At 33.6% G+C, this 68845-nt stretch overlaps 10 protein-coding genes, 1 long non-coding RNA gene and 1 other non-coding gene across 14 annotated transcripts; 5 read left to right on the forward strand and 7 right to left on the reverse strand.

Annotated features, from left to right (window-relative positions):
* Positions 1-6551: 6551 nt before the first annotated feature.
* LOC9300000 (BTB/POZ domain-containing protein At5g48800) lies at positions 6552-8941 on the forward strand. The gene is made up of 4 exons (XM_002863878.2): positions 6552-6774; positions 6886-6952; positions 7035-8159; positions 8233-8941. Exons 1-4 carry the CDS (start codon positions 6668-6670, stop codon positions 8773-8775), a joined length of 1842 nt encoding a protein of 613 aa, XP_002863924.1. The 5' UTR covers positions 6552-6667; the 3' UTR covers positions 8776-8941.
* On the reverse strand, positions 8902-10326 carry LOC9300001 (cytochrome B5). Its single transcript, XM_002865634.2, has 3 exons — positions 10075-10326; positions 9396-9462; positions 8902-9326 (listed from the first exon to the last, which is right to left on the reverse strand). The coding sequence occupies exons 1-3, from the start codon at positions 10159-10161 to the stop codon at positions 9058-9060; spliced, it is 423 nt and encodes a 140-aa protein (XP_002865680.1). The 5' UTR covers positions 10162-10326; the 3' UTR covers positions 8902-9057.
* A 1993-nt stretch (positions 10327-12319) lies between these two features.
* LOC9301755 (cyclin-dependent kinase inhibitor 3) lies at positions 12320-14356 on the reverse strand. The gene is made up of 3 exons (XM_002865635.2): positions 13825-14356; positions 12690-12884; positions 12320-12609 (listed from the first exon to the last, which is right to left on the reverse strand). Exons 1-3 carry the CDS (start codon positions 14229-14231, stop codon positions 12540-12542), a joined length of 672 nt encoding a protein of 223 aa, XP_002865681.1. The 5' UTR covers positions 14232-14356; the 3' UTR covers positions 12320-12539.
* Positions 14357-15798: 1442 nt separating this feature from the next.
* Positions 15799-16558, forward strand: LOC110225905. Its single transcript, XR_002330066.1, has 2 exons — positions 15799-16263; positions 16359-16558. It is a non-coding gene; the product is annotated as an uncharacterized LOC110225905 (long non-coding RNA).
* A 9834-nt stretch (positions 16559-26392) lies between these two features.
* On the reverse strand, positions 26393-29323 carry LOC9301756. Of its 2 annotated transcripts, none has more exons than XM_002865636.2 (8): positions 29216-29323; positions 28804-28974; positions 28415-28711; positions 28081-28297; positions 27598-27732; positions 27153-27482; positions 26809-27068; positions 26393-26726 (listed from the first exon to the last, which is right to left on the reverse strand). In XM_002865636.2, the coding sequence occupies exons 2-8, from the start codon at positions 28899-28901 to the stop codon at positions 26558-26560; spliced, it is 1506 nt and encodes a 501-aa protein (XP_002865682.1). In that variant the 5' UTR covers positions 28902-28974; positions 29216-29323; the 3' UTR covers positions 26393-26557. The 2 variants fall into 2 exon arrangements, with proteins under 2 accessions (XP_002865682.1, XP_020865631.1); XM_021009972.1 differs by having other exon boundaries at positions 29190-29308.
* Positions 29324-29362: 39 nt separating this feature from the next.
* Positions 29363-29448, forward strand: TRNAM-CAU. The gene is given in 2 exon segments: positions 29363-29400; positions 29413-29448. It is a non-coding gene; the product is annotated as a tRNA-Met (tRNA).
* Positions 29449-29931: 483 nt separating this feature from the next.
* LOC9301757 (pantoate--beta-alanine ligase) lies at positions 29932-31758 on the reverse strand. The gene is made up of 4 exons (XM_021009979.1): positions 30958-31758; positions 30691-30804; positions 30467-30598; positions 29932-30363 (listed from the first exon to the last, which is right to left on the reverse strand). Exons 1-4 carry the CDS (start codon positions 31519-31521, stop codon positions 30241-30243), a joined length of 933 nt encoding a protein of 310 aa, XP_020865638.1. The 5' UTR covers positions 31522-31758; the 3' UTR covers positions 29932-30240.
* Positions 31759-32054: 296 nt separating this feature from the next.
* LOC9301758 (protein SULFUR DEFICIENCY-INDUCED 1) lies at positions 32055-34648 on the reverse strand. The gene is made up of 4 exons (XM_021015692.1): positions 34355-34648; positions 33028-33240; positions 32708-32863; positions 32055-32611 (listed from the first exon to the last, which is right to left on the reverse strand). Exons 1-4 carry the CDS (start codon positions 34493-34495, stop codon positions 32201-32203), a joined length of 921 nt encoding a protein of 306 aa, XP_020871351.1. The 5' UTR covers positions 34496-34648; the 3' UTR covers positions 32055-32200.
* Positions 34649-45055: 10407 nt separating this feature from the next.
* Positions 45056-46447, forward strand: LOC9301759 (sm-like protein LSM5). Its single transcript, XM_002863879.2, has 4 exons — positions 45056-45172; positions 45289-45412; positions 45963-46035; positions 46230-46447. The coding sequence occupies exons 1-4, from the start codon at positions 45139-45141 to the stop codon at positions 46263-46265; spliced, it is 267 nt and encodes an 88-aa protein (XP_002863925.1). The 5' UTR covers positions 45056-45138; the 3' UTR covers positions 46266-46447.
* LOC9300002 (3-ketoacyl-CoA thiolase 5, peroxisomal) lies at positions 46297-49865 on the reverse strand. 2 transcript variants are annotated; one of them, XM_021010006.1, is made up of 14 exons: positions 49693-49865; positions 48658-48722; positions 48494-48578; positions 48279-48405; positions 48089-48187; positions 47919-47992; positions 47733-47840; positions 47588-47665; positions 47380-47512; positions 47205-47301; positions 47003-47126; positions 46807-46915; positions 46645-46728; positions 46297-46559 (listed from the first exon to the last, which is right to left on the reverse strand). In XM_021010006.1, the coding sequence occupies exons 2-14, from the start codon at positions 48690-48692 to the stop codon at positions 46468-46470; spliced, it is 1245 nt and encodes a 414-aa protein (XP_020865665.1). In that variant the 5' UTR covers positions 48693-48722; positions 49693-49865; the 3' UTR covers positions 46297-46467. The 2 variants fall into 2 exon arrangements, with proteins under 2 accessions (XP_020865665.1, XP_002865685.1); XM_002865639.2 differs by having other exon boundaries at positions 48847-49865.
* Positions 49866-53750: 3885 nt separating this feature from the next.
* On the forward strand, positions 53751-55174 carry LOC9301761 (protein LATE FLOWERING). Its single transcript, XM_002863880.2, has 2 exons — positions 53751-54339; positions 54432-55174. The coding sequence occupies exon 2, from the start codon at positions 54442-54444 to the stop codon at positions 54961-54963; it is 522 nt and encodes a 173-aa protein (XP_002863926.1). The 5' UTR covers positions 53751-54339; positions 54432-54441; the 3' UTR covers positions 54964-55174.
* An 11947-nt stretch (positions 55175-67121) lies between these two features.
* Positions 67122-68524, reverse strand: LOC9301762. The gene is made up of 2 exons (XM_002865642.2): positions 67677-68524; positions 67122-67341 (listed from the first exon to the last, which is right to left on the reverse strand). The coding sequence occupies exons 1-2, from the start codon at positions 68399-68401 to the stop codon at positions 67149-67151; spliced, it is 918 nt and encodes a 305-aa protein (XP_002865688.2). The 5' UTR covers positions 68402-68524; the 3' UTR covers positions 67122-67148.
* Positions 68525-68845: the final 321 nt, after the last annotated feature.

The following is a 68845-nucleotide window of genomic DNA, read 5'->3' on the forward strand; positions in this document are numbered from 1 at the left end:
TTGGATCCTTGGCTATGTCTTTCATCCTAGTTGGTCCTCGCTGTCTCTTACTCTTAGGTTCAATAGCAACCTCATGACCCTCAGAAAATTCTATCTCTCCTTCTGGCTCTTCCACATCAGGTTCTTTATCACCCATTTGGACTTCTACTTGAACCTCAGCTGGTTCTTCATGTTGTGGTTCTTTATCACCCATTTGGACTTCTACTTGAACCTCAGCTGGTTCTTCATGTTGTGGTTCCAAATGATCTGGATCTTCAGCTTGAACTTCAGCTGGTTCTTCTTGTTGCTGGTTCTTCCATCTTGATAACTCCTCCTCATCTACTGTTACCTCTTCCTCTTCATCCTCCTCTGACTCACTAGATAGATCATCACTATCAGAACTTGATCTAGTACATTCAACACGTTTTCTCTTATTTGCATGTTGTTTCAAGTTCCCAAAGCTATTTTTAAAGTTTTTCAGGTTTTGATAAATCTCCTGGCCACTTAATATTCTCCTCTTCCTCCCATGTTCAGCTTTTCCATCAAACCATGACTTCTTCCCTCTAAAACTATGTGTTGGGGGCAGACCCTTTCTATGGCACATAAAGACATGTTTTCTGCTGAATTTCAACCACATGCTATCTGTATTTTTTCCACATAAAGGACAACCCATTTTACCCTTTACTTTGCAGCCAGCAAGATTCCCATACGCGGGAAAATCACTAATTGTCCAAAGCAGCATTGCCTTAAGAGTAAATGTTGACTTACTAAAAGCATCATAAGTCAACTCCCCATTATCCCACAGATGGCATAGATCCTCTATAAGTGGTTCCAAGTAGACGTCAATACTATTACCGGGCTGTTGTGGACCAGGAATCAACAATGTCAACATGATGTTCTCCTTCTTCATGCATAAGTCTGGAGGCAAATTGTAGTTTACTAGCAAAACGGGCCAGCAACTATACCTGGTATTCTTCATGTTGAATGGATTAAATCCATCTGTGGAAAGTCCAAGCCTCAAGTTCCTTTCCTCGGCTGCAAATGAAGGGTATTTGGCATTCATCTGATCCCATGTTACTGAATCTACAGGGTGACGGAGTTTTCCATCGCTGCTTTTGTTGCTAAAATGCCACCTTAAATCTTTAGCCATTTCCTCAGACCTAAACATTCTCTTAAGGCGTGGGATTATCGGAAAGTACCGTAATACTTTCTGTGGGACACCTTTCTTTACTTCACCAGTGTGCAAGTTAGTCTTCCATCTTGAAGCATTGCATTTAGGACAATTATCAAGCTTTTTGTACTTTTTTCTGAATAGGCAGCAGTCATTAACGCAAGCATGAATCTTTTGATAACCCATATCAAAAGATTTCAAAAACTTCTTCACCTCATACAATGATGTGTGTAGCACACACCCCTCTGGTAACATCTCCGGCAATGTCTCTAGAAGATCATTGAAGCTCTTGTCAGACCATCCATTTTGTGTCTTAAGTCTAAACAAAGACACAATAGCTGACAGCTTGCTATGGTTCACACAACTTGGATATAAAGGAGTTTCAGCATCTACAAGCTTTGCAAGAAACTCATCTTCTTTCTTGTCATCACCCTCTGCAATCTCAGCCAAGTCAAGCTTTTCTGCAAACTCTTCATCCAAATACTCAGCAGCTTGATATAACTCAAATACCTCGTCATTCCAGTGACTTAGTTTGCTTTCACTTTCAGCCACTGCATTCAATTCTCCATGATGATACCAGTCACACCGCATCTTATAAGCTTCATCCATTCCCCTTGTTACAAGATGATCAACAACTACACTACCTAGGTGACGATCTATATTACGACAATCAATGCAAGGACATATAATCATATCGACGTCTCCCAAAGCTGCAGCCACAGCCCGTACAAACTTTGTAGCCCCTCTCTCATAAGCAGGATCAGCTCTTCATTGCAGAATAAAAGGGGAAAAAAAGAAGAAGTAAAGTCTCTGAAACCCCTACTGAAACCTAACCTATATAATTAAAGTCCTTACCTGCCAAGATGCACCCAATCCTTGTCCAACATTATATGTTGATACCGTAATATAAACCTTTAATACCATAAGCAATTAACTCAAAATATATTCAGACCAGTAAACAAATAACTCATACATATATAATATTCAATCAAAGCAATCTCAATAGTTCAATATCAGATTATATAAGTACACTAACTCAGTTATAGTAGCATATTTAAGACAAATTAAACTTAAAACAAAAAGCATGGTTATCAATCAAAAACCATATAAAAGAAACTAGAAACATGGTACTAACCTGTCCTCATATATAGTAACATAACCAACAAGACATCAACAGTAATGTACTAGATTAAGTGTTTTAAATCTCAATAATTTAATATCAGACAAGATAAGTGCAGTAACTCAACTTTAGTAGCATATTTAAAACAAATAAAACTGAAAACAAGAAACACTGTAATCAATCAAACTCATATGCTAGAAACAAGAAATACGGTACTAACCTGTCCTCATATATAGTAGCATACACAACAAGACATTCACAGTAATGTATTATAATCAAAAAAACATGGTAAACAATCAAACTCATGTAAGAGAAGATGGTACTAACCTGTCTTATGATGATAAGAGCAAATGATAAGCTTCAAAGTCCCATTATTTCACTCAGCAAAACTTGCAAAACAAAATTATAGAGTGGGTATAAGGTTATGCAAGAAAGTGAATCACTGAAAGTTTGACTAAAAAAAATAACTTAATCGATCTAACAATAAAAACAAGATTCAGACAACAAACAAGGTAGAATACAAAAAAAAATCTGAACTTTAAACCTGATAAATTTGCCAATCAAACGAAAGAGATAAACACAATCTTAGTAAGAAACAAAACTGGAAAAAGGACAAATACTAGACGCAATTCACTGCTCAGTTCTGCAATTCACTGGAAAAACGCAATTCACTGCTCAGTTCTTGTTTCTTTTTCAAAGAACTAAAAAATCAGATACAAGTTATGATGTCAGAAGAAACACAAGTTATGATGTCTGAAGAAACACAAGTGAACATGCCAGTTATGATGTTTGGTTTTGTTTAGGGTAAACACAAGTAAGGCGGAATCCAACATAGCAAAAACAGATTATTAAGGTATTGAATTAACAATCAAGAGAATATATATGACAATATCAAAACACAATTTCATAGCAAGTTTATACTCAATTTCTATCTGACAATAACGAAAAGAAGATCCGAATTACATAGCACATATCCAAGTTTTTAAAGAAATTTCGTTCAAATACGCCTAAATCAAACCACAAAAACAATAATGTTATGAAATCGTTCTGAAATCGCAAATAACAGAGGCATGCAAAACAAGAATCGATTAGACTGACCTAGATTTGAGCTACCTATAACATCAGACTTGAGCTAGATTTGAGCTACCTAGAACATCAGACGTGAGCTAGATTTGAAAGAAACAGACCTAGAAAAAATCCGAAAAAGAAGAAAAAATCAATTGAATAAAGGACATGCCTTCGATTTGAGCTCAAATCCGACAGATCTAAGGCGGAATTAGTGCCGGCGTCAGGTTCAGTTTCACGGCGACCTTCAACGGCGGCGGCAGAGGGCTTAATCGGCGATTGGGAGAGTCAATTCGTCGGTCAAAGAGAGTTATGGCTGATAGAGTTCTGTCTTAGGGTTTTCGAGAAAGAGGGAAAACGCGTCTTTTGGCTTAAGTGTTTTTTGGGAATTCTGACTAAGTGTTTGGCGGAATTAGAGATTTTGGGTTCCCGCTCATTGAAGTTCTATCTTAGCGTTTATGAAATGCTATCATATAACAATCATAATTACATAACATCTTCAATAGCAGTTTGGTAAACCGTGCTATTACGGTATGCTATCAATGAGGACTTTTTTTGTAGTGTACCTAAAAGCACTAATCAAAATCGAAAGGTGATAATGGAGGTGGAGAAGACATCATTCTCATATAATCATCTCCGCATACTCAGCTTTTGCTATTTATATTATCCACCGTTTAATTAAACCTCTTTAGACACACCCATCATCGTTTTTCAATTTTTTTTTGTTCTCTCGGGAATGATCATATTTTAAAAGTAGATTTTAACTAATAAAAAAAACATGTTAAATTTATTTATATACAATAAATAATAATAATACAAAATCAAACCATATTAGATTTTATTTTAGTATAGCATATTTAATAGCTCAACAAGTTTAAATAGATTTATTTGACTATTTCGAGGATTATGATACTAATTTAGTTAATATTTTAATGGATCACTAGCCTATCTTTAAAGTTTTCTATACGTCAATACATGTATTTGCAACGATTTATTAAGGCATATGAATGTGAATGAAGTAATGAAGAACGTGATTAGGGTCCTACTTGATTCAAGCAATAAAACTAATCGACATCACACCAAGACGCAACCCCAACCCCAACCCCAACCCCAACCAACAAACTCTAAATTTGTCTGATTTAGAATAAATATATCGTTACTATAGAGGAACGAGTGTGACTTTAATAGTAAGACTTGTTCAAAATATTAAATTTATAAATCAATGATTTACGATCATTAAGAAGAGATTTATGACTTTAACATTGTGTTGGATTTTAACAAACAAAAAAAAGAAGTTATATTCAATATTATAGAGTAATTTGAAGTTGGATATTTTGTTTTTTTTTTTTTGAGAAAAGAAGTTGATTTTGTAACAAAAAAAATAGTTACTTTTTACTGGTGGGTCCAAAAGAATTGAGTAAAAAAATTTGTTTGCTTTGTGTTGTATTATAGTGAACATGTTGGCTTTGATTGGTGAACAAAAATAAAGTATTACTTCAGTTTGTCCAAAAAAAAAAAATAATAAAATAAAGTATTACAAGTGGTACAACTTTTATTTTTACCGACTACAAAAGTTTTATCAAAAGCGTTACTAAAAGTTTTACTCTCAACTTTCTCGTACAATTCTGTCATATAATTTGCACTATTCCGGTAAAGTTTATAGCTCCAGCTAACAGCTAAAAAACTTGTACAGTTTTTGGTTACCAATCAGACCCGTTAAGCGGTATGACTAGCAATAAATTTATTATTGTTGACCAAAAATATTTTCTTTTTAATAATTAAAATTTTGTATTTGACACTTTTGGTAAGTTAATAAGAGTGATATGACTAGCAATAAATTTATTAGTTGTTGACTCAAATTGGTATATAATGTATAATGAGAAATTATCAATGAGAAATATAAGTAAATTTTAACAATGGGTATACATGGAGTAGTAAATAAGTATGCGAAATATTTACCTTTTTGGAAAGCCGGTACGTGAAGATCCTCTACAGCTCGACTCCCAGTATAACGCTTCGGAGAATCGTGTCTCTCAGCCATTTCTTGAACTTTCTGATTGGCAATTAAGCATTCAAAGTTGGTAAAGCATTTAATGCATATCTACAAAGTGGTGTCAGCATCACATCATTCGACTCACACTCTCCTAACCACATAGAACAGATGAATTGATAGTTAATTAGTTATGCATCCTTGAAATCCACAAACATCATACTAGGTTTGATATCTTTTGACCAAATTCTGAACCGCACCACCACATGTCCACATCTTCTCTTGTAAAATCAGCTCTGCTTTCAATCATATTGTTTCCTTCTTGTTTGAGAGTTAAGGAGTATTCAGAAGGACAACATTTTTGTCCTCCCGAAAGTCATTTTGATTGTTCATTTGGTTTAGAAGAGCGATGAGAGGGCTGAATCCGAGGTAAAGAGTCTCTCGACTTGACTAACAAACAATCTAACTTGGTCCACGCTCAAGTGGTCGAATCACCTAACATACGCTCAACAGCATGCAATACAACACAAGCAATGTCCCCCATAACAAAAATTTTGACCCTATGATGGAAACCAAAAATTTGTCCCAAACATATGCCATAAACAAATGTAAAATGTTAAAGTAGAACCTAGTGTTTGGAAAGGGACTCTATTCTTTCTTCTACCCCAAAGACAAAATAAAAAGATATGTAATAGAAATGATGACAAGAGAGACAAAGCAAACCAAAAGAAAGGTTTTAAAATGTAATAAATTTCCAAAATCAACGCTCCTTTTTGTTCCCACTTTAACTTTTCCCACTCTCAAATCATTTTACCTTTGGATTTAAGCCTCATGACACTTTTTCTTTTCCTCATACTTTTTACACCATTCTCTATTTTGTTGCTACTCATCTCTTATCAAAACATATTTAACTTGTCGACTTCACCTTCACTAGCTAGTAGCTACCATTGTTTAACTTTTAATTTTTAATTCGTATTTTCTGCTCCAACTTTGTAGAGAATCTGTTGTTATCTCAAAGAAAAGAAGTGGCTAAATTCACGTTTGACAATGTTGCTTGAAAAAGGTTTGATCTTGAAATTTCAAAAGAGGGAAAAAAGTAAAGGAGAAAAATTTGGAGAGACACAAGAAGTGAGTCAAGGGACCCAACAACAAAGACAAAGACAAAAACTTTGGATTTTGCCAAATACTATGATTAATGCTCATTCAACACTCCCATTACCATTTCCATCATCATCATTTCTCTCTCTCTGGTTTTGGAAATTGCCTGAGAAAAAAAACTAACCATAACCATCTTCTTCTTCTTCTTTCTCTTGTTCTTGAATCTTGAACATAATTCTATTTCATGGAAAAGCATCATCATCAGCATCTTTTGTTACAGCATCATCAACATCTCCACCATCACCAGAAGCTCTCTCTTGCCAAATCTTCTAGACAAAGCTGTAGTGAATGGTATGTTCTGTTCCCTTTGTTCTCTTGATGAGTTCTGTGATCAAGAAACCAGTGTCTTTATATAACTCTGTCTCAATCTTGCTAATGATGTTCTTTCTTGCAACTGTTTAGGATCTTTCGAGACGTTCCAAGTGATATAACCATAGAAGTTAATGGAGGAAACTTTGCTCTGCATAAGGTATATTCATACTTATAACACAACCATCACTTCTTTCTCATGTAAACCATTACTGAATATGTTTTGCTTCTCCATTTCTCAGTTCCCTTTAGTCTCTAGAAGTGGAAGAATCCGAAGAATAGTTGCAGAACATAGAGATTCAGATATCTCCAAAGTAGAGCTTCTTAATCTTCCAGGAGGAGCAGAAACATTTGAATTAGCAGCCAAATTCTGCTATGGGATTAACTTTGAGATCACTTCTTCAAACGTTGCACAGCTCTTTTGCATCTCTGATTACCTCGAGATGACAGAAGAGTATTCCAAAGACAACTTGGCTTCAAGAACAGAGGAGTATCTTGAGAGCATTGTGTGCAAGAATCTTGAGATGTGTGTTCAAGTCTTGAAACAATCCGAGAATCTTCTCCCTCTTGCAGATGAACTCAATATCATAGGTAGATGTATCGATGCCATTGCCTCGAAGGCTTGCGCTGAACAGATTGCTTCGAGCTTCTCACGGTTAGAGTATAGTAGCTCAGGGAGGCTTCATATGAGCAGGCAAGTGAAGAACAGTGGTGATGGAGGAGATTGGTGGATCGAAGATCTTTCGGTTCTTAGGATTGATTTGTATCAGAGAGTTATGAATGCAATGAAGTGTCGTGGTGTGCGTCCAGAGAGTATAGGAGCTTCTTTGGTTAGTTACGCCGAGAGAGAGCTGACAAAGAGATCTGAACATGAACAAACCATTGTTGAGACGATTGTTACACTTTTGCCTGTCGAAAACCTCGTGGTTCCAATCAGTTTTCTCTTCGGGTTACTGAGAAGAGCAGTGATTCTTGATACTTCAGTTTCCTGCAGGCTTGATCTAGAGAGAAGGATCGGTTCTCAGCTCGATATGGCGACTCTAGATGATCTCTTGATCCCGTCTTTTCGTCATGCAGGAGACACTTTGTTCGACATTGACACGGTTCATAGAATCTTGGTGAATTTCTCACAGCAAGGAGGAGATGATAGTGAGGATGAAGAGTCTGTGTTTGAATGCGATAGTCCACATTCGCCTTCACAAACTGCCATGTTTAAAGTGGCAAAGCTTGTAGACAGTTATCTTGCTGAGATTGCTCCTGATGCTAACCTTGACCTTTCTAAGTTCTTGCTTATCGCAGAAGCCTTACCGCCTCATGCTCGTACCCTTCACGATGGTTTATACCGTGCCACTGATCTCTACCTTAAAGTAAGTTTCTACACGACAACTTTTTACTTTCTCTTGTTGTGTTGATACTTAAACTTAGGCTTTATGCTCTCAGGCACATCAAGGGTTATCAGATTCAGACAAGAAGAAGCTGTCAAAACTTATTGACTTCCAGAAACTCTCACAAGAAGCTGGAGCACACGCTGCCCAAAACGAGCGGCTTCCTCTGCAATCCATAGTTCAAGTTCTCTACTTTGAGCAACTGAAGCTTCGAAGCTCCTTGTGCTCTTCTTACTCGGACGAAGAGCCAAAGCCAAAGCAACAGCAACAACAGTCATGGAGAATCAATAGCGGAGCTCTCAGCGCAGCAATGTCGCCCAAAGACAACTACGCGTCTCTAAGGAGAGAAAACCGGGAACTGAAGCTCGAGTTAGCTAGGTTGAGAATGAGACTCAACGACCTAGAGAAAGAACATATCTGTATGAAGAGAGATATGCAGAGATCTCATTCGCGCAAATTCATGAGCAGTTTCTCAAAGAAAATGGGGAAGCTTAGCTTCTTTGGGCATAGCTCTTCAAGAGGATCAAGCTCTCCATCAAAGCAGTCTTTCAGAACAGATTCAAAGGTGATGGAAAGAACTTGCGCAAGCACAGATTAGCTCAGGTTATATCATTCTCTCTTACCTGTTGCGGCTTTTTAAGCGAGTGCAAAGACAAGACTTGAGATTAGTGTGTGAGTGAGTGATATTTTCAACTATCGAGTTCGACTTTGTAAATGGATTTGATTTATATAAGACAACAAAAGGTAGATGACTTAAAATCAAAGGTCTCTCAGTTGATTGCAATAGAGAATATAATGATGTCTTACAAGACAAACAGAGGTAGAGACAGAGTTTTACCACGTCGTATACAAGCAATTCACTTAGGCCACAATTCAATCCTCAAGAAGAAGGAGTCTTGGTCTTAGTGTAATACCGGATGCCGAAAGCCAACCCTAAGATTAGAAGAGGAACAAGGAACTGAAGGAGCTTAATGACAAATTCCGAGCTCTTATCCTGATTAGCCTTGACTGTCTTCGAAGTAGGAGGCACAAACTTAGCTTTAACTGGGACAGTAGCTGTGTCAATATCACCCACATAGTACTCATCTAGCATGGCTTTCGCAGTCGAACTATGTCCCACATCCTCGAAATCATCGGTCGCATCTTTCCCTGAATACCAACACATTCTTGTAAACATAAACATGAACTAACAAACCAAAAAAGTAATCTTTATGTTACCTGTAGAAGTCAAGATAACCTCATCACCACCAGGATGATCATCCAAGAACTTTGTCACATCATAAACCTATATATAACCATCAAAACGAAACACACACAAAAAATGTAAACTTTGTCATTATAGATCACTAAACCAAGATGGTTTTCAAAGTTTCACACATCAAACATACAAGAACCTCACTAGCTCACTAGATTTACCCACAGATACAAGATCATACAAATACATGAAATGGCTTCTTAAGCAGCACCAACTATCACATTCAATTACAAAGACTAAGTTTTTAGCAATTCTCTGTGATTTAGACATAGCAAACAAACACAAATCTCATGTATCAAAGACAGAAATCAAGTGGGTTTTCAAATTTTCACACATCAAAACATACATGAACCTCACCACTACTAGCTTTAACCACAGATACAAGATCAAAAAGAGACCATAGAAGTGGCTTCTTAAGCATCACCAACAATCACATTCAAATAAGAATCTAGCAAAGAGTAAACTAACATAAATCTCGCAAATTAAATCAGATCTATCCACAAAATTATTACCACATAACTCAAGATTCATAAATCAAAGTTAACACAACTTCAGAATTTCGGATCTCACGAAGATTAGATACAAAATCGGATCATAAAATCTAAGGGAAAACGAATGAGAAATAGAGATCGGAGATAGGACCTTGCCGTCGATGACGATCCAACAATCTTGGGAGCTACTGTGCTGAGAAACCTCGGCCAAGGTGAAAACTTTGCCGTCTCCGCCCATCTCCGATGATCTGCTGGTGAGTGGTGAGAGTTTCGAAGAGGAAGACGAGTATTATTAATTGGGAATCTGATTTGGGATCTTTTACCAACCGCTTTTTTGGTCTACTTTAAGTGTATATGGGGTCGGCAAAATAATCAGTGGCCAATAATCATCAATTAATCAGAGATTCCGTTTTCTTATTTATTTTAAATATTTAATTTATGTGCAAATCAAAACTATTTATAATGTCATAAAAAACTGGTACGTTTTACTTGTATTTCTAGAATTTTCTTTACAATAAAATAAATGTTTATACTAAAATATTGTTAGCTTTTTTATGTACATCAATTTAGCCAAACTCTAAACGGTTGGGTGGCTAGATGTTACTCCAATCTCATTTGTTAGGCCAGACCATTCTAACCGGGTCCAACCATTCACTCGTTAGGCCAGACCATTCTAACCGGACCCAACCATTCACTCGGTCCACAAGATCCGGTTCTTTTCTTTAGTTGTCGATAGTAGATAGTTTTTTCATGAACTAGCAATATGGACATGATGACTTATGGGAGGAAAGAGATAGGGATGTCCTCCTAAAAAACTTTCTGGCGCTTAAGTTAGAAACAGACAAAGTGACTGGTCGGAAGGTCGAGTTTAACGAAACGAAGTGTGGTTTTTAGTTATAGGCTAAATTGAATATGATCATAGACCCAATTTGTTGGCTCTAGGCTAAATTGAATATGATCATAGACCCAATTTGTTGGCTCTTTGGTTGCTCATCTGCGAGAGATATTAGAGAAAGTGGGCCTAGTATCCTCTTCTGCAAACAGGGCACTTAGATTGGCATATGTGTTCAATCCAAAGAAATAACCCAATCTACTTGATTTAATTATTAACTGAATAAATAAGATAATTACTAATTAGTATTATTTAATTTATAAATCTTAAATTTAAGTATCTACTAGACTCACGAATTCTTGAGAAACAAAGACTGAATGAAATACACAAGAGAACTCTTGGGCGTTTTGCTTCAATAGTTAAGTTTACTCTTTATGCTTACTTTTGATATCGAGTTTCATTCGTGTGTTTTGTGGAGAAATTCATGATGCTTTGTCCAATAAAACCTGTGTTTTTTTCTCGTGTTGAAATTCACATTTTTAATGCATGCTTTAGGCTCACATTGCAAGGCCTATGGTTGGTGTTCAACGAGAGAAAGAAACTACATATAACAAGTTAAAGAAGACATTGATTTTGAAGGATTGAGCCAAAAAGAGAACGAAAGAGAGCTAGAGAAGAAGAAACAAAAAGACAAAAAGCTTTCGTAATCAGTGCTCCTCTTTTTTTTGGCTTTACTCGACCAAATAGTTAAAAAGAGTCAAACAAAACATTGAAACAAGCTGAATTCAGATACTCCATTGGTCACACTGTTGATGTAAGCGAATCTATGTGTCCCAAAAACATGATTTTTCTAGTCAGTGAGCCCGTGATCAAACAAGAACCCGTGTACATACACACATCACCATATGTATGTATCATGTATGTATGCATGTATTCATGTATGTGTGTTTACGTTTCATGCATTCACTTTTTTCACTTTGAAAGATTAAAGAAAAACAAAGAACAATGATTGTGTTCGAGATAAGATTTACACAGTTTTCATCACATGGGTTTTGCCAATTTCCAAGTAACGTTAAAAAGTTAAAACAACAGAGATCTTCTCAATGAACACTGTCTCATCTTTTTGTCAGTTTCTTGTTAATAATAATTTGATATTCAAGATTCAAAACACTCTTATCTCTTTACTAATTACTACAAAACTCACCCTTATGTTCATACTTCTAACTTTTGATCTTACATTACAATATTTCAATGTATACGTCAAATTATTTACACACATTCACGTGCGTCATAATTATGGTAAGAGAAGAAAAGGGACCAATCTTGTACACTTGAAAGAAAAGGGACCAATCTTGTACACTTGAAAGAAAAGGATATGATTCAGATTTTTGCACCTACCAAAATTCACACGTGAACCTCCCAATTGGGTCTCTTTCTTCTGCATCTGAAATCATTTTTTTTTTTCACTATATGCCCAGCTTTAACATGTTCACACACATCCCCATCAATCATCATCATTACATAAAGTTTTGAATAAATAAACATGAGGGAGAGATAGAAAAAAAACACTTGAAAGAAACAGATGAGAAAATTTCACTAAGCATCTGAAGATTAGTAGTACAAATGGTGTGAGGTTTTCAAGGTCCCTAAGCTACTTTCAAAGTTGTTTTTCTAACCACATTATTACTTAAGATTACACGATTTTTGATGTTCGGTTAGTCTGTTAATTCCATCACGTTCTTTTACTTCACACCATGTCTTTTGGAGCTGTTTCCTTTTGAACTTCATGGATTGACTTGTACCCATTCGTATCGTCCGCTGAGGGGGATTTCATTCACAATGTCGAAGTTGTACCTGAAGATTTTCAAAAACAGATGAGTGTTGGTTCATCCTCTCGTAATGACACAAAACAATATTAATAAAAACATGCTTACTTCTCCATGAATAGCCTCTGTTGTTGCTGCTCTGCATAGGCAAAAAACTCCTCCAACTCACTAGTGGTCGGGATCACGCTATCTTGGTCCCTTGTGTACTCTTTGGTTGCTCTGCGCATCGACCTTGTGCTAGACCCTGGTGTAACCATGATCTCCAGATCCTCAACAAAGTTACAAGGCGTGCTCTCTCTTGTGCTGCAGACAATAAAACCAGATAAAAGTAACTTCAATAAATTTATCACCACAAAGACACTTAACCAAAGCAAGAATCAAACCAAAACTAAACATCCAGAAGAAAAAAGAGGCTTGATTTAAGTAAACAACAAAAGCTAGAGACTTTCTGAGTAATATGGTCCCATAAGATAATAACAAAGAGAAGGCAAAAACCACATTGTCAACTAGTATCAGGACGGTTACCCCAAAAAAACAGAGTATCCTACAAAAGTATTCCCCAAGTATGCAAAAACCACTAGGTCCCATGAACATGACACCACAGTACTTGCATTACACTTATGAGGAAAGTCTCAATTCTCATATAATCTTACACATTAAAAGCTTCTGACCTTTATACAACAACCCACTTTTATAAAAACGAAAACCATGTGTTTAAGTAAACCCAATAATCAAATCCTAATGCTTCCAATGCCATTAGCCCATCAACAAGGAGATTCAAAAGGTTCTTAAACCAACATAACTTTGGAATTCACAAAATTCCTCCAAATTTGTAACAAATAATGAAATATGTATAAAGAAAATAGCTTTGATACATTCATTGATAACCTCTGCAAAAAAGTACACATGGGACATACATCAATAAATCTGAAATCATGTAAATCTAACACCAAAAGAGACTTATACGGTGAAGCAGTTATAACAAAATTCAGTACATCATAAGAGAATTCACTAACCAAAAGTCCAAAACCAAACCAATAAGGGAAACATAAAAAAACCTATTTTTTTTTTGTACTAAACTATTTTCATCCCCAAAAAAAAACTAGACCTTTGAGTTGAAGCAAAACAACAAAAGTTTCAGAGATTCAAAACTATGTAAGACTCAAAACTAAGATTATTGGATAAGACAGAACAAACACACATGCCGAAGAAAAAATTAGGTCACAAAAAAAAACCAACGAACCTGTGTCTTGATTCAAAATCGAAACTGTTCTCTCCACAAGAAACCTGGGCACTCACGAAATTATCAAAACATTCATCTCCATTAGAGCTCTGAGCTACAGGAACCGAGTCAACCGAGTTAACTGAGTCAACGCGAGACCTTGAACCAGACTCTTTGATTCCCGATTTGTGAGCTCTCGGCGGCTGTTTCGGTTCAATCAGCGACGAGGGTTTCTCGAGACGGCGGCTACGGAGCTGAAGATAGCAAGAAGAGTCGTTAGGTAGAGCTGAATCAGCGGCGGAGGAATTAAGCCGCTTCAAGGCTAGGGTTTTAGCGGCTCTGGTTCGAACACCTGGAGCTGTTGCCTTAGAGACTTCCATGACACTGATATCGCCAGTAATCTTGGATTTCTTCATGTATTTCCCCATTTTTGAGAGAGGGAAAAAAGCTTGAAAGCGGAAAGAGAAAAATGGGAGGGAAAAGCTTTGAGGAAGGAGAAGAAGAGGGAAAGTGAGAAAATGGGAAAAAGGTTTTCGAGTTTTGTGGGGTTAAAATAAAGCAAAGGAAAAAGAAAAAAAAAGGGTTTCCCTTTTTTTTTTAAATATAATTGTCAAAAAACAATAAAATATTTTTATAATTAGTTTTAAATAAAACCTCAAATTCTTCATTATTCTTTTTATTTTTCATAGGTTTTATCATAAAAAAATCGTCAATATTTTATTTTTGGTTTATCAATAATTTTTGTTGACGAATAAACTTAAATTCATCATTTGACTAAAATTTGAACTTCTTATATAAAAATTGAAATTGCTAATTACATCATCGTTTGACTACGAAATTTTCTACGAACTATAACACTATAACGCGTATTGCACACAACTTTTCTACGGCATATAAATATAAATTTTTTAAAATGAATTCTCATTTATCAAATTTTATCAAATAATTTAATCATAAAAAGTATTGAAAAATTTATTGAAACAATATGAAGTTAATAGTACATACTTTTTACATATATATCAATAAACCACTAGTTACATACATTCACATATAAGATAAAATAGTTTTGTGAAGAGGACATTATTATTATGGGAAGAATAACTATTAAACGTATTTGAACGTGATGTTTTTTTCTTTGAAATTGACATACTTTTTCTCAAAAAATCGAGTCAACTGAAATTGCACCAAAAATTGCTAAGTTTACAATTTTGGTAAATCATGATTTTTATTTCTCTATTTAACAAAAAAAAATCTATACTATTTTTCCATAGTTAAATTACCATTTGGACCAACGCGTATTACACACTGCTTTTCTATTGGATATACATGTTTCTTTTAAAACATGATTTTTCGTTGATTATTTTATCAAATATATTAATCATAGAAAATGTATTGAACTTTTTATTTATTGAAATCATATAAAGTTAATAGCACATAATTTTCATTTTATATCAATAAATCACTTGTAAGATACATTAACATATAAGAGAAAATGTTTATTTGAATAAGAAATTATTCTTACATTATGGACACGAATGAATATTAAACTTACGTATTTAAACATTATATTTTTTAAAAAATATATTGATATAAATTGTTTTCAAAATTTCTAGTCAACTGACATTTCACCAAAAATCGCCATTTTTGGTATATCATTATCTTTATTTCTCGATTTAACAAAAACAAATCTGCGACTATTTTTTTCACTATTAAATACCATTTGGAACCACAATCAGTTATATACATTTCTATCTTTTAAATTAATTAGTCAATCAATCATTATTACATAAAAAAAGTTTCATCATTTTAACGCGCATTGTACACGGTAGCATGACTTCTACGTTTTATATAAATATATGATCCAACGATCTATATATACATTTTTGGATGACTTTTAGCAAATAAATCCTAGAGTTGAAATGTATTTACAAATAATGCCATTGGAGTTAATTCTTAAGATTTAAAAAAATTAATTAAAGATATTATTCTAAAGATCGTTCCTCAAATCTCCTCCAACTAATTACTTTAAAAATCTCGATAATAACTATTCCGTGATTTACTGTAATCTTCAAATATATTTGGTATGATTTCTCATAATTAAAGATCCATCATTAATTGCAATAATAAATAAAAACAATAATTTCCTTTTATTTTAAAAACTTTCTAACGACAAATGTATTGCAAAATAAATAATTTCCTAAAACAATTACAGAACCTAATAACTGTTGTAGACTTTTTAGGAAAATAATTACGTAAATATATAACTTAAAGATAACAATTACTCATCAAATCTTTTTTTTTGTTAATATTGTATCATAACAAGACCTAAATCAATGGACTACTTATTCTCTATATATAAGTGAGGTTATTTAGTCATCAAATCAATGTGCATGGTTCCACTCTCGCCGTCCCTCAGCTCTGCAAATCATTTGCTTCATTTTCTACATGTCTTGGACTAAGGTTCTTCCTATTCTTCTTTGATTTGAATCACTTACATCTCCTTTTTTTTTGATAAATCACTCACTTTCATCTTTCTATGGCTTTATGTTTGATAGCCTCACGTTGAATTGAGGAGCTTCCCAGTGTATTCGGAAACTGGTCCTTCTACGTTACCTTAATCTACATGTTTTTGTGTTTGGACAAATGAGGAAATGATTCTGATTTTTATTGTTTTGGTATATTGGTTCATGTTTGAGTGTGAAAATATTTGCAGGGTTAACCATAATCCGTTGTAGCTTCTTAATATTGATTTGGAGATGCTCTTAGTATTGATTTGAAAATTTTCTTTGGTTTGTTTACTAAAAAATATTTAGTGGTTTACCATCAAATGAAAAAATCATGTGATAAAATAACCTTTATAGATTAATCTATATTTATCAATTTTTTGAGTAAATCATTTTCTAAATATATTTATTTTAATGTAGATTAGTTAAATTATGGTTACTATTCGTTATTTGACAAACTCATTTGGCTATATTACTTATTTTAAACCAAACTCATTTTGGCAATAAATAATGTTTATTTATAAATTAGATTAACCCCCAAAAAATTATTACCAAATATATAAAGATTATTTATGTCTAAAGAATAATATGTTGATTTAGATTATTATTATTTATAAGGTTTCAAATATTATAAATATTTTAACCTTATAAGAAGTATAAATTAATAATATTTAAAGTATCTATAATATTTAATTCCATAAAAAGTTTATAATATTAATAATATTTGAACACTATAAAAATTATAAATATTTATACTATGGAACCACTTAAAAGCAAACTTTTAAATTGACTCGAATTATATGTTTTCTAAACAAATGTGTTATTAAAAAAAAATGATGTTTAATTTCACGGGACGGAGTTATATGGTGGGACGGGTTTAGATCGATAATAATACCGGAAGATATACCACGGGTTAAAATCCTAGAAATAATAATCAAAATTCAATATATAATCTTAAACACTAAACAAAACAAATAATATTAACAAAATAATTACAACTTAAAATTTAAAACTTTTTAGTTAAAAAGTCGACCCGCGGTGTACCGCGGGTTAAAATCTAGTGGTTTACAAAGAAGAAAATAAACAATTTCTTATTTACCTTAAAACATGAAAATAAAAAATATTTCGATATGATTTGTTAAACCAAGTTGATAAAAAAAAATTCTATGGAGATTGTGGTAATAACCCTAAAGAGATGTCTACCTATACTCATCATACCGCTTCTTGTGATGAATTTCGATTCATTGGAGTTTTCGTGGTACATGCAAAGAAAGGTATGATTTCGCTATTAGATTTTTGATCTAGCAACAAATCTTCAATATTAATTCTCATTTGTTTTCTAAAAACATTTATTATGCGGGATATAATCAGAAGCTGACATAGCGATTGGAGTGTGGCAAGTATAAAATACCAATCGAAACCTTTAAGAGCGAATCATCTGCAACATGTTACTACGGAGAAGAGCAATGTAGAAAGAGGCAACAAAGATGAAGGTACGTATCCGGTCCATAATAAATTGGAATTAAAATTATAATTCATGATTCTAAAATCCAATATGAGATTTGTTCTAATCCGTTCTAAAATTTAAGAAATGAGGAAGGATCGGATCTGGATTTGATTTAGATCCGTCAAAACCAGATCCAGAGTTCATGACTCTGTATATCGAATATCAAAATCTGATATGTTATATATATATTAAAATATTATTGGACTGTTACTATATTGGTATTTAATTAAAAATTATTTAATAGTAACTAATAGTGCTTTTAAGAAAAAAAAACAATTTCTTGAGTAATCGATGTTTGACAAAATTTCTCTTTTTACTTTTATTTTGTCCCATGTCGATTATATTGAGCATTTCCACAAGCTTGAGATGTTTATAAGATTGCTATTTTTGACTCTCAATGTGGTAGTGGGTTTACACATTCGAAAGCTAGGGGTGTAAGGATCCGACTTTTAACTATACGGATATGGATCCATGGCTCACGGATATCCAAAATTCGGATACTTGCTCAAAAATCAAAATATCCACGGATATCCAGATTCGTAAAAGTACAATTAAAATATTAGAAATAATGATCTAATCAGCATTTTTAATAATGTTTTATTAGAAAAACAAAAATCTGAGACTATCCAAATCTTTTAAATTTATTTAATTAGTTTTTAATATAAATCTCAATATATTTTAAAATTTTACAGTATAATATATTTTTTTAATGTAATTTAAGAATCAAGATCATGATATGTGGTTCTTAAAATCAAGATATACGTATCCGTAAATTCATTATTCGGATCCGGATCCGACTACCTTGGATCCGGTTTTCTGGATCAGGCCGGAGAGAATTTCGGATCGGATCTATGATCCCGAATAATAGTCGCCTATCGAAAATTTATATATCTAAAATCTTTTAATGGCAAACTAAATATTAAAAGTTCAGTTTTTTTTTTAATTACATTTACTCTGATCCGAATTTAGATACATATATATATATATATACTAAACCACAAATTTGATATCTGAAGTGTAGATATTTGGAAACAATGAATTTGGATCTAAATATTTCAAATTTCTTATGTTAAAATACAAAAGCAAATCAACTACTATTAGCTGAAAATCCATTTAGGATAATTAGAAAGTCCAATTAGAAAATCCATATAGTGTTTGTTGAATAAGATTCATGGTCCATACTATTAACCACATAGTCCCCAATTATTCAGCTCAAGCATTAAGGTTCATTTTATTTTGATTAAATAATAGGGTTTTGTGTGGTACAATTTTTTTTATCCCGAAGTAAAATTTACAACCAATTTTACCTTTTTCTCTTTCATGAAAAGATCTTCTTTTTGGGGTTTTATTTCAAAGACAAAATAAATAAAAACCTAGATTTCTTTTTGTTTAGTATTTTTACAAAGTTCAGTATATTTCATAAATTATCTATTGAGAATTTACTTGTATTTCACTTTTAATTATAAACTATGTCTAAACTGCATAAATATATATATATATGTACAAGAGCACATGTATATCATATTTGAACTTTAATTCTTTCAATATATCCTACTTACAACACATTAGGAGACCATTATTAGAAAGCTACCGTATCATCTATGTTAATTTTGTTCTTGGTTTTATTTCCACTGCTAGGTTTAGTGAAAACATACTCTTTCTCTCTAGCTTTCAATATTATTTGTGTTGCGCTTGTATCACTTTTGGAATTTGTACTAGAAAATTGAGCTTAGGATTTACATTTTTCCAAATTCACTCCAATGTGAAAAATTTAGCAATTTTTAAACTGTTTGCTTTAGCAAATTCTTTCCAACCTTTTCCCAAACTCATTCTTCTAGTGCTTTCTCGTAGAAGATTTGTCATCTATATTCTATCTTTTCCAACAAAGTTATAATCCTAGATTAATTCATGCCAATTTCTCTTATGAATGGAAATGGTGAAAACCCTCAAAAAGATTTGACGGCAATTTTGTTGGAAACAAATGGTGCAAAATAGATAGAAAATTTCGAAAAACACATGAAGAATTAGTTCGGAAATGGGTTGGGAAGAATTTTCTAAAGAAAACGGCTCAGAGATTAGTAACTCGTTCACAACAAATTAGTCGACTTGGAAATATCCAACCCGATGCTTAGTGTTTCAAGTACAGAGTCCGAAAGTGATACAAGGCAACAAGGAGAATATTTTCAAAATCTAGCACGTAAGAATCTTTTTCCAATGAACTTAGCAATAAAATAAAACCATAAATTAAAAACTAAACATAGAGGAGATGAGTAATTCATCTTTAATCATCTAAAACCAATTTAAGACATTAGCACAACAATAAATTTTATGATCTACTAAGAAATGAAGATCCAATGTAGCTTTCACAAGAGAATCCAAATTACAATGTCGATACCTACGCCGAGAATAATTAAAGTAGTAGAGGTAGACAAGATTTGGTGTGTCAAGTCAAATGTTATTTCCAACAAAACAATTAGGAGACTCTCCATCATTATAAACTTGCTCATGATGATGATTGTACGCGCTAAGCTTCCCTTGAGACACGAAATCGGGTCAACCTCTACTACTCTAGTTATGCTCGGCGTAGGTATCGACATCGTAATTTGGATTCTCTTGTGAAAGCTAGATTTGATCTTTATTTCTTAGTAGAACATAAAAATTGTTGTTGTGCTAATGTCTTGAATTGGTTTTAGATGATTAAAGATGAATTACTCATCTCCTCTATGTTTGTTTTTAATTTCTGGTTTTGTTTCTATTGCTAAGTTCTTTGGAAACAGATTCTTACGTGCTAGATTTTGAAAATACTCTCCTTACTGTCTTGTATCACTTTCGAACTAGGTATCAATATCGTAACCAGCAAGAATCACATCAGAGGACTCTTTTCTGCCAAACCAAACTGAATCAAAGCAGATAATCTTTAGTATTGGAAAGACGTATCAGATGAAATATTGTCGATGCTAAATTATGTTCCCAATGTTAGATTAACCATTGTTTTGCTGATGAATGAATTGGATGGCAAAAGACCTAGCATTTCATATGTTAAGCATAGGAGAAGCTCAGAGACATATGAAATGCGAGGTCTTTTTCCATCCAATTCATTCATCAGAAAAAAAAATGGTTAAGCTAAAAATATTGGGAACAAAACTTAGCATCGACAGTATTCCATTTGATATGTTTCTTCCATTCTCTAAAGTTGTCAAAGCGTGTACATTAGTAAGTTTGTAGAAAAATTCTCTCTAAGATGGATTAGTTTTTATTTTGAGTTTTGATCAATAATTAGAAGTGTTTATTCAAATATTTTGTAGCATCTTCCAAATCAATTAATGAAAGATAATGAGATAGACAATATTGGAGAAATAACTCTGTTAATAGATCAAATTGTATTTGTATTATGGAGCTTGATAAAATTTCTTGAGGCTAATGGCGTAAAGACATGAGAGTTATTACTTTTAAAACTCACTAGATGAGTATCTGCACGATGTGGGACATTATATGGTAGTTTATTGAGTTACTTGCCTTGTATTTTAAGCTTAGTAATTCCATAAGAAACTAAGTCAAATTTGTAATACACATACATCACCATTATTCTTCAGTTTATTGGTTTTGTAGGTAACTCATCTTGATCATTATCTTTGTTTCTCATGACATCATCAATGTATGTCAAAGACTTTGAAGAATGATAACCTTTCATCATTGGAATCCATTTAGATGTCTATCATTTGCGTGTTCTTTGTTGTCTAATTAAAAACATTTAATGAAAAAATCCAATAGGACAAAAACAATGATAAAGGAAAAAGAGTATAACCACGCATAAAATCATATATTTTCCTAGGCCTGGGCATTCGGGTACCCGTTCGGGTTCGGTTCTTTTTTTTCAGGTATCGGGTCTATTCGGGTAGGGGGTCAAGACCCATTCGGGTATTATAAAAATTCGGTTCGGGTTCGGTTCGGGTTCGGGTATTTTAATAAAAAAAGCAAAATACCCGAAAATAACCAAAAATACCCGAAATATTTTCGGGTTCGGGTCGGTTTCGGGTTTTTAACTCATATATACCCAAATCTAACCGAAATACCCGATTTCTCGAAAATACATTGGTTACTCTTTACCCAAATATAACCAAAAATATCTAAAAATACTAAAATTACCCAAAAGAAAACTACATCATTAGTTACTTTTTAACCAAATATATCCAAATGTATCTGAATTACTCAAAAATACCTAATATATTCGGATTTATGATTGTAATTTTAGGTATTCCGGGTATTATAAATATAAATATAACTAATATTTTTAGGTGTATATTTGTATTCGGGTACATTCGGGTATTGGATTCGGTTCGGGTTCGGTTCGGGTTTTTTTCGGGTAGGAGGTTAGGACCCATTCGGGTATTTTTAAACATCGGGTTCGGGTTCGGCTCGGGTATTTTTCGGGTTTTTCGGTTCGGGTATTCGGTTCCGGGTATTTTGCCCGGGCCTATATTTTCCCTTGAAAGCATCATCTTCAGAATATGCATTATGATCATATATATTATCCTTTCGACAATCATTATATTCAGAGTCTTAGTAAACAAACTGGTATGATTGTCATATAACCTTTAGGATCATGAGAGTTTTGGTTCTTTGTATCTCTTCTTACACCGAATAATATTTTATTTGTCTATATGAACTTCAAGTCCAAATTTCTTGAAAGCATCATCTTCAGGATATGCATTATGATCATATATATTATCCTTTCGACAATCATTATATTCAGAGTCTTAGTAAACAAACTGGTATGATTGTCATATAACCTTTAGGATCATGAGAGTTTTGGTTCTTTGTATATCTTCTTACACCGAATAATATTTTATTTGTCTATATGAACTTCAAGTCCAAATTTCTTTCGACATATATTCTTCTAAACATTCGTCTTGTACATATGAGTTATTCATGCTTATCATATAAAACTACGATTTTAGCTTTTTGCCTATTATTCTTCTGGACCAAATATATGTGACTATTTTCCATGTAAAGTCCTTCAAGGATCTTTGTAACAACATCTCTTTTGCTAGATGTCTAATTTGAAATTCCAAAAAAATTTTTGAAGACTCGGATTCTTGCACAATCTTATTTCTACGTCTTCCTGAAGAATGATTTCATCTCAAAATTATTTCTTTAAATATTTCACTGTATATAAAATCACCACAGGAGAATCGATAATGTTTAAATCATCAACATATTTTGTACTTATTCTTGTACCCTTCTTTTGACAAGTACTAACTAAGGCAATTATCTTTCATCCATCCTCATTATATCAATCTATAACAACATTGATTTAATTTCATAAATATAGTTATATTTTTGAGAACTATAATTTGTTGCTTCTAGCAATAGAATCCTTCAAGGCAGCATCTATCTTTCAGGGCAGATTCTATCCTTTACGATCTTCTGGGCAATATTTAGATGGGAAATGTCTAGTCTATGACCTAGACCAATTGTAATGAAAAAACTCATCTTTCGCCTGATGCAAGTTAATAGACATATAATAGTCAGTTCCCTTGACCTTTCATTTACACTAGATGAATTCCCACGCTACGCGTGGGTTTGTTTTGAAAATTGTTAAGATAAAAATATATAAATTGTCTTTGTCGCTAATTTATGTTTTTTTTATTATTGTATAGTTAATAAAATTAGACTCATCTTATATACTTACAATTTTTATTTTTAGATTTGTTTTTGACTCTAAATATCAATTTATACATTTTCATGTATAATCTGATTATTTTTATATCTAAGATTCTAATATTTGTTCATTATCATGAATACACACAACAAAAATATAAGATATTATGAAAATAAGAAAAAAGAAAGCAAAAATCAAAGAGTTATTTAAGTAACATTTTTAGATTTTATGTTATTACATATAGACATATAAGAGGAATAGATTTGTCTTGAATTTCGTGGTATGTCTAACGTCTCAAAAGCTCATTACTTGAAAAAATTTGCATGTCAATGTTACGAACATACCATAAGACACAAAAATGAAAAGAGAGAATATCATATTATAAGATATGAACCATAACGTAATAATAAAAAAAATATTCAAGGTAAAATTACTAAACTAATAAGATATTAGGTAGTAAACAACTAAACTATAATACAAATAATTATTTAGTCATTATCGAGTAATGACCATTGACCATTAAATTTAAAAAAATAGAAAAATAATAAAAGTAAAATGAAAGTAGTAATTGATTTCTAAAAATAATTTTATTTTTAATTTTATTTTGAAGAAATTATTTAAGAAAGGGATTAATGGAGGATTTAATACAATATGAAACTTTTGATTTTCCCTCAATTAATTTTGCTGATTTTTAATTTAAATAATGTTGAATGACACATGTCATTTTCTTGTGTGATGATGTGGCACTCATATGGAGAGAGTTGGCCAACTTTTCTATATATGATTCTGATTGACGCTACCCGGTCCACTCAAAGCTTGAAGGATGAAGAGGTCGACCTCTGTTTTTTAACATATCTTTGCTTAACATGGTTCGACAAAAGAAAGAGGTGGAAAATGGACCACGATCTTTTCATTTATTATGAACCCAAACAATTGATTCAATAAGTCCTTGCCAATACCCACGCCCGAATCGAAGGACACTTTAGTAGGCGACAGTCTGGCTCTTTTTTCTTTCGCCTCGTCTTGATCAAAAGTTACTTAAGACATGGTTTCATCACCATTATCCATTAACCAAATACTCTCGCAAACTACATGTTGCTAGTTTATAGCAAGAATATATGGTGGATGACCAGTCCACAATATCTCCTCGTATACGTACAAACAAATTGACATTATCCAAATTCATGGAGTTGGTGAAAGCCATATAATCGGCTTGCTTTGTGAACAAGCAGCACACAAGGATTCATTAAGAAAAATCTTTGTTCTCTAATAAATATCCATATAAATTTTCGATTATACTTTCACATTACTATTGAACCGGAATGGCTTAACCGATCATGCCAAATAGCAAGATTTTCAAATTTATCTTCTAGATATTATAAGTAAAATACATTCACATAACTCAATCAATCATCATCATTGACTCGTTCGTTCTATCATGCCATTAAATTAGATTCTCAACTAAGCAATCAAGTTACCAAACAAACTCATATGACAATTAAATAAAAATTTCAAACAAGATGATTAGACCGTACATGAGAACCAACAAGCAGCATGTAATGTAACCATGTAAATTTTCAATGCAAAGTCTGCAAAATTATGTTCATGCAAAATTCATATAAATCAATTTAGGATGAAAAGATTTTTATGATAAAACCAAAGATTTCATTTAATCATTAAAAAATATTGTTATATCATTAATTAATTAATCATTAGATACGATTTAACACAAAATATCATGATTTATCTAAATCAGTTTAATTAGAGTAATGCGGAAAGCATTTAGGAGTTTCATATATAAGATGTTAGCCTTTTACGAGTGTATGAAGAGGAGACTTAACAGATTTATTATGTTGCATGTAAGGCTTCCGTTTGAAAAGCAGGGTCACTTCCACTTCTTCAACGAAATTGAACACAATTTCCTTTATTTGTCTCAATGGTTGTATTTGAAATTTCTATCTCTCTTTGATGACCGCCGTTGCGGTAACCAGCCCCACCAATGTTGATACCACCAATGGCGGACCCAAAAATAAATTTTATCCGAGTCAATATTTTTCTAAAAAAATATTTTTATAAGCACATAAAAAAGGTATATTAAAGGTTGTTAATTTTATAATTCTCTAGAGTATATAAGATTAAAAAAAATGTATTTTAAGTTGAAATGGGAAAAAAAAAAACTAAATGTATTATAGTGGCTACTCGAACCCGAGTTTGGGTGTGTCATTTACTTAGAAAATGTCAAGCTGTTAAAACTTTTAGAATTTATATGCACAAAAGCGTATTGTTTATTTTACCTGAGTCAGGTGACCCCTCTTCATTGTTAGTGGGTCCACCCCTGGATAACACCACACTTTCTATATTTTGGCCGTGGTTATAGTGGTAATCGACGATTGATAATGAATAGTTTTTGTATAATTTCATGTTATTTTTAATATTAATTAATTTTTTTGTTTGACTTGTTATTATATAAGTATATGTTATTGTTATGTTTTGCACAATATCTTTTCAAATGAAATGGTATTTGTGTATATAACATGCTATTTTTGTAAAATGTACGTTATGAAAGTAGCTTTTTGATAAATGTCATGCTATTTTAACATGTTTCACGCTATTTGTTAAAAATTTCTTATATCTATTATTTTTTCTCCTCAAAAACTTGCTCTTAGTTCAACTTACATGAACATATTTATTTTTTATTGTATCATCATATAATTATTTACCTATAAAAAACTGATAGTAATTATTTACTTATTTTGATTAAAAATTTGAATATCTTATAATATTACTCTTATTATAACAGTCACAAATACTAACATCAATTCTAAATATATTGACACATATTGGTAATTGACACACATACCTAGGTAGCACGTAAATTTCCTAATTTGCATAAGACAAAAAAAAAAAAAAAACAGAAGCACAAGAACATTGGTAATGTTGTTGAAGCAATGGAATCAATGCCAACACTCAACAGTTAAAAATCATATTTCATCAATTTATCACTTACCATACAAGAATAATCAAAAGAACACCAAAAAATGAGGTCGACGCAAAAATTTACCATCAAGGTTATATGAGATTTCACTTCCAACGGAGAGACTGTCTAATGCCGGTGAAGATGAGTCCGACTGATCTACCTATCAAGGTGACGAGAAAGAAGGATATGACGCTACTCACTTTATCCAACACCACTCTGATAATTGGCATTCCGATGTCTGACAACTCCAGAAACAGACTGAAGTAGTACCTCCTGTACACATCAAACACTTTCTTATGAGAAATTCTCATGGAATTTTTGGTTTTGTGGTCAAGGTAAAAGAAGAGAGGTTTACCATCCCGATAGAGCTTTAAGCTCCTTGGTTCGTTTAACGGGCAATGAAAAATCGCTGATTATGGAGTATCGCATGGGTGATGATGAGGCAGCTTTAGTTTTTCCCAGTTTGAACTTTCTCCACCAACTAAGGCTTTCTGTATCGTCACTACCATCAAGGTTGTTGATAACCTGAGTTTTAAGAATGTAGAGGTCAAAGCGATCCTCATACATCGATACAACTGCTTCCATATTCTGATGCAACCACTGGTATAGAGCTACCTATCAACAAGAATAAATGAAATCTAAGTCCATGAGAGATGAAACGTAAGGTGGAACTAAACAAAAGTGAAGTGGGTTTTTTACCTCGTTACGTAGTTTTTGGAGTGCTCGACTAGAAAGGCTACAGATACCTAATCCTCCACTATTCATTTCATTTGAAAATTTGCTGTCTACAGAAATGAGCTCTAGATAGATGCTAGCGACCCCATCCGCCAATGTTATCATGAAATCTTCCAAAATGGCAACTCCGTGAGTGCGAAAGAAGCTAACGTCGTAGCAGAAAGCTTTTGCAGGAGATCCAAATCTGTGGAAATATAAAAATTCTGCAAACAGATCCTCCTTGCCTGATTTTCTTATTTTGCCAAAAATAGCGTCCTTTTCATTTAGCATTCTGATCAGCAAAGGAGTAATCGCCTGCACATCACGGGCTAGATTCGGGAGTTCATTCTAAATCTGCTATTCATACTGAAAGAAACAAAATAGAATACAATTTTGTAGCCACACTACACGTTATATGACATCTACTTACCTCAGAATCAGTGTTTCCCACAGATAGTTCCCTTTTAAGCCAAGCCGTGCATGCTGCTTGATAAGCTTTCCGAACAATTTGAGTAAAACCAATCATCCACTCATCTGAATTGATTGTGTCAGATATGTTATTTGTCTGAAAAGCAAATACACCAGCTGATCAGCACATATGGAGAATCACATCAAACTAATGTCTTGAATGTTACTAAAGGTAGAGAATAACAAATATTAATACTAGAGCGGAAGGAAACAATTAATATGTCAGTAAGGACTTGCCACAGGTATTTGATACATTTTAACATTGTGACATAGACTGGTATCTGCTACAATAGAACGGACATTGATGCAATTACTTAACTCAAAGTGCACATGTTGATACTCTACTTTTTATAATAAGATATGCCCCCGAACTAGAAATCATTGGAATCTCTTGAAAACAAATATGCGCAAAGTGAAATACTGGAGAAAGAAGGTGCAAGCTGACCTCTTCTTCAAGTTTCTGAAAACATGACCAGAGCAAGTACAACTGAGGCCCCTCAGAAATCGCATACAAACTCAATGGGGGCTTCCCTTGGGGAGGTTTGGGTTTGAGAACTTTGCTTCCAAGTGTACTCTCACGCTTGATGGCGTCTAAAGAATCTAAAAGTTTTACTTTCACCACATCCCATACAGACTTCAAATCACCCTCAAAATCTGTCTCCCTAAAGTCAATGCATAGAAGAAAGGATGTGTGTAAATACACAACACTATACCTTACAGCTATAATAGAACAGAGATATCATTCACATTTGGAATTTCTTTCGGATGACTACTCTTACCTACCAGAAGATTCTGAAGTTCCAACTTCTGGATCCTCCTCCACAGTAGTATTCTTTCTAGAAGAGTAACTAGAGTTCTTTTGAACAGGAATCACTCCAGCCATATACGTAAGAAAGATACTAGCCGTCAGAAGAACTTGGTCACCAATAGGAACCCAACCAGAACCAGCAACACCATCAAAATCCGCCAGAGATGCCAAACAAGTACACTTACAAGTAGACTCTCCCCGAGAAATAGACGATCCAAGATTCAAGGAAGTATCCCTCGATATGATCTTGCAACTCCCAAAAGTCTTCCTACAAATAGAAGCCATGATTAAACACAATAGTGATACATTATCACTTGTTAAACCATTTCATATGCTAAAGAAGAGATACTGAGATCAAACCTTTGGGAAATTTTCACACGAGGATTCGTGGAGAAGTGAACATTGTGCATCCGTAGCTGAACGCACAATGATGGAGACACAACAACATGTCCAACCATTGGTAAAAGAAACCTTAGAACTCGCAACTAAAGCATTTCCTAATCACGGGAAACAGATCCTCAAGCCCAATCTCTACATCACAAAGAAGAAGAAATCAAATTCCAGAATCTAATTGAGCTATAGAATTTGAGGTTTGAATCCAGTTCTAGCACCAAGATACAGATGTGAAACTAGTAGATTCCAGTGTCAATGGCATAAGACAATCCGAAGAAACACCAATTACAAGCAAAATAGAACAAGGAAACCAGTCTACAGTGATATTCAAGAGTCAAAAGGACGAGACTCACATTAGAGTGAAAAGTAGCAAACAAACCTCAAATTAGCAGAGAAGAGAAGAGCAACAAGGAGCAGGGAAGAAGAAGCGGATTGGGCTTGTGCGTACATGAAAAGTTTCTCTCTTTCGTCGCGAATCGATAGTGTTGACAACATGAATATTTGTTTCTAAAGAGAATCAACAATCGGGGTGGTGGCGCAGTTGGCTAGCGCGTAGGTCTCATAGCTATCTGAGTAATCCTGAGGTCGAGAGTTCGAGCCTCTCTCACCCCATTATATTTTGTTTTATTTTATCTTTCTTTGAATTGGTGAGAAGGAGCAAATTAGTAACTTGATTTCTGTTTTAGAATGAGCTCAATTAAGAGCAAGAGGCTATGTTTTGCTCCTAATTTTGGTCGGCTTTGTTTTTAGGCATTTTCATCTTCTTCCTTGTATCTGGACTTTGTAAACTGGACTGGACTTTGAAACTTTCATGTCATTGGGTGTTTTGAAAACCATTTGAGAAGAGTATTTTCAATCTTTCTTAGTGATAAAGTGGACATTTGCTTAAGCAATGCTAAAAAGAGCGGTCAAGTTTGTGGTTTTGAACTTTTGGTTTAGATTTCTTTCAATCTACTTGATATGTCCATTGTGTTACATATCAAGTACAAGGACCTTGTCTAAGTGATTGAATATCATTATGTTCTGCAGTTATCTATCGATCCCCATCAGACAGGTCTTTCTATCTAAGTAATATACATGTATAAGATGAATCTCTATCATAGCCAACTTGTGAAGTATAATTTATTCCTACTTGCGTATAGAATAACAAAGCTGTGTGTAAATTTCAAAACTCAAACACTCAGGTTTGCAATGAAAAGAGGTTATAACAGATACAATGAGAATGTGCAAATATCATTCCTGCTTCCATCCTGTCTCTTACATACCAACATAATGAAGCTGTGATAGTTTACGTTGATTCTCATCAATCTTCTCGATTTGCAAAGGTTTCTTCCGCATCCAAATTCATTAGCTTCAAACAAAGCTTCCAAGTTTTGTTATGAAGTTTGATGCAGACATTTAGATCTAAAGAGAGACATCGATCTCAATGTTGTCTATGAGCCTCACCGTTCCAAACCAAGCAGCAACACAAATCACTACTCCACTCTTTATCTCTTCTACTCCTTCAAGAGTTTCTTGGTCAACAATCTGCATATACACACAATCAATGCTCACATGATAACTAAATGGTAATGTGTAGCGAATCTTTTCACAACAGATTGATCCACTTCCAACACGATGAGATGTTTACCTCGACATAATCTACTCGTCCTGCAGATCCAACAAGTTGTTTAATGATCATATCCTTAAGCTCTGCACAACTGGTTTTCCCTTCTGCTACAGAAGCTTTAGCCATGGCCAGTGACCTACTAATAGACAACGCCTACCATATAATAACAAATCAACAGAAACAAAGTAAGCCACTTTCTTGATCCTTGTTCAAATGCCAGAAAAACATGGAATTGTTACATTTACCCTTTGCCTTTCTTCATCTGAAAGACGCACATTTCTCGAACTCATTGCAAGCCCATCTTTTTCTCTAGCTATATCTGATCCTACAATCTCTATTCCAAAATCAAGATCTCGAACCTACATAACAACACAATCAAATCTGAAATTAGTGCAAGAACAACTCGAAATCTCACAAGTATACAGCAACAAGAGAGGATTTGTAAAGAGATTTTGCACAAAATCTTTCCTAAAAACAATCCAAAAACTGTGCAAAATGTTCCCAATTCTCACCATTCTCTGTATAATACGCCATTGTTGATAATCCTTTTTACCAAACACAGCAACATCAGGCTCAACAATATTAAAAAGCTTAGTAACAATAGTGGCAACACCTCTAAAGAACACAGGCCTACTCTTCCCACACAAACCTTTCTCCAATCTCTCAACCCTAATCCACGTCTCATGCCCTAATCCACCTTCCTCTACACAACTCAAAACCCTCCCACCACCACCACCACCGTCATTTATCTTCTTGGTCTCACCGCCGTAATCGTAGAGGTTTTTGGGGTTAAAGACGACGACTTTACCACCGGAAATAGCCGCGAGCTTGGTGAGATCGCCGGAGAAATCAGATGGGTAAGTGGAGAGGTCTTCAGTGGAAGAGAATTGGCCTGGATTGACGTAGATTGAGACGACGGTGACGTCAGTGAGGGTTAAGGATTGACGAACGAGAGATAAGTGACCTTCGTGGAGGTAACCCATTGTTGGTACTAAACCAATGGTCTTGCCTTGTAATCTCATGGCTCGAGACCATTTTCTCATCGAGTCTTTGTCTCTGATTACTTCTGGTTCCATTGTCGGAGATCTGCGATCGTCTTCCGACGAGTGTTTCTCGTAAAGAAGATACAATAAATGGAATTATCTAAACCCAAAATTAATCGCAAACCAAAATTAACCAATTATATAGTAAAATCTAGGGGATTTGATGATTGGTTAAACATAAACCGAATTTGAATTTTGTTGAAGTATTCCGGTTTGTTTTCGATAGATTTCTCGAACCAAAATTGTAGCCAGTCTAAAAACATGGTTACATTCTTCGCATAAAATTTCGTTTTGATTGGTAACCATGTACGGTTGTGATACAGGATGTACCGCTTTAACAATTACCAATCACAAAAGCGTTACTAAAAACGTTACCAAAAACGTTACTCTCAACTTTTTCGTACATTTTTATGTATCACTTTTTCTTACAGTTTTGCATTATTCCGTAAAAAATTTACTACTTCAGCTTTCGGCTAAAATTTTTGTACAGCTTTGTGTTTTTCATTCTATTTTCGCTAAAAGTATTCTTGTATTCGGGATACTGAGAGATTTTGCAAAATCTTGGAAACTTAAATGACTTTATTCCCATTATTATTGTTGTATATATACAAAGTCACTATAGAGAAACATAACACATATTTACCAACTCATCAAAACTAAAGCAGCAAAGATATATGATACATAAGAAAAAAAAAAACACAAAATGAATAAACTAGCAAACTAATGTATTTCTAAAAGACGAGATCTGTTCGAAGATTGGGAGTCTCTTCGATTTAAAACTAGTGGATGTCATCTGTTCAAGCCCAAGAACAAAATCATCGTCTAAGATATTCCCCAAGACATCCTCCATCTCAGCATCTCCCATCCGTGGCAGTGAAGACTCTAATTCACTCAGAAGCTCTTCGGCCCGTTGCCTTGTTCTACAATCATCCGCACCCAAAACCCTTGACTCGAGAACATCATCAAGAACCAATCTTCCCTCCTCAAACCTGCCTTGTTTGATAAGGCACATCGCAAGGTTGCACGATTTGTTTGCATCTGGCTCAACCATCTGGGCTTTTCTGTATACCGCCTCTGCCGACAAGTACTTGGCTTGTTGCATATATGCCCACCCCAAGTTACCCTGTATATGAGTTCCAATAAAATCAATTAGTCCATTGGAAAAAAGAAACACTAAGTGAAATTAGACACAAATCGAGTTGGCCAAATAGTTACGTACCAGTAATCTTGAGATTTCTTGTTGAACGGTCACTTGAAATTTTTTGCCGTGAGAGCGAGCGGTCTTGGTGGGTTTACCGTTGAAAGCCTCCCCTTGATAGATCTGCCTTAGCTTCCTCTTCAACAACTCAACTTGCTCCTCCATTCTACCGCATTTCTATTCATAGTAAGAAATTGCGCCGTGTGAGTGTATAATAAAGGACTATTATCATTTTTATACAACTCGAAGATTCTAGATCGAAATCCAGACTAATCTTAATTTGTAGTGTCTATTTAAATTCCACAAATAAATTATGTTAGGGAGTATGATTATAGTAAGACCTTGTATAAGTCGATGAGGACATTGTCAAGGGAATCTTGAGAATTCTTGGAACAACGAGGACGGAAGGATTTGATAGCTTCGATGGCTTCTTCGGAACGGTCAAGTTGTTTCATTACAACAGCCATGTCCTTAAGAGCACTGTCTACTCTGTCTCCAGTGTTGATGGCTTTCCAAAACCACACGATTGCCATCTCCGGGTTCTTCTCTATCAACTGCAACCAACATTAAGACATACTACTAATTATTAATAACCTTACTTTACCATTCTCATCTAGAAATACATTAATGTGTTTGACCAGTTAGGATATGAAGCGTTGGACCAATAAAAAATGTGAAGAATAATATTCTGTGAAACGTAGAAGACTTTTTGCACTATTGTTAGGGAAAGTAAACGAGAATCCGGACCGACCGGTGCGACGAGTGACTCTCATACGCACACGGCAACATCTAGACTATAAATTGGAACAATTTACTTTTTTTTTTTTTTGCTAAATCAGCTAAAAATAACTTCAGTTATGGAATAAATTTAGACACGTTATTTGAAATTAAATTTAAGAAAATTACTTTCATTTTTCCATCGGTGGATTTTTCACAACTGTTCCTTTTTTAACCGAAAAATAGCTCATACATTTTTTTCCTACTAAAAGTTACATACAAAATTTTTTGGTTAGATTTTTTTTTTGGTGTTTACAAAAAAAGATTATTTTTTTGGTGTTTACAAAAAAAGATTATTTTTTTGGTTAATTTGCTAGATAACTAAGTTTTGGGAGCACACTTTTAAAAATAATGTAGTGGCAAAACTGTAAATAAGTGGATATTAATTTTGCGCATGTTTTTTTCTTTTAAATTATGTGATACCATGTAAAATAAAAATAGCATGATATTTGTTTAAAACATATGAAAAATTTATTCCAGTTGTTTTCGATATTTTCATATTTTCTTTTGCAAATAAACCTGAGTAACATATATATATATATATATATATATATATATATATAGAACATATATATATATATATACTGTTTTTTCTTTTTTACTAGATCACCTAAAATTTTCTTTTAGCATGTTTATTAGGTAAATTATCTATTTTTTTAGGGCAATAACATCCAATCCAAATTACACCAATATGCACACCAAACATAGCTATTTCTACCTTGAACAATATCTTCTACCATCACTAATTTCGTTACTATCAAAGCCCATAAAAATAAAATTAAGGACATAGATTTAACATATGAAAGAACGAGTAACCTTTCAAAATTTGTAGATTCATAAACAACAACACGAAAAAAAACATCAAATCAAGAATTGATAAAGAATCTGGACCTGAGCATGTTTGGCTCTGACATAAGGAGTATCTCCACAAGGAACTTTGTGAATCACATGAAACATTTCATCATCTTTCATAAGATTGCTCTTTATCGAGTTGTTGTAATTGTTCTTCATCTTCTTCAAGCTTCTATCCATATTTTTCTCTGTTTCTCTCTTTCTCTGAATAATTAATTAATTATACAGATGTGTCTATTGACAGGCTGGGAAAGACAACCTCTGCACTTGATCTTAAATATGCGTACGTTTGTTACTGTAAGAAATGAATTTGGACAATATTTCGGCTCTGTTCATAGAAGCTGCCACGTCACTTCGAGACTTCTTACCACGTAGGTGAACGAGCAAAACGTGTTCTTTTACAATTGGCTTTGTCTTTTTCTACATTTTTGGTGTCTTTTATGTATAAATTAGCTTTTTAACCGTCGAAAGATTCTATTACGGTGTAGCAAAAAAAAAAAAACTCTCGATGTTCTTGTACCCATCAATTCTGACTTTTCGGTCAAATACTTTAGCTAAACTCGGTTTCAGCTAAAATAAAAAACTTATTGATTTAGTTTATGATAGAAAAAACGGCTAATTCATAAATAACTTCAGGATTTTGTTGCTATGTTTATTTTAATTCTGAAGTTTTGTAAAGTTGGTACACAAATTATATAATTTGGTCTGAATATCTTGACCAAATTGTCTAAATTTCCACACTCGCTTCCTATGGGATACATGTGGGATGCATCCGTTGACATCATCAGTAGGCGGGACAAATGGTGCCACAGCTGTTCCATTTATGGCAGAGAAGTTTGCGGTGGCTCAAGATCTCATGGCTCGGGATTTGACTAACAAATTAAATGAGAATATTTTTTTGAAGTAATACTTTTAGAATTAATTAGCTGAGAGACAACCATTTTTGATGAAATAAAAGTTTTGGTAATATGAGCCGGAGTTCAAAACAATGAAAATACTTAGCCTCTTTATTCTAATGAATACTCACGCTATGCGTGAGTTTGTTTTAAAAGTTGTTAATAACAAATTATTTTGATTGTTCTTGTTGCTAGTTAATCACCCGTTTTACGCCTCGGTTTTTCCGGTTTTTTTTTTATTTTGATTTATTTGATGTTATATTTTGATAAATGTAATTTTTAATTATCTAATCATTTACTCATACAATGAACAACTACTCTTAGTATTAAAATACATTTTCAACCAACATACTCAACAATGCATCACTCACACAATCCGTAAACAATCTTTCCTAAACCAATTTTATAGATGGTAATGTTGGGATTATAGAACCTCCAAAATTTGATGAACTTACGTACTCTTCACCCTCAGTGTCATATATAGATCAAAAAAATAAGAGAAAAACTTACTCAAACCATTAGCTAATCCACTATACTATTATCCACTCATATTTTGAGTTAAGATTACAAAAATTAGCGGAAAAAAACTTTGGAGTATATATGACCAATAAAATAATTTCATGGAAAAATAACATAAAATAACAAAATAAGTTAGTATTAGTAAAAATCAATATGTAAAAAAATTAAATAATATATAGAATTAAATAAGAAATATATTATTAACTTGTGAAATAGATTTTCAAATTCATATGGGCCATCCCTCATGGGCTATTGTGTTTTCCCCATTTGACATTTATAATTAAGAGTTGATGTGTAAAAAATAAAAGATGACTCATATTAATGAAATGTTTTAATTGGATGGAAAGAAAGCTGATGTGGCATCTCCAGAAGAGCCTAAAATGCTGACGTGGTGACCATATGGAGAGAGATAACCTCCTTTCATATATATGATTTTATTCTTACGCGTCAGAGCAATCTGATCTAAAAAAAATAGACCATTACATGAGACGATGTAGAGAATTTATGTCGTTTTCGAAATAGTAAAGCGTGTATGTCTCGTCTGACCCTTGGTTATCGTCTGACTCTTGGTTACCATTATACATTTATGTATTTATATACATGTTCATTCATTAGCTATAGAAATCTATATTTATAAATACACGTCTATTTGTTTATGTACAACTACATATACAGTGAGTCAGTCAACTATGGCAATCCAAGGTTTTATACATGCTCTTGTACTTGTTTTTCGTGGAGACTGTCCCGACCGCGCTTTCAGCAGTTGGTGATGGAACCAACCCAAAATCTGGCGATGAAGATGTCTTTCCTGTAACTTATTTGAAATTAGACAAAGTATGAGATTTAGATGGATAAGATGAGATATATTATACATTCATGTATTTATATACATGTTCATTCATTAATCAGAGGTATCTATATTTATAAATTAAATGCACATATACTTGCTTATGTACTACTACATATACAATGAGTAAATTGTTAACTATGTAGACGTATATATTAAAATGTGGATGTTTAAGTACATCTTATGTTGGACATGCACAACTGGAAGTTCGGTGGTGGGCCACGTAAGGGTCATTTATTAGTTCAACTGGTTGGCATTTATGAATTGTCAGAATGTTTTTTCAGTTACTCGTAAGACCGTGTTGGTACCGCCCACACTCATGCATTTCACGAGCTTTGTTTTTTCTGTAATAAGTATGTAAACCAAACCATTTTCACCAATTATTATTCTCTCCTCTGAGAAATCCAACCATAATATCTAATTCCTAATTTATGTTCTCATTTTTCCTTCTGCGCTAATTCACTCTTTTTTAAAAAGGTTATTCTTTTTTTTTTGGTGTGCAGAAGTTTTGTTTTTCATTCAATCACTCAAACTTAATACAAAGCTTAGGAGAATAGACATTCTCAATGTTTGATGCAACAAAATTAAAATCAATAAAGTATAAGTTCGAGAATCTGACGATAGTTTCATGAAAATTTGGAGACAAGGATTGTAGAACACAATGCCACATGCGAGAAAATGGTAAATCGGAGACACAACCATAGACAATCCGGGAAGTAGAAAATTGGTCATTCTCGCAAGACATAGTGACGTTGAGAATGATTTTGTAGCTTCGAGACTTGTTGGCACAAGAAACATTACATAACAAGGTAGTAAAACGATTAGGAAGATCAAGCAGTTTTGCGGCTTACAAAGCGGAAACCTAACACATTTCTCTCTATAAAAGAGGAAAGGGAGACAAATGTTCTCTCCATAAAAGAGGAAGGCAGAGCCAAAGTTTGATTCATTTGAAGTGATTTATCTCTAAATAACAAATTTTATGCTATTTAATCTTGAATTTAAAAATTTGTTCTAATATCATTTATTATTGAACTAATGATTTCAAAAATTACTTTAAAATCTATTGTTATTAAAAACATTTCAATCATTTTATTTTAATGAATTTAAAAGATTTAGAGGATTTCTTTGGTTAAAAATACATTGATCCAACTCTCATGGTTTTATTTGGGGTTTGGGAGGATTTTACAAGAATCATAACAACTTCCCTAAATTCATCCAAAATCATATAAAAACTCAATAAAACTCAAATCATTTAAAATATAGAATTCAACACACCTCTTTAATTTTTTTTATGTCAAATATTTGTTTTATCTTTATTTTATTTATAACTATAATTTATAATATATTTTATTAATTTAAAAGTATATATTCAAAATTCGCATAATCATCACAATTACAATTTTTGTGACGGTTAGTGACGCTGATCCCCTGTAGCAAGACTTGTAATTCAAAACTTGCACAACTGTAGCAACATAGTTACAAAAATAAAATTTTGTGACATATATCGAGTCGTTATCCATCGTAAACGTGATAAAACATTTACGGCGTTTTAATTCATGTCCATCACAAACAACGTTTTTTTTTGTGATTAACCAATCATACAAATATTTTGTTATTTTGTCCTTGTATCTTTTGTAGATTCAGATTTTGTTCAGTACTTGCATATAAATTAAAATTTTGTATATTTTTCATATAAAAATACTCTCTCTGTATCAAAAAAATTGATTTTATAGAGTTTTCACACCAATTAAAGAAAACATTTAATGTTTAGTTATAAATGCACTATTTATTCATATCAAACCATTTCTCATAGCTACTAACTAATAGTAATTCATCAAATTTTGAAATTCTCAATTAATGATTCTTGAAATTCACAATTTATTAACACTAATTGATAAAAATTTACAGAAAATCAATTTTTTTGATACAAAAATAAAACCTCAAAAATCATTCTTTATGATACAGAGGGAGTAATATCTTGATTTATGTTTATATTGTTTCACTATTTATTTTAGGCATTTGCTTTAAATTTTCTTAGCTTAAATCACACAGTTCATGTTTCTGAGATTAACCAGTCCATTCTTGTACCATTTATATTGATCAGTTGCAAATAGTATCATTTAAAAGAAGTCGGAGAGTTACTGTGGGAATAATAAGTACTATAGTATAAGCAGATTCGATCCCAACTAGTGCAAAGCATTTCAATCTCAATACAAAAGAAAAAAGTAGCCAAAAATCTTCATTATCTAATTTCTATTATCCAATCGTCATTGGAATCATTGACAAGGATATAATTAATTAAAAATATCTAAGTGGTAGCCACATCAATAATTACAAGTTTTATTTATAAAAAAAAAAAACCCGTAACGAATCATCGTCACTCTCAGTCGTTTTGTGGCATATACAATAATAAGCCAAAACACAATGAATCTGGACAATTCACTAGTTTACAAGACTTGCCGCTCACAGATAAACATTTTGGACCACAAGCAATAAGGCAATAATAATTCTACGGACTTGAGACTTAGCTATAAGTCAATATTGAATATTTTATATAAATCCGAGACTAGAGGAGAGATCACATGAATTAAGACGGTTTATCAGCAATATTCAACATTGATTTAGTTTGCATCCAACTAACATCACTTTTTTTTTTTTTAAGAAACATAGATTGATGATTCATCCCTTAGAGTATGGATGCTTGCATATTTTAGTATGAGTGTATGACTAATAACTTGTTTAATTTATTTAGTTGCAAAGCCGGTCTGATAGAACATTGTCTTGCGAATATAAATATAAATCTTTTAGCTTTCAAATGGTAAAAAAAAATTATATAAAAACCTGATAGTTTCCAAACCGTAATTGTTTTTAGCTCCATAAGTTTCAAAATCGATCCTAATTAATTGGTTGAACAATCAGTATAGGCAAAGAACCTACATCCGAATTAATTTAACCAATTATCTTCCATAATTTAAACTCTCTTTTTGTTGTCCATATTGTTCTTCATTTACTTTTGGGTTGAATTTATGAACACAACAACATTATATGAATCATATCAATTTTGGGTACAAAATCGAAAAGACAATAATAGAGAAAGCTTGTTAAAGACTTAAAAGTGGTGGCTGTTGAAGCAGTCTATGTGGCCCATTAAAATATGTGTAATCATGCATGATTTTTTTTTCCTTATCTCTAAGAGCTGTCCTCACTGAGTCTTCTTGCTTCTGTGTCTTCACGAGTAATTTATTGACAATATTATCGAAAAGCGAATAACCAGAATTGAGTTTGCCGACAAAACAAATATAAAAAATCACCAGAGAGACCTGATCAATTTGTTAACATGGCCGATTCTGACCCTATCCTCAATTAAAGTTGATTATGGACCCATTATCTCATTTCAGTCATTGCTTTGAATTCGTTATACTCATTTTTGTTTCGAAAATGAGTATATTTTAGACTTTCCGTTTAGTATATACACTTTTTTCTTGTTTTTTAGCAAATAATATTCATTTTTATAATTATTTATTAGTTTTTTTTTTTTCTTCAATTAGTTTAGTTCTATTGAATAATAGAATAAAAGATGGTATAGAAATTTTGCATAAAATGCAACATAACACAATTTCTTCCCAAAAACATGTACTAATAAAAAAAACAGATGTAATAATAACGTAGAATATAATCCACGCTACATAAATTTGTTTAATACTTGTAAAATCGTAAGAAGTAATAGTCTAATATCGGTTTATACTATTTAAATAGAAAAAAAACTAACTATAAACTATTCTATGTTTTGTTGGCAAAAAAGTTGAAAAACTATAATATTGGTTTATTTTTCAATATGTTTATATTAATTTGTGGTATTTTACTGTGTTAATGTTTTATTTTTAGACTTATAATTTTCTAATCTCCTATATCTTAATGTTTTTAGTTTCATTTAAAATAATCTACTCTTTTCTATTGATGATATGGTATTAACTTTTAAATATTGGTTTATATCTTAAATTATATCTATGATTTCTGCTATATTTTTGGATCAAATAACTTTCACAACATATCGGGTTCAAAACCCACTTACATTTACATATGTAATGTTATCGACCAAATAATAATATTACTAATACATATAAAATCATATTCCCCATCGGATGACGGAGTATTTGTTCAGCTAGATCTCTGATTAATAAAGGACTAATTAAAAGAGTCGGATCTGGGACATCCATCTCGGTGTGGGAAGATCCTTGGATTCCAGCTCAATTCCCGAGACCAGCAAAAAGTAATGGTTCAGTTGCTGACCCATCTTTAAAAGTTAAAGACCTTATAGATAATCGGTCAAATTTTTGGAATATTGATCTCTTAAGAGCAATCTTTAATCTAGAAGATGTCGCTCTAATAAGCGTTATACCTGTGGGTTCGCCAACAAAAGAAGATTTTTTTTGTTGGCATTTTACAAAATCTGGAAAATATAAAGTCAAATCGGGATATCATTCTACACGGATGGAAAAGTCGGAGACCAATTTAAACTGTTTTGGCCCTAATATCAACCCGTTAAAAGCATATTCTTGGCAAGTGCAGTGTCCACCTAAGATACGCCATTTCATATGGCAAATCTTAACGGGATGTGTACCGGTTACGGAAAAGTTGCGGAAAAGGGAATTGATTGTGACACGGGTTGTGCCAGATGTGGCGCAGCAGAGGAAACGATCAATCATACACTCTTTCAGTGCCACCCGACACGGCAGATTTGGGCGTTTTCACAGATTCCTACGGCTATGGGGGGTTTTCCCCACAGAATCTAATTTTACGAATTTTGATCACTTATTTTGGAGAATACCTACGGAAGTTGATTCATCAGCCTTCCCATGGATAATTTGGTATATTTGGAAATCAAGGAACGAAAAGATCTTTGAAAACATAGATACAGACCCATTAGAAGTATTACGATTAGCGGAAAAAAAGGCACAATTGTGGTAGTCCGCTCAAATTGAGCTTTATCATGAAAATCATGGTTTTGTGCACTTGGTAAATCGAATTCGAGTGAGGGATGTTTCACTTGAGACGGAGTATTCGGGATACCGTTGTTTTGTGGATGGATCATGGAAAGAAAGTGATAAGTTCTCCGGTACAGGTTGGTTCTGTACATCGTCAAATGGAGAGCCGCCAACCATGGGAGCTGCGAACCTCCGTAGAAGTCTATCTCCACTACATGCCGAAGTCGAGGCCCTTCTCTGGGCGATGAAGTGTATGATTGGTGCAGATAATCAAGAGGTAGCGTTCTTTACACTGTTCAGACCTGGTGAAGATGGTGTCTTCTCCAACCGAATGGCCGGCGTTTTCAATGTATTTGGAGGAATTTCAGAGCGACAAGGAGGAGTTTTCATCTTTTTCTTTATCTTTAATTTCTCGTAAGGCTAATGTTAAGGCGGATAATCTGGCACGAAAAGTTCATACAGAACCGCTTCATATCACTTATGTAAACAACATTCCTCAAGAATGATTCTTTTGAGCTCTAATTAATTTCGGATGACAAAAAAAAAAAAAAGAAGACCAAATACTAGTAATAAAAACATGAGTTATTTTTTAAGAGACAAGTTTAACTTTCTAAGCTCAACTTTAAAAATTCACATCTTACTTTACTACAAATTTTCATAAATGCACTTAAATAATGTGATAAATTTTGTTCGCATCTACGTAATGGTACATATACTTTATTTTCCATTAATTAAATAGTTAGAAAGACATTTTCATCTTTTTGTGTTAAGTCTTAAACCAAAGTACACATCCTGCTGCTTTTTGTATTACAGAAATATATATTTCCATATATATTTCTGTAATATCTTATATTTAAATAAAAAAATCCGTTTAGGATAGATTTTCGGAATATATCACGGTAACAATGTTGATAAGAAAATTTGAATTTTGGTGAACAAAAATGGGAGCAATTCAATCACTAAGGGCAAATGAAACATCATTCTCTGAAATCTACGTAAGAGTTGATAATTAGTTGATACATTAACATCGTGTTGTTAGAGTCCACCGAAAAAAATCAGAAACAGATGGTACATAAAAAAATAAACTTCACCTACTAGATTTGACGCAAACAAAAACAATTTTTTTGCAACTACGTTCTCGATACTAAACTTTTAACCGGAGTCAGCGGTTCCGCCTTAAATCCACGCCGAAAACAAATCAAACCTAGAGCTTTCTTCTTTAAAAAGGGAAATCCGCCACAAGTCATACCCCATCTCTCAACCCCCTACCTAGATACGAACCCTCACCTCCGATGCCGCTCACCCTCGAACCTCGCCCTAGGCTAACCAGTCTTCTGATCCGGTGAAAAGAATTCTAATCACGGCGACAAAGATGGACGATGGCTCAAACATACCACCAACCGTCGAAATCCGAAACTAGCCATGTAGGATTCAGTCGGTTCCGCCGCTTATTTTTTCACGCGTGGTGATAATAAGTCGCCCACTTGCATCGTGCTCCATATCTACACGTTTCATGACCACTGGAAAGCCACCGCTTCGCTGAACGATCCACCCAATGACGATAAAAACGTTTATACAAAAAGGAAAAATGTTTATCAGCTACACGAACGAGACGTCGTCACATCGTCACACATGCAGACTTTAAAAATGTCTCGTTAGCTACACGAACTATTGTTATCACATACGGACATCCCCGAACTAACATAAGTCATGTTGCAAACACCATAACCATCTAATTCCAGTGTACTGGTTGCCGGAATCTGGCGTTGACCGACGTTGACCGGCGTTGACAAAAAAATATTTTCAAAAAAAATATTTTTTTTTTCGTTTTTTACCACAAAATAATATTCAAACAACCGAGAAGAAAAATATATTTTTTTTTGGTAAAAAAATGATTGCCAAAAGGAAAATGTATATTTTGCTATATTAACAAAATAAAAGTATATAAATTCATTTTTTCTATTATTTCTCTTTAATTTATAAACACCATAATATATGTTTTGATTTGTGGTGTTTACAAAGATATATATATATATATATATATATATATATATATACTAGATTGTTACCCGCGGTACACCGCGGGTTAATTATTTGATTTTTTTTGTTTTTTATAAACCGATGAATTTGTTGTATATAATATTTTTTGTTGTACATTGCGAGTCACATGCGTTGTAACTAAAAATGAAAATTTTAAGTTGTATTTGTTTTGTTTAGTGTTTAAAATTGTATAATTGTATTTTGATGTTTGACAAAAAAAAAAATTGTATTTTGATTTGTTAATCCCAGGATTTCACCCGTGATATATTATCCCGTATTAATATCAATCCAAATCCGACCCGTCCCACCATCTAAGATCCGATTGAAGATTTTCGGGTCAAAATTAAACAAAATTTGACCCGATTAGGAACCCCAAAAAGTGTTGCAAAAATGTATAGTAGATATATGAATTTGGTACATACTTTCAATTACATATTATATATATATATATATATATATATCAAAGGTCATAAAGAAAAAGATATATTTTGTTTTTAAAAATAAAACCAACATTTGAATTTATAAGAAAATGATTGCCAAAAGGAAAAGGTATATTTTGTAACAAAATATAGCACATGAAAAAATATAGCACAAGAAAAAAATTATAGTCTATTTTTTTGTATATTTAGTTATATTACAAAAAATTTATAAATTCATATTACACAAATTATATTACAAAATATAGCACAAGAAAAAAATTATGGTCTATTTTTTCGGTATATTTAGTTATATTACAAAAATATATAGAAAAATTTTGTTGTATAATTTTTTAATGGTACATTTATTTTTGCTATATTTTGTTATATTTTTAAATAAAATTACTTAATAATTTTTTTTTTCAAATTTCTTTTTTTTTATCAAAAATAAATAAAAAGAAAAAAAAAATATTTTTTTAAAAATATTTTTGGTCAACGCCGGTCAACGTCGGTCAACGTGGTCAACGCCGGATTCCGGCAACCGGTACACTGGAATTAGATGGTTATGGTGTTTGCAACATGACTTATGTTAATTCGGGAATGTCCGTATGTGATAACAATAATTCGTGTAGCTAACGAAACATTTTTAAAGTCTGCATGTGTGACGATGTGATGACGTCTCGTTCGTGTAGCTGATAAACATTTTCCCATACAAAAACAACGAAAAATTCTAAATCTATTTTTCAGAAGAGAGAAGAGAGAAAAGAAACAATTGTCTTTAATATTTTTTCCAGTTGTTATTTTAGCACAAATCATTTCAAAATTCAAATGTTTGATTGAATTCACACTAGACACTCTCCCTAGTCTTCTCACTTTTAAATTTGAGACTTTAATCTTTCAGATTTTAATTAGACTGAAAGTTTATACATTTAGTTTATAAAGTTGGAAGTCAATCTTGAAAGAAAAAAAGAAATTGAGGGGCTCTCTTGTAAATCTCTTAAAAGTAAAACACACTATACGATTGTTAGCTAAAAATACCCTAAAAATCGAAAATCTCTGGAGCAAGAAAAAGCAGAGAAGAAAACTCAAAAACCTTTCACTTACCTCACTCTTCTTCGTCATGGCGAGCAATCCTTCGCAGCTTCTTCCATCAGGTATGCAATTTCTCTATACATCTCTCACTTTTTTGCTTTTTATATGGAAGAAAATCGAACCGGATCTGCGATTTTGGTTTTCAATTTCTTGAGCGATTTGGTGTGTTGTTGTGCAGAGCTAATCGATAGGTGCATAGGATCGAAGATATGGGTGATTATGAAAGGAGATAAGGAGCTTGTTGGTATTCTTAAAGGCTTCGATGTTTATGTCAACATGGTTCTTGAAGATGTCACCGAATAGTAAGTCTGATTTTAGGGTTTATGCTTTGGAATTCGATCTGTTGCCTGATCTATTTTTGCTTGACTTATCATATTTTATGGTTTAGGAAGTGAAACACAGACATTGAAGCTTGAAAATTGATACTTGAAATTGGCTTTAGGAGGCTGTGATATACAGATTCCAGCATTTGGGATTTTGTTTCTTACTACTAAGTTTTTTTTCAGTAATTGATTGCAATATGCTAATTTCAAGTTCCGATACTGACCTGAAGAATGACGTTGCAACCAGTTCCTGTGCATTCTAATTTGTAAATTTCCATCGAAGTTTGTTGCTCTGCTGAAGGATGATGTTTATTGCGTATGTATATAATCTATGTAGACTGGATCATGTGCGAGTTTTAGTGACATGAGTTTAGTTTGTTTGTGCACGGATAGTGATTTAATGCTTTAAACGCGTCTTGCTTTGGAGATAGGATCTCACAAATTCAAGTTTTGGCTGTATTGATAGAATTTACTAATTTAAGTATAACTAGTTTGTGTGTGTGTGTCTAAATTAAGCATCATCGTGCAGTGAGATCACAGCTGAAGGAAGACGGGTCACAAAGCTTGATCAGATTCTACTCAATGGCAACAACATCGCCATTGTAAGTCAAACAACACTTCTTATCTATATTTTTGGAAGATGTGAACAGATATGTAAATTGGTTACTCATTTCTACAGTAGCCATACATTGTATAATTTCCTTGTGATCTCTTTTCAGTTATCTTGAAATAAACAGTTGATCATTTGAATTGTCAAAATGCTAAGAAACCAATATTGAAAATGTTTGTGATGCAGTTGGTGCCTGGTGGGTCTCCCGAAGATGGAGAATGAGATTCGCGAGTGATGTTCAGAATTGTGTGAGGAAGGATGTAACTTTTGATTTTAGATATAACTCTTTGTTCGGAGTAGTAGTTGACGTTCAAACTCAGAATGACAAAGTTTTCATTATTCAACAATGTGAAAGAGCTAAAGCATTAGATTTTTAAGACTCAATGTATCATTACTTCTACTTATTCAAGCTCTCTATGCTGTTCTAATGATCATCACCATTAGCCACTCGAGCGTTGGACAAGTTATCAACAGAGTCTCCCCTCTCAAAAACAGCTGCAGCTCCCATTCCAGTGCCTGTTACATTCACATTTTACATATACCATTAACATAGGTAACCCATTGAACCGATTCAATTTTGGAAAAACAATCTCATATATACCTATGCACATTGAGATTACTCCAAAGCGGCAATCTTTCCCTCTCCGCTTCATCTCATGCAACAATGTCGCAACACATCGAGCTCCTGAACAAAGAGACGCTCTATTAGCATGTAAGACATGTTGCATATTATTTGGTAAGCAAAGCTTGTGTAAGTAGTGACCTGTAGCACCCAGAGGATGGCCAATAGCAATGGCTCCTCCATTAACATTGACCTTTTCCATATCTAGCTCTAGCTTTTTGCAACAGTACACATACTGAGATGCAAATGCCTGTTTAAAAATTTTATCAATAGAGAGATTCATAAGTATGTTTTATTCTGAATCAGAAAAACACCAATGTGAAAAACATTTTACTACCTCATTGATCTCGAATAGATCAATATCGCTGACGTTGAGGCCTGCAAGTTTAGTTGCAGCGGGAATGGCAACAGCCGGACCGATACCCATTACAGATGGATCCACACCAGTAACAGCAAAGCTCCTGCATTGTTCCGGGATCAGATTGCTCGGTTTCTTGAACTGTCAAAATGTTGACACAGTCTCTCCATAATCATTTTACCTGAACACTCCAAGAATGGGAAGTCCCTTCTTCATTGCCAAACTTCTCTTCATTAGCAGTACAGCTCCAGCACCATCACTGATCTGGCTAGCATTACCTACACAATTCCCACATGAATGCTTCAATCCATGATCTAACTTATTTCAGTGAAAGTTTAGAAAGTTGTGTTTCTCACCAGCTGTGGTGGAACCGTTCTGTTTAAAGACGGTCTTCAGCTTTGCCAGATCTGCCAAGTTTGAGTTTGGACGTACACCGTCATCAACAGATACAACAATTGCCTTCTCTGCTTTAGTCTCGGGGTCCACAATCTGTCAAGAAGAATCGTTTACAGAGAAAGCTCTACTAAAATGGTTTTAAAGAAGTTAGGAGCTTCTTGTGTTTACCTTAGTAGCAACAGGAATTATTTCATCCTTGAGTTTACCAGACGTGATTGCAGCTGCAGCGCGTTTGTGAGACTCCACCTGTTGATTACTGAATCAGTACTTATATGAAGTAGGGTGAGAAGAGTGAAGAGAATAACTAACTAACCGCAGCCATATCTTGCTCTTCTCTTGTGACACCGAATCTTTCTGCAACGTTTTCAGAAGTAATTCCCATTGGAAGCAAACAATCACGAGCTTTCGGGAAATCTTGTGCCTATTCCCATTTAGGTATACAAAAAATCACAAAACTCTCCTTGCTGAGTAAATTTATACACTCATTGAGATAACCTACTCTTGGATTAGAGGCATGAAAGCCACCTCCAGGAATATGATCAGTTGACATTGATTCCACTCCAGCACCAATACCTGTCCAATTCACAAAGTTAAGAGAATCAATCTCGCAGCCTAGACAAGCAGCTAGAGACTACAAAAATCTGATGAAGCTGCGTGACTACGTCTTACCAATGTCGTAATAACCAGCTCTAATGGAAGCAGCAACATCAGCAACTGCTTGTAGTCCTGATGAGCATTGTCTATTGACAGTTCTAACTGGCACGGTGTCTAGCTCGTAAAAGAGAAAGACGAAGCAACATATCAACAACTTGTCTCCTGTGAGATATTATTAAGTTTCATCTTTAATGAGATTTAGTACCAGGAAAACCAGCAAAATAAGCTGCTACTCTACATTCCATAGCTCTCTGAGAACCGGGCGCTATCACGGTACCAACAACGATATCCCCAACTTCACTTGGATCCAAAGATGTTCTTTCCACTACAGCCTAATTAGATCACAACATGAAACATAAGAAAATCATAGATACTACTACTCCATGTCTGAGTCTGAGCAAGGTTTAATTGATGGCTTACCTTAAGAACAGAAGCTAGAAGATCATCAGGAAGAGTGTCTTTGAAACCTCCACGTCTTGCTTTGCAAATGGCGGTACGATATGCCCTGAAGAAGAAGAAGAAGAAGAATCAAGAAACAAGAAAATCTAAAGAAAGTGAAAGTGAAGCAAAACTCAATGACTTACGCTACAATCACAATGTCATCTCCAAAAGCAGCCATTGGGGAAACCTCAGAAGCACAATTCACAAGCTAAAATTAAAGAAAGATTCAAGTGAGTCACACAACAAAACAAAGTTAAAGATCATCATCTTCCACAAACATTCTCAATGTCTAATAAAACTCTATGACTCATGATTAAGACAACTAAACTTACAGAAAAAAGAGAAGGTTCATGATTAAGAGAAGAATTAGTAGAAGAAATTGGATTGAGATGACGAAGCAAAATCTTTTGTCTTTCAACAGCTTTCTCCATGATTCTCTCTGTTCAAACACTTGTGTTGCAGCTGAATTTCTAATGGTGATTGAAAGACAAAAACTTTCCGGGAAAATTGAACTGGGTTTGGTTGATTTTTCTGGAAAAGGGAAGACTTTAAGTATAAGAAGCTTCAAGGTCCTCATTTTTCTCGTGAGTGAGATGTTTTGATCGATCGTTCTCATAAGTCTGGTCTGATTGGTCTCGTTGCCAAAACCTTGTCTTGTCGTTTTTGTTAACAAAGTTAACGGCGTTACGAAAATATCGCATCTTTTTCATGTTTTGCTCCCCACAGAAACTCACGCCGTTAAGAATGTGATCGGAAATTTTTCGTCGGCAACTATAACTAAACCAGGCCACGTGGGAAGAATCTAACTTATAAAGCAACAAATGTTTCTTTTCATTTTGGGTAATATTGATTTTGATAATTTGAGTAATTTCACAAAATTATTAAGAATTTTAGTTAATAATTTGGATATCCAGATAATTTACATGATTTGACCCATAAGAATAATTCATATAGGATAATAGATTTTAGTTGATTAACCTTGGGGAATGTTTTGTTTTAGTAAGGAAAATTTAGTATTCTTCAATGATTTTATAAAATTCTCAAGTCCAAAAAACTAGTTTTTGCGACTAGAATATAGCATCTAATAATCAATTTTGAGAGACTAAAACGGATTTTTTAGATAAGTAAAGTCTTTAAGACTCGTAAAAGATAAGATGGAGAGAGGTCAAGAAAGTTACCCGAGGATGAATGAACTTATTATGAGTTCCAGTGGATTTGATAAATATAGACAATATGCAAATGTTGAGATAACCTATTGTTCAAGATTATATATACAAAAAGAGTGTTGAGAGTTAGATGAGGAGTGAAAGAAGTGACGTTACATTTGGCATTTAACTCTTTTGACATACTCTTTTGCTTCTCCACCACTCTTCTTACCAACCTCCTTACTTACCTTTCATCGTTTTATGCTACCTAACCTTCCCTTCTTGTTAGATTTCTTGCAAACCTAATTTATTTTATTTATTTATTGAGTATCTATCTATTACAAAGAAAAGTTTCATTAAAACAAGAATAATTGTAAGGTCTTTAGTCTCACTTGGACCCTAACACAATTTCATAATAATTGTAAGGTTTCTAGTCTCACTTGGACCCCAACACAATTTCATTGTTATGCATAGATTTTCTATATCTCAAAATATGGAATAGAGCATAGGAGCATAGCTGATTTCAAAGCCAAAAACGTTTTCTTGTTCATATTGATTGGAGAGATTGAATGTCAAACAAGGAAAAGTCAAATTTCGTAGTTGACTAAGATTCATTGTAACTATGGATAAAAAATCATGGTCCAGCCCTAATTTAAATTGAATCCGTCCACGGAAAGGCTGAACTTGAAAAATCTAAGGGTTTCAGGTAATAGTGGATAAATTGTTACAATCATAAACGTAACAATCAAACTTTGGATTTTTCGAATATCTCCTATTTATTCCTTAGATTGGAATTTTTATTCAATTGAAAAATAAGTCAATTTTTTTCTGGTTCTAAAGCTAATAGTTCTAGGGATCGGCTCACTTCTTTGAAATTGTAGATGAATATAAAAATAGATAAAACGATAAAGTACAAGTTTGTTTTATAGCAATAGTCATTAGTCATTGTTGTTTCAAAGTCACTCTATTTATCTGTCTAGATAATATTTTACCTTCTTCACTAATGAATCAATTAATTAAAATCATGTTTGTATAACTAATAAGATCTCCTAATTGGATCGGGGACAAACACCTATAAAAGAATCGCTTGGATTTAGGAAAAAGTTGCTTAGATTTATTCAATCGTGTCTCTAAAATCTTACTATAAACAGATCAAAATAAAAATGATTTATATTTCTATATAGGATAGAGTTTACATATACAGTTAAGAACATAGGATTCGATTTATATCTATTGATTTATTGTTTATATTTATATGTATGTAATAATATATACGTCCTCTCTTCCTAAAAGAAGAATTTTCTAGATTTTTCACATATATTAAAAAGCAAACATTGTCTAATTATTTCAACATTTTTATTTTTATTTTTAACAACTTCGACATTATCTTTTTTGTATTAAATATTTTCTTATAACTATGAACTAATAGTAGTTTACTAAATAAAATTAGGTTCAACCATTGAGTTTTGCGATTTATTAATGTCAATCAATAAAATAAAGAGCAAAATTAGAAAATCAATCTTTGTGGAACAAAATAAAAGAAGTTAAATCATCAATCGTTTAGGAACATACGAAGTAGATACTAGCATTATTCATTTTCTTAAGATACAAGCACTCAATTTTATATATTTCTTGATTCCCTGTGAATTAGGGACATAATTTTCTCAAATCCAACAACTAGGGATATTATGCTGATTCTTTTGAGTTTAATATATTGGAAATTTCCACAGATTTTTTAAAGAAAATTCTGAACAAAACTAGAACATTCCAAAATAATTGTTACTCGAACATCTTACCATTGGCGATGAAAACCTCCTTCGAATTTATGGATTTCTTATATGCATTTGGAAGGAAAATGATAGTTTGGAAGGCTCAAAAACAACTTTTTAAACTTACTTGTATTATTGTTGATGAGTTAGCAAAAGAAAAAGCTATAAAACTTAAAAAGGAGTGGAAAAAGAGCCTACTTACTGGATTAACTAAAGTGTCTGGTAGATACACAGATGGCAAGTTCGCAGAATTGATGAGATTTATTAAAAATGTACTTTCTCACAAAGGAGAGGAACAAAACGTTTGAGCCTCCTGTCCTGTTCCAAGACCAGATCTTTGCAGTGTTCCTCGAGCCTCATGTTGGCTGCTTCTTGCACGAGTCAGTGTTCCTTGAGATTCCTGTCCAGTTCGAGCCTCAGTTGTCTGCTCGGTTTGTTGAGTCTCATGTTGGCTGCTTCTTACACGAATCTCCTCAGGTCGAGCCTCCTGTCCAGTTCCAACATCAGTTCTCTGCTGGTTTCCTTGAGATTCTTGTCCAGTTCGAGCCTCAGTTGTCTGCTCGGTTTGTTGAGTCTCCTGTTGGCTGCTTCTTGCACGAGTCTCCTCATGTGGAGACTCCTCAGTTCTCTGAGGATTTTTTTGAGATTCCCCTTGGGTGTTTCTTAGATTATGAAGGGCGTTTCTAACATGTGTAACCTTATCAGTTTTAGATGTAACATGTGTAACGTGCAGGTTTGTAGGGTTGTGTTATATTATTCAAAATATAGAAGTAGTAGATAGATTTTCTCCTAATGTTGAAATGGTTTTATATGTCAGCTTATTCCTAGGCTTAATTTCCTTGAAATCTTTGACAGAATCTTTCCGAATTTATTCATTGAAGTGTACAAAATGGTGGTTAAAGATTTCAGAGGAGAGGCGGAATTCACCAAATTCTTGTGAGGTAAATGATGTTCCTCTTTTATTTTTAATCTCATTTCATTTCTTTCTTGGGTGCTTATATGGTTTTGTTTTTGTTATTGCAAAAGAAGATTTCATGTAGCTCACACTATATTATTTGTATTAAGTTAATTCTCTTGTACTGCTTTTGTATATATTTGAGATTGATGAAAAAGTATATTAAAATTAAATGTCCATGAAGAAAAAAATAAATAAATAACTTGCGTTAGTTGTTTTTTATTTGTAAGGCGAGTGGGTTGTCTCCCAATCTTATAAGCATTGAATATCACACACGCAGTTTTGGAATTTGTTGCTAAGTAGAGAGCGTTGATTAGTACCTGACAATCAACTCGAATCACATGTGGAGCCAAATAAACAATGTCAAAGTGGATCCCAAGTTCAGATGAGAAACTATCCACCGGAGACAAAGTCCTATATTTCACAAAACTCAAATACATCATTACTGAAATAACCAAGTGACTTCCAAAAGAATGACATCATTCTTGGCAGAAGTAAGAGGATGGTGCTTACCTAGTAATAATATTCTCTTTCTGTTTACAAAAAATGTTATTCTAGAATTTTATTTTTGTTTTACAGAGAATGTCTACTATATTTTCAATGTGATTTTAAATCATTTTACACTAAAATTTTTAGTTTACCTTTAACACAAAACTATTTTTATTGAATTTAAATTATTAATTATTTATTAAATATATATATATATATATATATATATATATATATATATATATATATATATATATATATAAAATTTAAATTTTTTTTAATTTGTGTAAAATGTGCCAAAATGACTATTTTTGTAAAAGAGATGCAAGCTAAACGGGCCGCCACAAATCCATAAACGTAAAACTAATTAAATTGGCTTACTAACGTTTTGGGTATAGTGAACAGAGGAAGTATCCAACTAAGAGGAGACAAGTTGCAAGAGAATGTGGGCGGTGCGATCAGTCAGGAGTCAGGACCCATCACAGTCTTTATGACTACCCATTTGCTTCTCAAGTTGTGGAGTCTTCTGCTTCTATTACTTGTTTAAACAAAATATTGATTTCGACGCAACACAACTTTTCATTAACTAAACATTAGTTCATATATTGTTTATTAACCTCAACAAACGATTGAATCTAGGCACTAATGAATCAAGTGGATGGTCATAGTTCGTAAACGAAAGAAGTTCTCCTCCAATTCGATCGGCCACACTATTTCCTTCACGCAATTTAAACACACTCTTGAAGTCTCATTTTTTGTTTTAAAAATATATCATTACATAATTAAAACATAATTCTGTAGTAAAAACATACAAAGTGTTTTTTGTAACTTAGATTATTAAAAATTATAAAATAAAATAGAATTACAAGAATCAACTTATATTTATAAAAATATGGTGTGTAAATATGTGCTCGAAGAAGCTAATCTTGTGAAGCTATTTCTTGGTGTGCCAAAATGAAAGACAAAGGTAATAGTCAAAGTTCACTAAAGGAGTGGAATTTGAGAGGAGATTATAATTAAGCCAATAGCAAATAGAGTTCCATTTAGAGAAGATGCAAAACCCAAAAATGCTAATCTCAAGATATGAAAATATAAAGAAGTTCCATTTCCCAATTCAAACGTCTCTTTCTTTCTCACCAATCAATCTCCTTTTGATTAACATGCACTACCTTTTACTCATCCTCTTCTCTCTCTTTATCTCTGACTCTCTCTTATCTCCACTGTTCCCAAGCCCATACGGGCAAAAGAACCTGCTCCCAAAGTTGGCTCTGCAACAGAACAGAACACTTAATAGTTACACTAATGAATCCACTCACACAGATTCTTCACAGTTTCCAACTCTCCTCAAACACCATCTTAAACTTGACTTCTCTTCTACTTCTCATCTTCACACTAGCCTTTTTAAACTCATCCCCTCAAGCCAGAACCACACACATTCGCTCTCTCTCTCTTGGTCTTCAGCTCAAGGTATAGATATTTTAAGGTTGGCTCTCCAAGTTGTTTTGTGCACTTATTGGAAGTTAATCTAATGTTTAGTTACTTTTTGTGTGTGTGTATAGATAACATATAATGGAAGATCATTACCATCAAGTAGAAGTGGAGGAAGAAGAAGAGATCAAGCCATCCAAAGAAGCCAACAAGACAGACGAAGACACATCATCATCAAGAATATTCCCCTGCCTCTTTTGTTCTAGAAAGTTCCATAGCTCCCAAGCCCTAGGAGGCCACCAAAACGCCCACAAGAAGGAGAGAACCGCTGCTAGAAGAGCGAAAAGGGCTTACGATTTCATCAACAGCAATGACTTGCTTCACACGTTACCTGTTTTCTTATCCTCTCCTTCTCGACGCCACTTGACCATCTTAGGCTACCCTGCTTCTGCCTCTGTTGCCTGCTTTCCAGCGGTTCATACTGACCATCCGATCTTCAGATCCAGTGGTTCTCATGTCGTGTTGGCCACATCCCACCAAGGTAGAGAGTGCAAAGGAGGGTATTTTGGTCAACAACATGTTGACATTTTGGATCATCACTATAATGTGGTGAATAGTGACAAGGGTAAAGATCAGTGTCTTGATCTCTCCCTCCATTTGTGATCTTAGCGTTAATCGTTAGAAACAACAAAATCAATTTAATTAAAGCCAAAATCATTACAAAATTCGAAATCAAGAATCTAATCATCCCAATAAAGAGACGTAAACAAATCTAACATGAGTGATTACTGTGCTGCAGTGACAAAAGATTTTGTTGTGATAGGAGCTTTATTTGGTCAATATCTTTTTTTGGATGAATCAAATTAACGTAAATGTTGTTGAATAATTATAGAATAATTATATCTGCTATTTATATCAAAATAGTAAATTGTACCCTAATCGGCTAGCTAATCCATGTGTTTTTTTTAGCTTCAGCTTTGATTGATTCAGTTCAAAATAACCAATTCGGTGGAATGTTGTTTACATAAGTAAAAATATATGGGTCGGTAAGATTTTTTCGTGCCACATTATCGACTTTAACATTTACACTAAGACAATCTATGTTTTTATTTGCAACACAATAATAATAATTAGAAACAAATAAAAAAAAAAATGTTACATGAGTAGTTGAGTCAGACCATTAAGATTCAATTTAACAGATGAATCAATTAAACGTTTATTTTTGAAATACAACTACTGAGACCATTATGAGGTTTAATTGCATGATGTTTAATCCCAATTTTCTTTCTCTCATGGCTCTCATGTAACACTTTTTTTTTTTTTTTTTTTTTTTTGTAATCACTTATTTTAGAATGAAAGAAAAATATAAAATAGTTGTAGGGAAGGTACATGTCACCAAATATTAAAATTTATTTGATGTATTTTAGTGAAAAGAAAACAAATCTCTATCTAATAAGTCACAAGTCAATTCACAAAAAACTGCTACATTCTCCTTCTGGCATCTGTCATAAATCCCATTTTTTCACCTTTCAGAATTGTAACAGGAAAAACTTTATTATTAAATTGAAAAAAAAAAATTACGAAAAAAAAAAATTCAACTGCTCGCTTTTTTTCCACGATCTATATTCCCCACTTCATCACCTTTCCTCTTCAACCATGAGAAAAAAAACATTATTTCTTCCGCCTCTTACTTTGCCTCCCCTCTTCACATCATTTCCTTCTTGGATTCCAATTCATCTATTGGGTATGATGTCGTTACATGATTTACTTTTAGGGTTCATCATCAATCACATGTCTCTTCCTCTATGCAAGTTTTCGGATTTCTCAAGTTTATAAATTTCGTTATAGTTCAATTATCTTCTCTCAAGTGATTTGGTGTTATTGTGTCTGCAAATTTTAGACTTTTGGCATTACTGTGTCAACCCACTGATCCACATGGTCTATTCTCTTATCCAAATTTCATAAGTTTCTCTGCTCATAAAATTCTCTCTATTTAACAAAAACAACTTTTTATTTGCAAGTTCATATTCCAAATTCCAATCTCCAATTATGCCGCTCAATATTCCACCTATCTCTCAAATAACTCTAGTAACTGATCTATGTAAAATCAAGGTGAGAAGTGTTTGTCTTTGGGGATTTCCACAAAAATATAAACCAGAGGAATTAACAGGAATGAATTTTCTTCTTGTGGATGATAAGGTACAATTTTGTGGGTCTTTCTAAAGTCTTATTAAAATCTGTGATTTCATGATCTATGTTAAGATTTACTTAGAAGAAGGATAAGTGATGAGACTGATATAGAGCTCTGTTGTGCTATTATATTATAGTTTTTACTATCTATAAAGTTTGGTATTTAGGCACGGGCCATTACACTAGTAAAAGATACTCCCTCTGTTTCATATTATAGGATGTTTTAGCTATTTTATTTTGTTTCACAATATAAGATGTTTAGGACAAAAATGTTCAAGTTTCTATGCAAAATTAAATTTATATACATTTGTGACTATTTATATTCTGCAATATAAAATTTCATTGGCCAAACTCTCTTTAATAAAATATTAAATTATGTTCTTAGGGTAGAATATATAAAAACAAAGAAGATTATTTAGTTTCTAAAAATTTGTGCTTTTAGCCAAAACATCTTACATTTTGAAACAGAGGGAGTATAACATATGTGTCTTTTCCCTAAATTTTAGCTTATTTCACCATCATTTTATAGTAATAAATAACTTGATAAAACATTAATATATTTATTCAAATATGTAAACGAACACTTAAATCAATTTAGTTTTAATAAAAATAAAAATAAAAAACGAAAAGATATTAAATTATATATATATATATATTTTTATGAATATTATTTGAAAAATTCAAGATAAGAGTCTATTTTAATTTAATGACATATTAAAATAATATAATAATAGTGTATTAGTGTTGAAAAGAGAAAATACATTTAAGAAAACAGTTGTCACGTGTTTCAAAAATTATATAAAATAATTAATGGGAGAAACTAATTAATGTGCGCTGAACAAAAAATAATATATTGATGTGGACAATATAAGACCTACAACTTAATTACATTAGCTGTTAAATGTTTTATTTATTTATTATTTTCCTCTCAAAACTAATTTGTAAATTGCGACCGAATGAAAAATAGATCGAAGAACACTCACACATGACATGATCCGTTGTTGGCCAAACTCATTATTGTTGTTATTGAATATCTATGCATATTGTATAATATTGTTTCTCTTAATTGATGTTGATCAGTCTAAAAGCCTAATCACTGTTCAACATGTGAAAATTAATAAGACAACCGAATTAATATTGTGTGTACTTCTGGAAATAGGAGATTATTGAGATTTTGTAAATTTCCAATTTTTGTAAGTAAAATTAATTAGTGATATGAAATTTGATCAAATAAAAATAAAATACAACACATAAAAAACTAACTAACTAACAACTTCTCTTGACTTGGTTCAACAATTTTAAGAAAACTAAGCTGACAAAAAACAATATCAATGTTAATGACTTAATGTGCTAATCTCCGTTAAATTTGGTAAGGATTGTGATAGTCTATAATAATGCATTTCATTGGTCTGCTAATATGCAATCACATAGTCCATTGTAGTTTTCTTACTATTCTCCATCTATATGTATACACTAATATCATACAGACAAATATAAATATCTTTTGTCAATCTAAATTTTGTTTTATTCGTATAATATTCTTTTTATAAACATAGTTACACATAATTTGTAAGCTGTAGATCATAACTTTTAACTTAAATCACTTAACTTTTTTTTTTTTTTTTTTTTAACTTTTTCTTATTTGGCATCAGTGTATAAGTAACTGTATATTATATGAACAGTTATAAAAACAGTAGCAAAATTTAACGTTTTCTTTAAACATATAGTAGAAAAATATAAACAAACGATGATGATTGGGTCTTCAAGGTTAATATGAACGCACTTTGATTGGTTAATTTATATGATCTGCCACGTTGATCTAATCACCGGCGTGTTTTCCGGACATTCGACGCCGACGAACAGATATGGAGTATTACATTAATCAAACATTGACGTGGAAACTTTTATGAGAAGAACGTGTCCGAATGACCAGCCGTCCGGGCACGTGACACATCTGACCCAGCACACGTGATAGAGAGAGAGGGTAGTAAGGCCGCTAAGAATTTAAATTGGATAAGGCTTTAGCTTTTTCTTTTGGTCTCTTTTTTGATGGTGGATGATGATCTCTATCAAATCTATTTCTAGTCATGTTAAAATTGGTATCATAGAAAATAAGGAAATTTTTAAAAAATCTTTAAAATTAACACATTTTTTTTCCAATTTTTATGGTATTTATATAAAACCCTTAAAATAGATTTTTTTTTTTTGACAAAAACCTATAGTTTTTCGTTCTTATATTAAATTTGTTTAACTAATTAAATTTGTTTAAATTTGATAATTCTCTTCAAAGAGAAACGGAATATAAAAAGAGAAACGGAATTTCTCTTCAAAGGGCTATTGTGGTTGGTCAGAATTTTCCTAAAAGGTATGATGTTGGTCGATTGTGTTTGGATTTTGCATATATGGAGTTGAGTTTTAGTGGTTGTAAAAAATGGTTTTACTACGGTTTGATTTCCGGTTTTTTATGGTTGGTTGTGGATACTATAAGGGTTAAAATATCTAGATTCAATTGTGATTGGGTTTCTTTAAAAAAGAATCAAAGGAATGCAGGTCATAACTCGACGCACTATGGCACGGTAAAGGACTTCACGGGTGGACGCAACCCACCGAAACACAAAGTTGATAAATGAAGGTTTTGAGTTGGAATTGTCAAGGACTTGGGAATAAAGCAACTATCGGTTATTTTAGGGATATATGGAAACAACACCGGCCAGACTTTTTATTCCTTTCGGAGACAAAACAACCTTCTTGGTTTATGGAAAAATTTATCGGTCATTTTGGTTACAAAAATTTAAAAACAGTTGATCCTATCGGTTGTAGTGGCGGTTTAGCCCTTTATTATAATAATGATTTTAATGTTTCAATTATTTATGAAAGTAATCGTTTAATTGATGTTGAGGCGGTGATAAAAGGAAAAACAATACATCTTACTTTCGTTTATGGTGATCCGGTTCCAAAAAATAGAGATCAAGTTTGGGAACGGTTAACACGGATCGGTTTGATTAGAGACACACCCTGGTTCTTAATAGGTGATTTTAATGAGTTAACTGGAAATCACGAGAAAAGAGGTGGTACTTTAAGACATGCATCTTCTTTTATCCCTTATAATTTAATGATTCAAAATTACGGTCTTTTAGAGTTTCCATATATCGGAGATTGGTTATCATGGCGGGGTTGGCGGGATAAGAAACCAATACGGTGTCGGTTGGATAGAGCTTTAGCAAACGAAGATTGGCATGAATTATTCTGCAATTATTTCGTTGAATATTTACCAATGGTAGCTTCCGACCATTCACCGGTGGTAGCTACGCTCATGGATAAGGTCCCACATGGGAAAAGAAATTTCAGATTTGATAAAAGATGGATTGGAAAGGAAGGATTAGTCGAGGAAATTTCAAATGGTTGGAATTCTGATCCTCAGTTAGGAGGGGGAAAATTTGTGGAAAAATTGACTAATTGTAGGCGGGCTATTTCACAATGGCGGAAAAATTTAACTCCCTATGGGCGGCGAACAATTGAGGAACTAAAATCGGAATTAATTCTGGCACATAGAGATGATAGGAGAGCACGGGAAGAGATTACAGAATTAACATTGCGGTTGAAAGAGGCTTATCGAGATGAGGAATTGTATTGGCATCAGAAAAGTAGAAGCTCTTGGAGGCAACTAGGGGATAATAATTCAAAGTATTTTCATGCACTAACAAAACAAAGACGGGCAAGGAATCGAATAACGGGGCTACATGATAAAAACGGAATTTGGTTTGCAGAGGATAAAGATATTCAAAATATAGCAGTATCTTATTTTCAGGAACTGTTTACTACAACTAAGCCTGAGGCTTTTGAGGAATCCTTGGCAGAAGTTCAATCTCTGATTACGGATCAGATTAATAATTTTCTAACGGCACCCGCAACGGAATGTGAGGTGAGAACGGCTCTGTTTATGATGCATCCGGAAAAAGCGCCAGGTCCTGATGGAATGACAGCCTTATTTTTCCAAAAGGCTTGGGTTACTATTAAAACAGACCTTCTTTTTCTGATTAATTCTTTTTTAGAGGATGAAATTTTTGATAAACGGTTAAACACGACTAATATTTGTATGATTCCAAAAACGGAAAGACCGACACGGATGACGGAATTATGGCCTATCAGTCTTTGCAATGTTGGGTACAAAATTATATCAAAGATTCTTTGCCAAAGACTCAAGACGGTGCTACCAAAACTGATTTCGGAAACACAATCGGCTTTTGTAGAAGGACGAATGATTTCAGATAATATTCTCATTGCACAAGAGATGTTTCATGGGTTGAGAACTAACCCATCATGTAAAGGAAAATTTATGGCCATTAAAACGGATATGAGTAAAGCTTATGATAGGGTGGAATGGATTTTCATAGAGAAGGTTTTAAGAAAATTGGGTTTCTGTGAAAAATGGATTAAGTGGATAATGTGGTGTATTACAACGGTCCAATATAGAGTTCTTCTTAATGGAGAACCTAGAGGACTAATAGTACCAGAGAGGGTTTACGACAAGGAGACCCGCTCTCACCTTATCTATTCATCTTGTGCACTGAAGTGCTAATTGCAAATATTCGGAAAGCTGAACGGGAAAAATTAATTACGGGTATCAAAGTAGCAAATGCAAGCCCTTCAGTTTCACATCTGTTATTTGCGGATGATAGTTTATTTTTTTGCAAGGCTAACAAGGACCAATGTGGGGTAATTTTGGAGATTTTAAAGAAGTATGAAGCGGTCTCGGGACAGCAGATTAATTTTTTAAAATCTTCGATTCAGTTTGGGCATAAGGTAGATGATGATATTAAGGAAGAAATCAAATCTACCTTAGGTATCACTAATATCGGTGGAATGGGTTCTTATCTTGGATTGCCGGAGAGTTTAGGGGGATCGAAGACAAAAATCTTCTCTTTTGTCAGAGATAGACTACAAATAAGGATTAACGGATGGTCGGCAAAATTTTTATCAAAAGGGGGAAAAGAAGTGATGATAAAATCGGTAGCTGCAGCATTACCAACTTATGTTATGTCATGCTTCAGATTACCAAAAACAATCACTTCTAAACTTACTAGTGCGGTTGCTAATTTTTGGTGGAGCTCAAATGGTGATTCCAGAGGTATGCACTGGATGGCTTGGAATAAATTTTGTAATAGCAAATCAGAAGGGGGATTAGGGTTTCGGAACGTTGACGATTTTAATTCAACTTTACTAGCAAAACAATTATGGCGGTTGATCATGGTTCCTGATTCTCTTTTCACAAAGGTGTTTAAAGGAAGATATTTTAGGAAATCCAATCCTTTGGAAAATATAAAATCATATTCTCCATCATATGGATGGCGGAGTATATGTTCAGCTAGATCTCTGGTTAATAAAGGACTTATTAAAAGAGTCGGATTTGGGACATCCATCTCGGTTTGGGAGGATCCCTGGATTCCAGCTCAATTCCCGAGACCAGCAAAGAGTAATGGTTCAATTGCTGACCCATCATTAAAAGTTAACGATCTTATAGATAGTCGGTCGAATTTTTGGAATATTGATCTCTTAAAAGCGATCTTTGATCCAGAAGATGTCGCGCTAATAAGCGCCATACCTGTGAGTGCACCAACAAAGGAAGATTCTTTGGGTTGGCATTTTACAAAATCCGGAAAATATACAGTTAAATCGGGATATCATACCATACGGATAGAAAAGTCGGAGACCAATTTACCTTTTTTTGGCCCTGACATCAAATTTCTAAAAGCACATTCTTGGAAAGTGCAATGTCCACCTAAGATACGCCATTTCTTGTGGCAAATCTTAACGGGTTGTGTACCGGTTACGGAAAATTTGCGAAAAAGAGGAATTGATTGTGACACGGGATGTGCTAGATGTGGCGCACTAGAGGAAACGATCAATCATACACTCTTTCAGTGCCACCCGGCACGGCAGATTTGGGCACTTTCACAGATTCCTACGGCTATAGGGATTTTTCCCACAGAATCAATTTTTGCGAATTTGGATCATTTATTTTGGAGAATACCTTTCGGAATTTGATTCACCAGCCTTCCCATGGATTATTTGGTATATTTAGAAAGCAAGGAACGAAAAGATCTTTGAAAATTTAGACAAAGACCCAATAGAGGTATTACGATTAGCGGAAAAAGAGGCACAACTGTGGCAGTCAGCTCAAATTGAGCTCCATAATGAAAATCATTGGTCTATGGACTTGGTGAATCGAACTCGAGTGAGGGATGCTTTACTTGAGTCGAATTATTCTGGATACCGTTGTTTTGTGGATGGATCATGGAAAGAAAGTGATAAGTTCTCCGGTACAGGTTGGTTCTGTACATCGTCAAATGGAGAACCGCCAACCATGGGAGCTGCGAACCTCCGTAGAAGTCTATCTCCACTCCATGCCGAAGTCGAGGCCCTTCTCTGGGCGATGAAGTGTATGATTGGTGCAGATCATCAAGAGGTAGCGTTCTTTACAGACTGTTCAGACCTGGTGAAGATGGTGTTTTCTCCAACCGAATGGCCGGCGTTTTCAGTGTATTTGGAGGAATTTCAGAGCGACAAGGAAGAGTTTTTATCTTTTTCTTTATCTTTAATTTCTCGTAGAGCTAATGTTAAAGCGGATAATCTGGCACGAAAAGTTCGTACAGAACCGCTTCATATCACATATGTAAACAACATTCCCCAGGAATGACTCTTTTGAGCTTTAATTAATTTCTGATGACAAAAAAAAAAAAAAATTTATGTTTTCGAATTTGAGTACGACCATATTTAACGGTCAACAACAATACATGTTTTCCTGTTTATTTAGTTGGAAAATATCACTATCTATGCTGAGAGGACCAAAGAATTAAGTATCTATCTATGCTTCTTTATTAATTAAGTGGACAAGAGAGAATAATTTTTTTTACTATTTTATCCTTCTTCTACACCTAATTATTTGTTTTTCTTCCAAATCCTCCTCTTTCCAAATCCTCTTCTTTCTTTGTCGTCACCTCCTTTTCTTCACAAACAGATTTTATATCTAACTCTCCATTTGGTTCATCAAATTCACACAATCATCACCAAATAATGCACAAAAATAGAGAGAACTTACGCGAGTTTGGGATGGATTAAACTTTTAATTTGAAAAATTTGGGGATGAAAATTATGATTTTGTAATTTTGTAATTTAAAATGAAGATGGACAGGATGGAGATAAAGGAAATAAGGAGGAGAAAAGAAGAAGAGAAAGTGGTGAGGTGAACATGGGATGGAGTTGCAGGTGACAATGGAAGAAGAAGAAAATTTGGGAGCATGCCGACAGAGGAAGGTACTCGAGAAGAGAAAGAGATTTTATTTTTTTTTTACGTCCACGATAACACATAAGTTAACCGTGATAAACAAATTATCATGATAAATAAATATGCTAATGCATAAGTTAACGGTAATAAATAAATTACTGGAATAAATAAACATGTTAATATATAAGTTAGTTGATATCAATCAGATAATAAATAATTTAACACGACAAATATAAATTTACCATATAACTTGAAAAGTTATCGTGATACAATATGATTTATATTGCTAATCAAATAAATAATCACCAAAATCACTATCTTTTTTATTTTCTCTAGTGATGAATAGTGTTTTTCATGTTGGCCGAACAATGTTTTAGTTTTTAGTTATCGCGATACAATTTGACTTACATTGTTAATCAAATAGATAACCACAAAAATCATTGTTTTCTTATTGCTTTCAATGATAAATAGTGTTTCCGGTGACAAATGAACAATGTTATTTTTACTATTAGAACTAAACTATTTATCTTGCTATTATTTTTGTTAGCACTCATATCTAAGAAAGAGTAATGTTGGTATTAATTGAGGCTGAGGAAAGAAAACTAATAAAAAAATAAATAATGTTAGATTCTTTATTTTTCATTCTGCTTGGGCATATATATTTAACTCACCCTATTTAGTTTTCAAAATTTGCATATATTAATTACAATATAAAAAAAAAGAATACAACCATCTTATATATATATATATATATATATATATATATATAAGATTTTTTTATTATGATAAATAACTGATCGAAATTAGTTTTTGGCTCGTCAATTGCAAGAACAATATTTATGTACTAATTAAGACTCATCAACGAACGGTGATAATTGAAAAACAGAAATAATATGTAGTATTTGGTAAACATAGTTTGTCATCATCAAATAGCCTCCAAATATTGAACGTAATTATATTAGTTAGCGTTTGTGGTTTTTATTGGTAAACTCATCAATTTAATTTCTTAAATGGACTGAATTAAGGATTTTATATTTTAGAGACTATCAATCAAGAGATATATCTAAATGGTGGACCTTAAGGTACGTAATGCAATAAAGAAAAGGGATCATCCGTAGTTAAACATAAGAATCAAAAATACTAAGTGCTATAGTTTAACTGAAAATATTTTAGTTAAAGTCTAGATGTTGCTGATTCAAGTGACATTTGAAAGGAATCATATAAAATGTTCTGATCTCTAGCTTGAGAGGATTTACAAACCTGAAGTTATAAACTAGGAAATCACCAAATTTGTTATCTCATTCGGAAGTTTAAATCAATTTACATCAATATTCTTTAAACCAATTACATCACTAGTTCAGTTGATGGTTTGGGAATCTATTTAAAATCACAAGGTATTTAACTCAAAATCGCATTGATGATTCATGTTCATCTTCATCGAATTAGATATTTCGAAAATTATTATTTATTTTATGAATTTGGAGATTTTTTAGGTAAAAATCGAGGGTAAACAAAACAGTAATGTCGTTCATGGCATTGATTTTTATTTGAATTTAAATTATCTAACAAACGAACAATTTGTGATAATTGATTTAGAGTTCTATCTGCCAACATTTAAATTCATATTGTTAAGATTTTAGCCCATCATTTAAAGGTGAGAACCGAGAAGAATGAAAGTGCAAAACCACTAAACTATTTGTCCTGTATGATTATACTTTGATTATAGGATCACTACAAGAAAACATGGATTTAGCGACTACACTAATAGTAACAAAATCGTCGCTAAATACATAATTACGACTGTTTGGCGACTAAAACACGTAGTCGCTGAACCTTGCGTCGCTAAATTAATAAGTCGCATAACAGTCGCTATTTGGCGACTAATAGGCGACCATTATTTGCAGTCGCTATTCAGTCGTCACACAGTCGCTAAGTTTGCGACTCTTTTGGCGACTCTTTTGGCGACTGTTTTGTGACGAATCTAGCGACTGTTATGTCACTACATGGCGACTATTTTCTAAATGTTTTGGTAACTGAATTGATACTACTTTGCGACTGATTATTATCGACTTAGAATGCTAATTTTGGAAGAATAAATTGTTGCTAATTTGATTGTTATTACCAATTTATAAGCAAAAAGACTTCTATTTAAAACATAAGAACATTATAAAATAAAACACAACATAAACATACATAAACATAAGAACCAAGTTCAAGTAACCAAACAACTTACACAAGTTTTCAAAGCAACACAAATGTTTTCAAGTTCAGAGAAGGAGGGAAAGTTTAGAGAAGGAGGGACCTATGGTTGTTGAGCAGTAGGAATAGTAGCAGTAGTAGCAGCAGTCGTGGCAGCAGCAGTGGCAGCAGTCGTGGCAGCAGTAGTAGTATCAGTGGCAGCAGATTGAGACTTGAGGAAGGCCATAAACTTTGGGTCAGTCTCGCTCAAATACTTCTTCACCATCGCCAAATGCTTGATCTCAGCTGCTTGCTCAGCTGCGACCCGCAAAGCCTCTGCTTCACGTTCTGCTTGGAGCGCTGCTTGTTCCTCTATCTTCCGGTTAGCATCCTCAAGCTGTGATTGGAGTGTTGTGAAAGAAGAACTGCTTCCTGGGTACTTGCGCTTCCCGTTGATGTAAACCCCGAGGCTGCCAACACCAAAGTATTCTCCTCTGTCGTTTGTGACAGTAGACTGCATACCAAAAGAAAGAGTATTACACAGTTAGACTGCATAACAAAAGCAACCATAAATAACAGACTATTTACCTGAAGGAAGATCTCATCATCCTCCTCTTGAGATAGCTCAGATCGTCGCGAAGTCCCATCTGCTTGTTCATCATTCTCTTGAAGGGCAGCCAACTTAGCTGCCTTGTTCTTGAGATATGTTTCATGGACTTCCTGCGCCTTCCTATCCACAAAAGTCCCATCCTTCTTGGTATGAGTCCTGATGAAAACTTCACCAATAGTAGGAGGTCTTCCCAATTCAACTTCCTGAACAAAGTAAATATATAGGTCTAAGTAATCTAAAACTAAAACAAAGTAAATAGGTCAGAATGTACCATCTCTTGCTCTATTTGTAAAAACGACTTTGGACCAGCAACATGCTTGTGAGGACCAAGACCATTACGGTCAGACATCCTAGCTGCTGATGTGGTTGAACTCTTTGCTAATGCTTCTTCAGTGTCCCAATAGGCACACATCTCTATCCAAAGTGTTTTCTCGATCCAATTTGGCCTCTCTCGTTTTGAACATGCCTTGCTAACCATGTCTTTCATCCGCAGCTGACAAATCTTGTAGAATTTAGCTTCAACAACACCTGTCACTGAGGGATGCCAGGTGTGTAGTTTCTACAAAACAAGAGTAGAGTTTGGTGTTAGTGATCAAAAAACAAAACAAAAGTGTAATTACATAAGTATAAGAGGAGACAGAATTTTACCGCGAATTCGAGGAAGTATCTTTCTCTTCTACCAGTAGGAACACAGCTCCAACTGTAATATGGCCCATCAAACTTGTTTGTGAAACATTTAGTGATCTTCCGGGTTAGCTTTCCATTGTCCTTACCAAACCTACAATAAAATAAACCAGTTAGCTTTGATACCATCCATAATCTATAAACAAGTAGACCTAATCAAATACAAACATACTCAAACTCAAATTATACAACCAGACTCTACTTAAGTTATACAAGCAGACCAATAAAGCTAATACTATATACTAAGAGACTCTAACTCAAACTATACAAGCAGACCTATATACAAGCAAACCTAACAGACTATAAGACCAAAACATGCAGACCAATAAGAAGACTCTACTTAAGTATTGAAAATGTTTACCAAGCTAACCTATTTACCTAATCTATATACAATCAGACCTATATACAATCAAAATTAAAAATGTTTACCAAGTGGTTTCAGGCTCGAGGTTGGGAGAGATGACGGTGGTGTACTTCTCACGGCCTGGGATGAGAAGTGTAGCATGTAAATCTGCGAGGACATCTTCTGGGAGTGTTGAATCCCTCAACACATCTTCTTCAGATTCACCTTCAGCTTCCTCATCTTCAGATTCCTCGTGTGAGTTTTGAGCCTGAGAACTATGATGCGATACAGAGGCTCGAGGTTGAGGAGAAGGTCTTTGTTGACGAGATGGTATTTGTCGATTTGACGCTGCAGGCTGAGTCGACGCTGGAGGTTGAACCGGCGCAGGAGGTTGAACCGGCGCAGGAGGTTGATTCGACCGAGAAGCTAGACGATGAATAGATCCTACAGAGCCTCGTCCTTGAACAGATCCAGACCCTCGAACTTGAGTAGATCCAGATTCCCGAAATGGATGCGACCCAGAGCCTCGAGGAGAATCATCGCCGGACTGGAACAGCTGCGTCGGAGGAGGATAGTCTCTATGAGTCGGAGGCTGAGACTCTAGGGCTACAGGATTTACCGGACTTTGCTGAGTCTCTCGGGCTTCAGGATTCGCCGGAGTGAAGGTATACTGGCTAGGAAGAGTACTGGGTCTTCGATTTGACGTCCCAGAAGCAGTGGGTCGATTGGCGACAGGTCGATTTGGGGAAACCTTCGGAGCCCTTCCTCCTCCTCCTCTTCCTCTCTTACTTTTTCCACCACGAGGAGCCATCGAGAGAGATACAAAAAAGGATTAAGAAGATGAAGGATTGATAGGATTTAGAGAAGAATTGATGGGGAATTAGGGTTCTTCAGTGAAGAGGAAAAGAGGATTAGGGTTTTCTGCGATGGGAAAACGAAATATATATTGGGTCATTGGGCTTCTTGGCCCAATTTGAATGTCCAACTAGAATTACGCAGTCGCTAATTCGTAGCCACTGAGTCGCTCCAGTTGGCGACTAAATATTCGGTAACTAATCCGTCGCCATATTTAGCGACTATATAACGACAATATAAATCAGTCTCATATTAGATACTAATTAGCGACTATCGTATTTTGGTTCATATTTAGTCGCCAAAACGTAGCTAAACGGTCACTAGATATAGCGACTGCAAAATTAGTCGCCGAATTAAGTCGCTAATCTCATGTTTTCTTGTAGTGGATTGTGACAATATA

The sequence above is a fragment of the Arabidopsis lyrata genome (genome assembly GCF_000004255.2).
Source record: "Arabidopsis lyrata subsp. lyrata unplaced genomic scaffold ARALYscaffold_8, whole genome shotgun sequence".
Classification (NCBI taxonomy): domain Eukaryota; kingdom Viridiplantae; phylum Streptophyta; class Magnoliopsida; order Brassicales; family Brassicaceae; genus Arabidopsis; species Arabidopsis lyrata.

What these genes read in the sequence shown, in the direction of transcription:
- LOC9300000 (XM_002863878.2), top strand. Translation starts at nt 6,668, where the DNA reads ATGGAAAAGCATCATCATCAGCATCTTTTGTTACAGCATCATCAACAT. An exon ending in AGACAAAGCTGTAGTGAATG is followed by an intron (nt 6,775 to 6,885) that starts GTATGTTCTGTT and finishes GCAACTGTTTAG; the next exon opens with GATCTTTCGAGACGTTCCAA. An exon ending in GAAACTTTGCTCTGCATAAG is followed by an intron (nt 6,953 to 7,034) that starts GTATATTCATAC and finishes TCCATTTCTCAG; the next exon opens with TTCCCTTTAGTCTCTAGAAG.
- LOC9301757 (XM_021009979.1), bottom strand. Translation starts at nt 31,521, where the DNA reads ATGGAACCAGAAGTAATCAGAGACAAAGACTCGATGAGAAAATGGTCT. An exon ending in CAGATGAAGAAAGGCAAAGG is followed by an intron (nt 30,599 to 30,690) that starts GTAAATGTAACA and finishes ATTATATGGTAG; the next exon opens with GCGTTGTCTATTAGTAGGTC. An exon ending in GACGAGTAGATTATGTCGAG is followed by an intron (nt 30,364 to 30,466) that starts GTAAACATCTCA and finishes GTGTATATGCAG; the next exon opens with ATTGTTGACCAAGAAACTCT.
- LOC9301762 (XM_002865642.2), bottom strand. Translation starts at nt 68,401, where the DNA reads ATGGCTCCTCGTGGTGGAAAAAGTAAGAGAGGAAGAGGAGGAGGAGGA. An exon ending in CTCGAGCCTGAAACCACTTG is followed by an intron (nt 67,342 to 67,676) that starts GTAAACATTTTT and finishes ATTTTATTGTAG; the next exon opens with GTTTGGTAAGGACAATGGAA.
- LOC9301761 (XM_002863880.2), top strand. Translation starts at nt 54,442, where the DNA reads ATGGAAGATCATTACCATCAAGTAGAAGTGGAGGAAGAAGAAGAGATC.
- LOC9301755 (XM_002865635.2), bottom strand. Translation starts at nt 14,231, where the DNA reads ATGGGGAAATACATGAAGAAATCCAAGATTACTGGCGATATCAGTGTC. An exon ending in GATTTTGAATCAAGACACAG is followed by an intron (nt 12,885 to 13,824) that starts GTTCGTTGGTTT and finishes TATTGTCTGCAG; the next exon opens with CACAAGAGAGAGCACGCCTT. An exon ending in CAGAGGCTATTCATGGAGAA is followed by an intron (nt 12,610 to 12,689) that starts GTAAGCATGTTT and finishes GAAAATCTTCAG; the next exon opens with GTACAACTTCGACATTGTGA.
- LOC9300001 (XM_002865634.2), bottom strand. Translation starts at nt 10,161, where the DNA reads ATGGGCGGAGACGGCAAAGTTTTCACCTTGGCCGAGGTTTCTCAGCAC. An exon ending in GGATCGTCATCGACGGCAAG is followed by an intron (nt 9,463 to 10,074) that starts GTCCTATCTCCG and finishes GGTTATATATAG; the next exon opens with GTTTATGATGTGACAAAGTT. An exon ending in GGTTATCTTGACTTCTACAG is followed by an intron (nt 9,327 to 9,395) that starts GTAACATAAAGA and finishes GTTGGTATTCAG; the next exon opens with GGAAAGATGCGACCGATGAT.
- LOC9300002 (XM_002865639.2), bottom strand. Translation starts at nt 48,945, where the DNA reads ATGGAGAAAGCTGTTGAAAGACAAAAGATTTTGCTTCGTCATCTCAAT. An exon ending in TTATTTTGCTGGTTTTCCTG is followed by an intron (nt 48,188 to 48,278) that starts GTACTAAATCTC and finishes TTTACGAGCTAG; the next exon opens with ACACCGTGCCAGTTAGAACT. An exon ending in CCCATTCTTGGAGTGTTCAG is followed by an intron (nt 47,127 to 47,204) that starts GTAAAATGATTA and finishes GGAACAATGCAG; the next exon opens with GAGCTTTGCTGTTACTGGTG.
- LOC9301756 (XM_002865636.2), bottom strand. Translation starts at nt 28,901, where the DNA reads ATGGTTGGACATGTTGTTGTGTCTCCATCATTGTGCGTTCAGCTACGG. An exon ending in TCCAAAAACTACGTAACGAG is followed by an intron (nt 27,069 to 27,152) that starts GTAAAAAACCCA and finishes TCTTGTTGATAG; the next exon opens with GTAGCTCTATACCAGTGGTT. An exon ending in CTTAAAGCTCTATCGGGATG is followed by an intron (nt 26,727 to 26,808) that starts GTAAACCTCTCT and finishes TGATGTGTACAG; the next exon opens with GAGGTACTACTTCAGTCTGT.
- LOC9301758 (XM_021015692.1), bottom strand. Translation starts at nt 34,495, where the DNA reads ATGGATAGAAGCTTGAAGAAGATGAAGAACAATTACAACAACTCGATA. An exon ending in TCAGAGCCAAACATGCTCAG is followed by an intron (nt 33,241 to 34,354) that starts GTCCAGATTCTT and finishes TGTTGGTTGCAG; the next exon opens with TTGATAGAGAAGAACCCGGA. An exon ending in TCCTCATCGACTTATACAAG is followed by an intron (nt 32,864 to 33,027) that starts GTCTTACTATAA and finishes TACTATGAATAG; the next exon opens with AAATGCGGTAGAATGGAGGA.
- LOC9301759 (XM_002863879.2), top strand. Translation starts at nt 45,139, where the DNA reads ATGGCGAGCAATCCTTCGCAGCTTCTTCCATCAG. An exon ending in TTCGCAGCTTCTTCCATCAG is followed by an intron (nt 45,173 to 45,288) that starts GTATGCAATTTC and finishes GTTGTTGTGCAG; the next exon opens with AGCTAATCGATAGGTGCATA. An exon ending in ATGGCAACAACATCGCCATT is followed by an intron (nt 46,036 to 46,229) that starts GTAAGTCAAACA and finishes TTTGTGATGCAG; the next exon opens with TTGGTGCCTGGTGGGTCTCC.